Genomic DNA, 72089 nt, shown 5'->3' on the forward strand with positions numbered 1-72089 from the left:
TGTCAAAAGAATTTTGCAAATTAGAAACATCATCGAAAGATTTTTTTCGAATTAGAAAATATAGTGTCAAAAGATTTTTGCATATCAGAATATTCCTGTCAATTAGAAAAATTATTAACTAATAGTGAGTTAAAAGAAACAGCCTGTCAATTAAAGAATTTTGGCAAACTAACAATAGGAAAGATACTATAATTTTCTGAATGTTCAAATTTCCCTACTTTAGATTTGAGTAATTATGCTAAACTAAAATAGAAATTTAAATATCATAGTTAGAGCATTTGATCTAAATTAAAAATTTAGACTTAGCGCTTTCAGCTAGAAAATTAAACATTAAAATTTCTTTATGAGGCTTTGTCTAAGGAAGTGATTGTTGCTCCAATAACTAAGAAGGCCTAGTGCCTCGCCACGACCTGAAAGCTAAAATATTAAAATAAAAATATTTAATTAACTTTCTGATAAAGCATTAAAATTATACTTAAATAATGCTTTAGAAAGTTTTTTTAAAAAAAATATTTTTTTGAAATTCTTCAAAAATATTTTTAAACTTAGAAAAATGTCTAAAATTTTATACTTAGAAATTTTTTAAAGACTTAGAAACTTTTTCAAAATACTTAGAAATTTATTTTGAATATGTTTATACCCCGTTTTTGCTGTGATCAAAGGAGGAGAGATAGGAACCAGTTAGGGAGAATTAAAAATTTTAAAAAAATCTTAGTATTGCAAATTCTTTTATTGCAACTTTTCTGCTTAAAATGTTAGTTTAGTAACTTCTTTAAATTACTACATGTCTATTTTTGTTTCCCTAACTTGAACTTGGATTGATGCACATAAAAAAGGGGGAGTTTTTTGGATCCCGTGGGTGTTTTGATGTGATCAACCAAGTTAGGTTAGGTCATGCTTGTTATTTGATCTCTGTGTCTAAATGTGCAGGAACTTAGGAGCGCAGGAAGTCAAGCGAAAGACGCAGCTAGCGAGAATGACGACACGGGAAGGGAGCCGACGGGCTCGGTACATCCGAAGGACGAAAGAGCTGCGGAAGAGTACACCGGTGGACGAGAAGAACGTGAGCGGCGTTCGAGGGACGAGAAGCCGGGTCGGAAGTCGGCTCGAGGATAAGGCCAGAAATTATGTTCGAGTGAGCCCTATTTCGGTTGGCCGAAATTGTTGGGACCGTCGTGTCCGCTAGAGGGGGGTGAATAGCGTCTCATCGCGTGCTCGTCGATTGCGTCTTGATGATGATATGCAGCGGAAATAAAATACAAGACACACAATGCTAACAAGTAGATTTACTTGATATCCACCTCAACAAGAAGTGACTAATCTAAGGATCCACACACGACACGCTCCTCCACTATGAAAACCTCCTTCTCAGTCATAGCCGGAGGCGGAGAAGCCTCGCACAAATCCACACACAACAACACAACTCACCCAAGAAGAAAATACAAGATATAACTGAAATACACCCTTCTTCTTGCTTACTTGTTGCTTGTTGTTGCCTCTTGAATCTTGGGAATGCACCCCAAGCACCTTCAAGAACTGGCGGTGAAGATCGGAAGAAGCTCGCGTGAAAATCGTTGAAGATTGCAAGAAGAAGAACAAAAGTTCTAGCGAAGAAAACGCTCCGCCCAGGTTATATACAGTGCCTTCAATCAATTGAAATCAACCCCAATTGATTGCCATGTCAGCACCGCTCCATCACAGCCATCCATCACCTGCATCCTGCGCAACGGTCGAATCCCAATAGATTGGCCATTCGATTGGGACAGTCTGAATCGATCCACCGATCGATTTAGATGCTTTCTGTGTTCTCGCGATCGTGCGAGAACTCCCAGCTCCAATCGATCGACCGATCGATTGGAGATTCCCAATCGATTGCCCGATCGATTGGGAAGGCCTCTGTGCTCAAGACTCATGCTCCCAATCGATCGACCAATCGATTGGGCCATTTCTTCCTTCGCAGCACACTCTAATCGATCGACTGATCGATTGGACCCTGGTTCAATCGATTGCCCAATCGATTGACCATCCTGGACTTGACTCAATCTCAAGTTCAAAGTCTCCAACCCAACTCCCGGTCAACCGTGACCTGTTGGGTCTCCATGCCTAGCATTTGGCCACATCCGACCAACCTCGAACTAGCCTTCTAGCCCCCTCCATCAGCCTCGCGTCCCTCGAATATCTTCTCATCCTTTACGCCTTGCCTTCAGGAGCTTCCTTCGGCCTCATCCTAGTTGTTGGGTCTTCCTTGCCAAGTCATACCAGGACTTACCTTGCCAAGACCACATGCCTGGACTTACACCCTTTGCCAAGATCACACTTGGACTTTCCAATTGCCTGGCTCCTCACCAGAACTTTCCACTTGCCTGGCTCCTCACCAGGACTTTCCAATTGCCTGGCTCCTCACCAGGACTTTCTCCTGCCTAGCTCCTCACTAGGACTTTCCCGTTGCCTAGCTCCTCACCAGGACTTTCTTCTGCCTAGCTCCTCACTAGGACTTTCCCGTTGTCTGGCTCCTCACCAGGACTTTCCCCTGCCTAGCTCTTCACTAGGACTTTCCAAATGCCTAACATCTAGTTAGGACTTTCCCAGTCAAGTCTCCTGTCAACCTTGACCTACTTGACTTGTATTCTCATCAACCTGGTCAACCCTTTGACCATCTCCATAACCAGACGATTGCTCCAGCAATCTCCTTATATTATCAAATATCAAAACTCAAATCCAGACTCAAGCTTGACTCAACTCAAGCTTAATCAAACTGGTCAAACTTGACCTAGGTAAATTGCCCCAACAATCTCCCCCTTTTTGATGTTTGACAATACCTCTAGGTTAGGCTAAATCTCATAGTCTTAACCTCTTCTTTATACTAAGGCTAAATCTCATAGCCTTAACCTCTTCTTTATACCAAGGCTAAATCTCATAGCCTTAACCTCTTCTTTTTCACAAGGCTAAATCTCATAGTCTTAACCCTTTCATGGCAAGGCATGAATGAAGGTTTCCTTCATTCTCTCCCTTTCTTAGAGGGCAAACTCCCCCTGCTTGGAATGAAGGTCTAACTTAACCTTCCATTCTCCCCCTTTGTCACACATCAAAAACTGAAAATAAACTCTTCTCCATAAGAGTTAACTCTACGTTGTTAACAACCTCATATGTTGTTAACAATCCCACAATGAAGATCTCATATTCTTCATTGCCGCCTAAGCTCCCCCTTGAGCTTTACTTCACTTCACAATGCTCATCTTAGAGCATGCATCAACTTACCAATGAATGTCTGATCCCCTTCATTAACCCAATGCACCCCCTGGAGCAGTAATCTTCTTTTCAATTCTTATCCGAGAGCATTTATCATCCTAGCAACGAAAATAACTAATCTTCCACTGTTCCCCAATACTCGACCCTGAGTATTATCCAGCAGACCAGCATGAAGGTTTAACCCCCTTCCAAGGTCCTTGAAGATAAATTTTCATGCAGTCAAGGAGTAGCTCCCCCTAAAAATATGGTCAAACTTTTGTCATTGCACCAACAATGACTTGGAGTTCCTAAACAGTCAGGAAAACCAAAACTTGAAGTTTTAAGGTACAAAATTCAACAATGAAACTAAATCTCACCCTAAACTTCATCTAACTCTACCTTAACCAATCCATACTTGCTTTTATCATGAAAGCTCCCCCTAAATGTATACAAGTGTATTCCAAAGGGTGAGAAATGGTTAATGATCCTTGAAAATCAAAACGTGAAGTTTTGAGGGTCCAAAGTTTGAAATTGAAACTAAACTCAATCCTAAACTGCACTTTGATTTATCTTAACCAATCCATACTTATTTTCATCAAGAAAACTCCCCCTGAATGTATACAAATGTATTCCAAGGGATTTGGAATGGTTATTGGAGCTTGAAGTGACTTAAAGTGCTAAAATCAATTTTTTTAGGCCAAAATCAGACTTCCCAATCAATTGAAGTTGGGACTCAATCGATTGAAGCTACTTCAATCGATCCACTAATCGATTATGCAAGCTTCTGTTTATAGAAATTCCCTCTGAATCGATCAACTAATCGATCCAGCCTGGGTCAATCGATCGGTTGATCGATTCATTGACCTTCTGTTCGCGGGAATGAACTTTCCAATCGATTGACTAATCGATCGAAATTCCTCCAATAGATTGACTAATCGATCGAAACTCCTCCAATCGATTGAGTTTCTGATTTTTCTAAAATTCAATTTCAGCAGACTTCATAAACTCTCCAAAAATTCTACAAAACTCTAAAAATCATGAAAACTCATGTGCACATTATTTAGGGTATATTCTATCAAGGAAAAATAGTTTTCTATGAAAATACTTCCTATTTTCAAAGATTGGCACAAATTCGAAAACTCTTGAAAACTTCAATATTTCTCCTAGTTTGTGTCTAATTTTCCAATGATGATAACTATCAAAAGATAGTCTTCACCAAGGTTTTCTAAAATTATTTTTAAAGTCATTTTCAAAACCAATATCCAACCATGTTCTTTGGACTCAATGCACATGACTTGTACATTAGCTTTCCCAATGATTGAAAGACACATAACTATGTGTTTTGATGAACCTAAAACTTCACAAGATGCACTAGATCAACATCTTGAGTTTTGTTCATCATCCTAACATCTCACTTGTATCTAATGTATACTAAAACACATACAAGTCACCTTATGATTCTTTGTAAGATGTAAATTTAGTTTTGCCCTAAACTAAGGGATCATGCATATCTATCTAGGCATTATGAGACTTATGATCATCCACGTAGGATGTCATTTGACATAATATCACTTGTTGGGATCTTTACCATTTATAATAAATGCTTTTTGTCCTTAATTACAAGGAAATTGACATGATGCATGATGATTAATGACATACATCAAAATAAGTAATTTTCAAAAGAAAAGCATGTTATAGCTACATGATGTATGTATGACATGACATGGTATTTTTGTGTTTTGCATAATAAACATGAATGCTACGCATGATGTCATGACATATGATAGGCAATCAATCATGACACTTTAGCATAAGTAAAATATACCTAGATAATCTATCTAAGTACCTTTAGTTCTTAGCTAGACCTTAAAATTAACCTAGATTGCCTATTTCTTAAAGAAATGTCAAAACCCAACTTGGCATGTCTTTTACCCTTTCTTATTTGTGCCAATTGAAATTAAGAATTAAATCCTCAAAATTTTGTTTGGCACATGTTACTCTCTCAAGGAATAATCTTCTTAGATTTAAGACTTAGGTTTGCTCTTAACTCTTAAAGAAGTTATCTAAGTCCTCACTTGACATTTCTTTTGCTTTCCCAAGTGTACCAATTTAACCTAATTTCAAATCCTTAAAACTTGGCACCTTTTTGCTCTTCAAGGCTTAATCACATTTGATTAAAGCATGGGTTTTCTCTTAATTCCTTAAGAAAGTATCAAAATTCTAACTCAATTTTTCTTATACTTTTCTTAAGTATGTCAATTTAAATTAAGTTCAACTCTTCAAATTTTGACACATATATCACTCTTTCAAAGAGTAACCCAATAATTCTTTTCATTTTCAAAGGTTAACAATAACCTTGAAAATGCTCTCAAGTGTCAACTTTACCAAGGTTGGGTTAACTACCTTTCCAATTGGAGTTGACACTCTCTAAACCCATCTAGGGTGTAGAGAATATGTTCCTAGGAATCCAATACCTATTGATGCTCCTTGGATGCTCTAGGTACTTACTCATGATAACTTCCCTAGATACCTTTCTAAGGACCTTTCTAGGCTTCTTAGAAACCTTGGTCACTTCTACTAGATCACTCCTAGGGAAAACTTCCCTTGTAACCTTCTTTGTGACTTTGTTAGACTTCTTAGAAGTCTTAGTCATATTGGTCTTGCTAAAAAAAACCTTTAGGGATTCCTTCCCTAGTATTCTTGACTTGACCTTTACACATAGGGTTAGTCCCATAGCAATATAGAACCCTATGAAAAGAAGTCACATCCTTCTTGACTTTAGGTTTGTATCACAAACCTCTATAGTCATTAGATGACTCTTGTCTAGTTTTTCCTAGGTTATGCTCATTTTGACACCTAAGCATGTTTTCCATTTTTGCAAGAGTCCTTTCTAAATTATCAAGTCTTGACCTCAAGACTTGGTTCTTCGTCATTAAATCCATAGATTTAGATTTTTCTTGACCCCTATGAGCATTTCTATATTTTGGCATATATCTATAATCCTTAGAGTTATTGCCTAAGATACTATCTACCTTCCTAAACTTAGGTGTGGTAGTTCTAGCATGAGGAGGAATGTATTTTCCCTTAACGCTATCATGCTTCCTACTTTCATGATAATTTGCATTAAAATGATAAAGATTATTTCTAATATGGATTTTATCATGACTAAGAGGAATTACACTATTTAAGTTTACCTTGGGTTTGCTCTTAAAAGCTCCCCCTTGATTTGTGCTTCCTCCTTTGACTTTAGTTGTCTTCTTCCCTTTTGGGCATTGACTTCGATAATGTCCATTTTGGTTGCACAAGAAACACACAATGTGCTTCTTGCTTTTGCGTTCCACGAGACCAACCACTTTAGGCTTCTCCGTAGCCTTGGTTGCCACTTGACCCTTCTTCTTGGCCAATTTTGGACACTTACTCTTATAGTGTCCATGTTCCCTACACTCAAAGCACATGACATGATTTTTATTTTTAATTAAGCAAATTATACCTTCACATGTAGGGATGGTGCTTGATCCTCCATTTGATTTATCTTACATTGTGGAGGTTGCATCATCATCTTCTTCTTCTCCTTTTGAGGATGTGGGTGCTTCCACCTCTTCAACCCTTGAGGATGTGGATGCTTTCACCTCTTCCTCTCTTGAAGATGTGGATGATCTCTTCTCATTTTCCTTCTCCTCCTCTTTCTTTTCCTCCTCGAATGTTGCCCTCGTGTCAACATCGGATTGGTCCTTCTCTTCTTGGACCAATGAGTCCTTCTCCTTATGCTCATCTACTCCTTGGAATTGTGATGGGTCTTCATGATAGGAAATGATCTTTTTTCCAAAGATCACATGCACTTGTGCATTCACCTACACTCACAATGATATTAGAAGGTAATAAATTTAACAAGATTTTTGTTACCTCCTTATCCGCCTCCGCTTGCTCCCGTTGCTCCTCGTTCCAATGTCGAGGTCGGAGGCGCTTCCCCTTTTTATCTTTAGGAGCTTCAAATGGGTCTTCCAATGCAACCCATTGGTTCCAATCCATTTGAGACCATGTCTCCAACCGCGTCGTCCAATAATTGAAATCTTCTTTGTCGTACAGAGGTGGAATTCGGATATCCCATCCGAGCGGTCCTTCAATCTCCATCTTCTTCTTCCTTTAGCTTCTTGCTCTCTTGGCGGTTAGTCCGTAGAAGAGAGACCTCGCTCTGATACCAATTGTTGGGACCGTCGTGTCTGCTAGAGGGGGTGAATAACGTCTCGTCGCACGCTCGTCGATTGCGTCTTGATGATGATATGCAGCGGAAATAAAATACAAGACTCACACAACGCTAACAAGTAGATTTACTTGGTATCCACCTCAAGAAGAGGTGACTAATCCAAGGATCCACACACGACACGCTCCTCCACTATGAAAACCTCCTTCCCGGTCGCAGCCAGAGGCGGAGAAGCCTCGTACAAATCCACACACAACAACATAACTCACCCAAGAAGAAAATACAAGATATAACTGAAATACACCCTTCTTCTTGCTTACTTGTTATTTTTTGTTGCCTCTTGAACCTTGGGAATGCACCCCAAGCACCTTCAAGAACTGGCAGTGAAGATCGGAAGAAGCTCGCGTGAAAATCGCCGAAGATCACAGGAAGAAGAACAAAAGTTCTAGCGAAGAAAGCGCTCCACCCAGGCTATATACAGTGCCTCCAATCGATTGAAATCAACCCCATTCGATTGCCACGTCAGCACCGCTTCATCGCAGTCGTCCATCACCTTCATCCTGCGCAACGATCGAATCCCAATTGATTGGGACAATCTGAATCGATTCACCGATCGATTCAGATACTTTCAGTGTTCTCGCGATCGCACGAGACCTCCCAGCTCCAATCGATCAACCGATCGATTGGAGATTCCCAATCGATTGCCCGATCGATTAGGAAGGCCTCTGTGCTCGCGACTCATGCTCCCAATCAATCGACCAATCGATTGGGCTATTTCTTCCTTCGCAGCACACTTCAATCGATCGGCTGATCAATTGGACCCTGGTTCAATCAATTGCTTAATCGATTGACCATCCTAGACTTGACTCAATCTTAAGTCCAAAGTCTCCAACCCAACTCCTGGTCAACCGTGACCTGTTGGGTCTCCATGCCTAGCATTTGGCCACACTCGACCAACCTCGAACTAGCCTTCTAGCCTCCTCCATCAGCCTCGCGTCCCTCGGATATCTTCCCATCCTTCACGCCTTGCCTTCAGGAGCTTCCTTCGGCCTCATCCTAGTTGTTGGGTGTTCCTTGTCAAGTCATACCAGGACTTACCTTGCCAAGACCACATGCCTGGACTTACACATTTTGCCAAGATCACACTTGGATTTTCCAATTACCTGGCTCCTCACCAGGACTTTCCACTTGTCTGGCTCCTCACCAGGACTTTCCAATTGTCTGGCTCCTCACCAGGACTTTCTCCTGCCTAACTCCTCACTAGGACTTTCCCGTTGCCTGGCTTCTCACTAGGACTTTCTCCTGCCTAGCTCCTCACCAGGACTTTCTCCTACCTAGCAGGACTTTCCCGTTGCCTGGCTCCTCACCAGGACTTTCCCCTGCCTAGCTCCTCATTAGGACTTTCTCGTTGCCTGGCTCCTCACCAAGCTTTCCCCTGTCTAGCTCCTCACTAGGACTTTCCAAATGTCTAACATCCAGTTAGGACTTTCCCAGTCAAGTCTCCTGTCAACCTTGACCTACTTGACTTGTATTCTCATCAACTTGGTCAACCTTTTGACCATCTCCATAACCGGACGATTGCTCCAGCAATCTCCTTATATTATCAAACATCAAAACTCAAATCCCGACTCAAGCTTGACTCAACTCAAGCTTAGTCAAACTGGTCAAACTTGACCTAGGGAAATTGCCCCAACAGAAATCACCCAAGCGATCAGAGCTTCGGAAGAAGAGGAAAAAGAGAAGCTGGAAGCTATTTATACCATGCAAGTTGAAGGCAATATTTATACCATGCAGTCCGAGGCGCCTCCATCACCTTGAAGGCGCCTCAGATCAGTCCGAGGCGCCTTCAAGGGCATTGGAGGCGCCTCAGACCCAGTTTTCGTGATCGTTTACAACCGGATAAAGCTTTATTCGATCAAACTGCTTGGAGGCGCCCTCAACCCTCTTGGAGGCGCCTTCAACACTCGGGATAAGATTTCCAGGAGTTATATAAAGACCCCTGGAGCTAGAAAATTAATCAATCAACTCTGTAATAACTTCCTAGCAACTTGTAAGAGCTTTTAGTGTGTAAAAGACTTCTCCGCCTTCAGAGAAGGAGACTTTTCTAGTGCGCTTTCCAATCGCCTTGGATTAACAACGTTCTTGGTTGTAATCTAGTCAAAATTACTGTGTCTTCTTTCTTTTCTGTTATTCTGATTTATTTTATTTTCTTATTATTGTTGCTATAATTCTAGAGTTGAAAGTTTGAGGAGGGTATTTTTATTTTGAAGGCAATTCACCCCTCCCCTCTTGTCGGCCCCGCTGCACCAGCAGTTTTCAGCTGTCAGCTGATTCTACTTCGACTTGTCTACAAAGCCTTCAGTTCTCAGCTGACTCTATTTGGACTTGATTCACCTAGCTTTTAGCTAGGACTTTGTCTATCAAGCCTTCAATTTCCAACTGACTCCACTTGGACTTGATTAATCTAACTCTCAACTAGGACTTTTGTCCGCCATGTCTTCAACTCCCAGCTGACTCTACTTAGACTTGATTCACTTAGCTCCAGATAGGTCTGTCAAGCTTTCAGCTCCTAGCTGACTTCACTTTACTTGATTTACCTAGCTCATATCTAGAACTTTCTTTCTTGGTTCCAACCAACACTTATCTAATAATGTCTGATACCCAATCAAGTTTTCAGTTGCTTAGTTTCACTAGGACATAGTCACTGCCTGACTCTCAACTAGAACTTTACCACTTGTCAAGTAACATGCACATGTACACCAGAACTTGTTAGATTACAACTAACATAACTTTAACCTTAGTTATACATCAAAACTCTGTGTTGAATATTATGCTCCCAACATCAACAATAATATATTAATTTAAAATTAAAGTTATATTACACAAATTTATTATAACTAAAATGAGAAGTATGATAATAAATACCGAATAGTTATTCAATTATATTATTAAATATTTTTAAAATTTTGTAAATGCTACATATACTTAATTGGTGTGAAAATAAATATACATTAGTATTATTATTATTTTATAAAACATAAATATAATAATTCTCTAAATTTAAATTAATTTCATAATAGTTTATATGTTAATTATAACGTGTTGGTAAATTATGAGAAATTTTTTTAATTATCATTTTATTAATTTTATAAAATCTATTTATTGTTTCAGTATATTAGGATCTGACCATAAATAAAAAATAATAATTTTAATTGATTTAATTTATTTTTTTAAATTTTAAAATTAATCTTAAATACATAAATTTAAAGCATAATATATACTGAATATAAAAAATAAATAATAAATCATCAATAGTTTGTTAATACTTCAGTATTATAACTAATATTATTAAATGATATTAAAAATATTTTAAAAGATAATCCATATTTTCTACGCTTAAACATAATGATTGAGATATATTCTCCATATATTAATAAATATTTTTGAATTGTGCAGAAAGACTCATATATATGTCACAGCATTAATGAATTTTTAGGCATCCACAGTTGTGATTTTATTCCAAATGTACATCTCTGAAATAGCTACTAAGCATGAGCACAAATAGAACCTCGATCTAATATCTGAGCTAAAAATTATGACACAAACAAGGCATCGATCAAAGATGCAGATGTATGAATATCTCTAAAAGATTGTTCATAACCGTATTTGCATCTTCGACATTCTCCTTAATCAAGTTCATCACTGTGGTGCTGCTCAACCTTAATACTAGTGTTGGTTCGACGGTCTGTGCAGTAAATGGTTGTGGGCTGCCGCATAAGGCCCACATCTCCCCGAACACTTCCCTTGCTCCCAGCCTTCCATGAACCTATTGAAAACACACACACACACATAATATAAGAGACATGCATGTTCTAGTATGAAAATCTTGGCCTGAATAAAAGTAATAACATACTTGTTCAGTCCCATCAACAGTTGATCTCAAGTTCTGTGATCAAAACAAGTGATCAGATATTCAGGAGATGATTATCAGACGAAAGCAACTGGTTTTTTCATTACCACAGCTCCTGTTACTATGATGTACAGATCTGTTGGCGCCTCGTTTTGTAGCATCACATCTACCCGTGGCGGGAAATACTCGGCCTGCGTCTCTGTTACCTATTTATTTCAAGAAAGTGATACAGAAATATCAGCTCCTGTCGTTGAGGATTAGCTCGACGCCAAGTTCAGATATACCCGTGGTATGTACCAGTTGATTAAGGAAGTTCAAGGAAACTCCACGAAAAAGGTAAGTTTGTCTTAAAATCGGAAAGAAGCGCTCATACGCTATTCTGGAACGAATGCCCTTGGGAAGATCATTCAAGGGGTCTTGCAGCTTCAGCCACTGCGTCTTGAATCTCAAGCATATGTGGGAGAGCATTTGGTCCTTGATGCGCTTCGGCAGATGATTTCTTGCTGTGAATTCTGAAGCTGCCTCAATCGTGTCCCTCTGTCGCATCAAATCATTATATTGTCACAAGTAGAAGAAGAAGAAGAAGAAGATGATGATGATGATGATGAATAGAGGACAGTGACTACTCAATAACTGTCGATGAGAAAAGAGGAACAGCACATACGAAGTGTCGGGTGCGGCTGGTTCCATGGACGACGAGGTTCGTAATGTTTCCCATAAGGTAAGCTGCCAGCCCCAAGTTAAACAACACGTAGAAGATGTCGAATACCATTTCTCTGGTGTTTTCAGCATGCAAGTCACCATAACCGGTCGTTGGCATCGGTGTAAAGGAACGGTGAATTGCAGTTACATATCTAACCCATAGATTTTCAGATCTAAAGCTTGGATTAGGGTACCGATCGGCAATGAGATACTTGATGCATCCAGCGTAGTGCACGGCGAAGAGCTGTACCTGAAGCCAATTAAGCAACTAGTGTGACCACACTGTTATTCACCACCTGCAGGTTTAATTTGTTTGGACACGTAAAGTAAGTGGAGGATCGAAGGCTTACTAACAAAAGCTTTGTGCATCGAGTCCAGAAGTAGCTGAACCTGATGTCCTTCTCAAGCCTAAGGAAAGAAATTAATTGGCACGAAGAGTTAAACCATTTCATTGTTCATTCAACTTGAAGACGCTGGTCAGGTAGCAGACCCCGAAAAGAGAGAATTGACCGAGCGGAGCCGCCACAGTCGCAGCATGTTCAGCGTTGTGAAACTGAGACCATTGCCCTCGCCTCGGAAGAGGAAGATCGCTCCAAATGGAGCCGTCGACAAGATATCCAAGATGAACCAGGAGGATAGATATCTGCAAGGTCTCTGGCTCAGTCAGCAAGAAGGCTGTGTATATATTTCCGGGCACCTGGATTATTTTTGTTTTATTTTTTTTAAGGTGTATTATATATATTTAAGTTTTAAAATTTTAAAATTTAAAAGTTGGGTTATAAATTTATAATGAATTTGAGTGAATAAGAAAATTTTTTTTTCCCAATAAAGTCACAGCGTTTAAAATTAAAAATTTTGGAAACTAATGGGTATAAAATTTCTTAGAAAAGATGTGGACTTAAAAAAGAAAATGCAGCGCGGATTCAATCCAGGAGCCTGCGTCTCTGATCCAGGTGTCTATAACAATTAACAAGCTATATATGCGGACTGACCTGACTGAGATTCTCTTCGGATCGTCGATCAAGACGTCCGATCTCCGGTCAAGGTATGCGACGAAGAAGGTGAAAACTATATCGATCGCGAAAAAACAGTTAAGGATGATCTCGACCCAGAAAAGCCTGGATCGCTAGCTGAGCAAGCGCTCTCTCTCTATATATATATATATACACACACACAGAGACTTACCTGACTGCGATTCTCTTCGGATCATCGATCAAGACGTCCGATCTCCGGTCAAGGTCAAGGTATGCGACGAAGAAGGTGAGTACTATATCGATCGCGAAAAAACTGTTGAGGATGATCTCGACCCAGAAAAGCTTCGCCGACAAATGCCTCGTGAATGCTAGTTCGAATGGGCAGATCCAAGCAGAATAAACGGCGAGTAGGGTCAGGAACACCTGCCAAGCTCTGTGGACACGCAGAGTATACTTATCAGTCCATCGGACGGCAGGTCCAACGACGAACGTTTTAGATAGAAGATCTAGCTAGCAAGAGCGAGTTCCTCACCTGTAACGAGAATCAAAGGGCGATACTATGAACCTCCTTAGCTTCATCGGCTGGTTAATATTCTCTCCCAGAGACGGAAGCAAGTCACTGGAAAAGCTGTAGCTTCTCCCAAATGGCGGAGACATGGAGATTGAAGAAGGCAAAAACAAAAACGAAGTATCAGTTTGGTCATATGAAGGTTCATGCTCGTCCCACTATTTATACTGCAATGTGGTGTGCGGTGAAGAATCCCGTCATATTCCATGAAGAAATATACCATGTCTTCACCATGTCTTCATTGAAAGAGAAGGAAGGCCGCAAAAATCTTTGACAGAAAGCGTGAAAACGGATTTCTAAATATTTTTAGTTACATACGAGTAAGTCGAGCAAGAACTTACATACAACTTGTGGATAGGATCTCGAAGCCTGTCTGTCAAAGTGATGAGTTTCAGAGTTGTTCATGAACGAAGCCCCGATGGGATGAGGACATGCACGTATATTATGACAAGGGGATGCAAATCTTGGCTGTTATATATGGAATGTGTCAAAGTGAGATTGATATCTCTTTGATTGAGATCAGAATGCCGAGACGTGTGGGATTCTGTAAACAATTAATTTTATGGGCCATGTATTTATTTGTTTATTACCTTCTTAAATATTATCTTTTATATGAGATTTGTTTTACTTGGAAAAATATATTATATGTGGTTCGTTTAGGCCAAATACACTCGATCACCACAAATTTACGCCTAAAAATTATGCAACCAATTTTAATTAAAGCGTTTACGGATGAGCCTCTTGCCTTTCAATTTTCAAAGGTCGGCTACCATTCAAAGTCCTTATATCCTAAAATAGGATATAACTTAATTAAGATAAAATCCTATATAACTTAATTAAATAATTTAATACTAATTTATTTGCTTTGACATAATTTTATATGATTTGGTAGTATACAAATAATATTTATTTATTTATTTTTTCACTCATATTTTTTGTCTTGGTGTCAAAGTTAGAAGGTCCTAATAAACAATACAAATATGCCGAAGGAATCTTCCATTTTATCTTCAGATTCACCTCTTGATGGTGAAGTTTGTCATTTTGGCTTCTTGTTTGTTTTTGTGTTTTTGTCAACTGTACGTATGATAATCATATAAGCATTTTAGTAAAAGTATGCTTTATGGTAAGAAGACATTGTCTTTTAAGAAGCTGAAGATGACTTCACTTCTAAAGGCCAAATTGATTACGAGATAAAAGGGAAACCTAATTAAGACTCGAGAAATTTTGATTGAGTGGTAGATTGAAGAGGAAAGTACATGACAACAAAAAGAAGAGCATTATCAAATATAGACACATGAGCTTGACTTACCATTACTATAAATCATAATAAAAGATGACTAGAAGTAAAAACATTAGGAGAAGAAGAAGAATTTAATTTATGCTAAAGTTTGTGTGGTAGAAGAGAATTTTAATGTTGATGTTTTCGCTGCTACTAATTTTATAGGAATGAAAAATGAAAAATGGATCATGGATACAAATGTCAACTGATACGGCTAAGGATGTGGGCCCTCGAAGTCAAGGTAAAATTCAATAGACTGATTAACATGGCAGTCAAAATTTAAAAAAATGTCAATACTCGGGATTAGCAAGGTTAAATCTTTCAGCTGAAAGGTTAGCCTGACCGAACCCTTGGGTTAGTCGGATCTCGAGTCCTTTAGTATAGGTGAAGTCCCCAGTTGAGTCAGTATTTTCCAGACTCAAGTCTTTTTCATCACTGGGGGATAACATGATCAACTATTCCAGCTAAGTGGTTTAGCGGATCGAATCTATAGTTTGATTCAGCATGTTGGTCACTTGTTTCGACCAAATTCTTTGGCCAAGCAAAGAGGTCGAACAAAAGTCGAGTCCCCTACAACATTCCTAAAATCCGGTCGTGCTACTATTCTAGGCGATAATCGATCGGATTACAGAAGAGACTCGATCGATTGGTCATCTAAGCATATTAAGGTCTCCTTGGCTCAACAGTTTCACATTCCTTTTTGATATTTTATGTCACGAATGATAGAGAATATTCCCTAGGCAAACTGTACATTAAAAGCTTCCATACTGCTAAACACAGAGAATGTAGATCTATTTGGGGAAAGGTGTTAGAGCATTTTTATGGTATGTCATTTTCTGAAAATGCTTTGGGATTCGTAGATAAACAAACAGTAATTCTACGCATGGGATTCGTAGATAAACAAACAGTAATTCTACGCACACTATAAAAGGGGGTCTCCATCTACATATGTAAATATGTGATACTACGCAATTCTACATAATCATAGCCACTGTTCATTCTATTTGACCCGATCACTAACTTAAGCGTCAGAGTGCTTACGTCGGGGACTCCTTCCCTAGCTAGGTTACTGACATTCTTTTTGACACACAGGACTGTTTGGAGTCATTTTTTTCCATCTTAGAGTCTTAACATAGTCAACATCAGAGTCACCTACCCAGTGCACTATCTTCTTCCCACCTAGACAGGATTCAATTTGACATCGTCTATGAAAACTTCTACCTGAATCTGAGACAAGAAGATGGATAAAGCTAGACAACTCACTATAGTCACTTTGTTGCAAGAAGATCAAGAACTGTTAATAGCCGCCCAAGCGGCCAGATTAGTGCAACAACAACAAGCAGCGACCAAGTGTCCTCTTCCCAAGAACTCAACTATATCTATGACTGGTCAGGTCGAATGTGGGACTCGAGTGTAAGGCCTGACCAGGTTCCAACTGATTCAACCTCCCACTGTCACCTTCCCTCAAGCACCTACGCATCCGACAAGCCTTTCATCCGTACCTCCATCGGTGATTGCATATCAACGGGCATTATTTTGTACACCCCTTGATAACATGGGCCGAGCGAAAAAGCCCCAAGGATTATCTTCTATGAAAAGGTAAAGCTCCAATGGCTAGTAGCTCCCCCCAAGTGGGTGAGTGTGTCATTCTCCTAAGGAATCTTGGACGATAAATTGCCGAGTCATTTCCAACCCCTGTCGATAGAAGAATATGGCGAAGCGACAGACCCCGAGGACCACCTGCTCAAATTTAAAAATACAACTATCCTCCATCAGTATACAGACGGAGTCAAGTATCGAGTGTTCTGTTGGTTAGTCCTAGGAAGATCGTACCGGTTCCACTGTACAAAAATTTTGTACAAGTGTCGAACCTTTCCTAAATAACCTATTGTGTTCTTTAGAAGTTAAATTAGGAATCGCAAACGAAATTTAACATTATTGATTCCAAAATTAACTTATCTGTTCTTAATGGTTTAGACTTGGATCGCAAGCGGAACTTAACACTATTGATCCAAATCCACCTATGTTATAAATTCAATTAAATATTAATTTCCAAAATTGGCTTCCAGGTTAAACATGGCGAGGCACAAGACCTTTTTGGATATGGGAGCAACCACCACTTCCTAGACAAAGCTTTTTAAGGAAAGTTAATATTTAATTTCCTTATATAACTCTAGGTTTAACAAAAAAGAACAATTGAATCACAAATTCGAAAAACAAAGAAAAACACAAATATGAATTACTAATTTGAAAAACTAGATCTAATGCCTCTTGTGTTTGGAATTCTAACAAAGAAAAATAACTAGCATGATGCGGAAAAAAATTACTAGTTATACCTTTTCTTTGCAAGCTAATGATCTCAAAATCTTCTATCGTATTCCTCGCCTCGCCTTGGATGTCGTGTGGGTGACGATCCTCCAAGATGAACACCACCCCAAAACTCCTCCTCCTTCTCAAACTTTTAGCCACCACCACCACAAAAGAAAATAGAGCAAAGGAAGAAGAGAAGGAGAGAGAGGTCGGCCACCAAGAGAGTCTCCACCAAGAGAATAAGAGTTGTCGTCTCATAAGGCCTCCTCGCCCCTTCTTTTATATTACTTGCCCAAGGCAAAAAAAGGAAGAATTTTTACAAAAATTAAAATCTTCCTCTTATTTTTCCTTTTCCATTTTTATTTTTCCTTTTCTTTCCTCTTGATTGAATCAATCACCAAATCATGGATTGATTGGATGATGATTTGGTCGGCCCCTTGTTTGGGCACCAAGCAAAGGTGGTTGGCCACTTATAGGAAGGAATAATATTTTTTTTTATAAAATTTTACAAGAAGAAATCCTCTTATAAAATTTTACAAGCTCTCTTTCCTAAAGTGGATGTTAAAAAGAAAAATTTTAAAAATTAAAACCATGTTTTAAAATTTTAAACTTTTCTTAAAAATTTTCCTTTTTTAACATGAATTGAAAATTTTAATTTTAAAACTTCTCTTCCTTTTTTCTAAAACCATGAGGATGGTTAAAAAAGGAAACTTTTAAAACTCTCTATTAAACCATGTGGCCTAATTCAAATAAGAAAAGTTTTTAAAATTAAAATATCTCTTTTAAAACTTATAGTTTTCTACAAAGAGAAGATTTTAAAAATTCAAAACACCCCTCCTATTTGAATTTATTATGGCCGGCCCCTACTTTTATTATGGCCGGTCACCAAGCAAGAGGGTCGACCCTCTTAAGGAGATGGTGGCCGACCATTGCTGGTCACCAAGCATAGGTCGGTCTCCTTTCTTAGACACCAAGAAGGACTTTTATTTGGATGGACTTGAGATTTTAATGAGGCTACGACATGGACCTAGAGAATAAATTGGTTTTGGCATTCCGATAAACTTGAGTATCCCGTGTTCGCCCCGAACACACAACTCAAGTTCATCAACAATAACTCATTCCACTAGAGAGTTATTGTTGCACTACCGCATCAATCCTAAATTACATTGTGGGCTCATTCTTATCATGAGTGTGTTAGTCTCCCTGTGTTTAAGATAACGAATGCCCACTAATTAAGTAAGTTACTGACAACTCACTTAATTAATATCTAAGTCCAAGAGTAGTACCACTCAACCTCATTATCATGTCGGACTAAGTCCACCTGCAGGGTTTAACATGACAATCCTTATGAGCTCCTCTTGGGGCCATTCTCAACCTAAATTACTAGGACACAGTTTCCTTCTATAATCAATAATACACACTATAAATAATATCATTTCCCAACTTATCGGGCCTATTGATTTATCAAGCTAAATCTCACCCTTTGATAAGTTAAAGAAATAAATACTAAATATATATGCTTGTTATTATATTAGGATTAAGAGTACACACTTCCATAATAACTAAGGTCTAGTTCTTTTATTAAGTCAGTATAAAAAGAACTTACCTAAAATGGTCCTACTCAATACACTTAGAGTGTATTAGTGTAATTTATTAGTCAAGATAAATTAATACCTAATTACACTACGACTATACCAATGGTTTGTTCCTTTCCATCTTAGTCATGAGCAACTGTTTATAATTTATAAAGAGCTGATAACATGATCTTCTGTGTGTGACACCACACACCATGTTATCTACTTTATAAATTAATTGAACAACTATATTTAACAAATAAATATAGACATTTGATCAATGTGATTCTTTTATTTCAAACATAAATGTTTACAAAAGCTAGGCTTTTAGTATACACTCCAACATGTTCCTCACCACCCTCTATGGCTTGGCATAGAGATGGTTCAACCGGCTCCCGACTGAGTCCATCTACTGCTTCAAGGATTTCTGTAAGGTATTCCTTCATCATTTCGCCCGCAGTTGCCGCTACCATAAGATGACATTGAGCATGTTCTCTCTCAAACAAGGGCCCAAAGAGACACTGAGAGACTACATTAAAAAGTTCAACGAGGTGGTCATGGACGTACCTTCGGCTACCCTGAAGATTCTAGTGAGCGTCTTCTCCCAAGGACTCACCAATAGTGATTTCTTCTGATCCCTCATTAAGAAGCCTCCAAGGGGCTTCGATCATCTGCTTCGACAAGCCACCCAGTACATTAACATAGAAGAAGCCTAGTCCGCTCAAAAGAAGCAAGTTGCTCCTTCTGTTCTTGCCTCTGCTCAGTACAACAAATCTGCTTAGAGATAACACCATTAAAACAATTATTTTAGGAAAAACTATTGTAAATTTGACAAAAGACAATGGTTTTTTTTTATAAAATCATTGTCTTTGATGCAACTGTTACCCCAAAAGAATCGTTGTAACAACAATTAAAGAGTCGTTGTAAAAGAAAATATTTTCACAATGCTTGGAACAACGGTGCATAAACCATTGTAATTGTGATAATAATGTTGATCCCCGAGTAGCTTCTGGAGTATGCAAACTGATCGTCGATGCTAGTGTTCGACACTATCTCCGTAAACGATATTGCTCCGCTACGGTGCTTAACGGATTGTTGCAATTCGTTCTCAAGATACAACGACGACGAACGTCTCGGAATCGTAGCACTCCGACTTCCGAGACCAGCGAACCTTCTAGTAGACTTCTTGGACTCTTGAATGCACAAGATGAGATGAATGCTTGAGGAAGAGAAGAGAGGATTGAGTGAATTGAGTGATTTTTCCATCTTAGATCAAGTCTCATCCCAAGCCGTCAGATCGTTACTCTTTGCGATCCAACGCTCTAGATCGCATCACAAGCGATCCATCATACCTATTTGATCAACGTTGATCAACGGTAGCCATCCATTCCCTAAGTCAACTGTCCAGTCATCTCCCTTTGCCCACGAGGGTGCCGCATAGGTACTGCCACGTCAGGTACGAGCCTCTCCTCGCGACGATGCGTACGTGCGAAGTGCAAAGTGCGCCTACAAAGCGCCCATTGCGCACGTGGCGGGTGGGGGGGCTCACAGGTGCGAGCACCTGCTCGCCCTGGGCTAAGGGGTAACCTGTCCTTTTATTTTTGCGTTAACTCCATTAGCACATCTTTATTAATAAGTAGAGAATACACATCGAGAATTTCCGATGTGGGACTATTCTCCCATGCACTTTATTAATGAATAATAAATGTTATTTTGGGCTGACTTTAAACATTAATTTCTCATTCACCCTTAATCGGTTTTGAGCAAATTAATAGTCTAAATCTATCTACGCGAATCGTAGATTTCAATTTTGAAGTCAATTACGACTTTCAACAATTGATGGCTTCCTTCCTCTAAATCGTTTTGGTCCATTTAAGGCCCCAATATCCAACAAATAAGACAACAGTTATAACATGTTGTTAATGAATTTATAACCATTGTATTTTTTTTCCCACCTTAAAACTTGCGGAAAAAATTGTGACACTTGTGCGAAAAAATAAGTAATCACAAAAAAAAAAATGAAAGTTGTCATCCTCTTCACCCGACACTGAAACCCTACAGTCTCTTTCCTTGATGCCAAAACCATTCCTTCCCTGTCGTCTCTTCACCGAAGCAAATCTAGGGTTTAGAGCTGGGGAACTTGTTGCGCCGAGTTATTGAAGCTACTGTAAATACTAAGAAGGTTGGAAGGAGTTAACCTCAAGAAGCATACACCCGACGCCGAAACTACAACCCTTCCTCCCCTTCTGATTTGGACTAATACACAGTTGTGGTCACCTCTCGCAAGTAATTCCCTCTTCTTCTTTCCTTGTTGTCTCTCCATCGAAGTAGACCTAGGATTTGGAGTAGGGGAACTTGTTGCACCGAATTAATGAAGCGACAATAAACACCTTGTTTCTAACTCTCCTTCCTTTTGTGTTGCTTCAAATTATTTGGATTTCTCATTCTCCTTGTCGTTTCAATTTTGTGTGTTTGAGGTTAGTTATGTGATGAAGGAGATGTTTATTTGGGATAACATCTTATTTGATCCCATTGTACTTTCTTTTTATTATAGCAAGAGAGACTATATTGTCTGATCTTGGCCTATTAAGTTATAGAGGGTATTGGGCTTGAGTTCTTCTGGACTTATTGAAAAAGTACAAGGGTGACATCTCCATCAAGGTAATAATTGTTGCATACCTGTTACCGACAACAGGACAAGTACTATCAGATATATATATATAACAACAATTATACAACCTTACCTCCTATAGATTGGAAATGTCTTGTTGTTGCCTAGTCACAAAACTCAAAAAGTCACATCGAGAAAACAAATCATAAAATTCAAAACACAGGAAATAGACCTCATAAACCTGTGACTCTAATACCAATAAATTATCATACCGTAAGGGAGTCCCTGCCTGGTAAATGAACATCATCTCTCCCCTTATGACAGCATATGAAACCTAGATACATTGTCACATGGTAGTACAAGTAAATGCCTTGCATGTACTTTCTTGGATTCTTTCTGTTGAACTTATTTTTAGTAAACATTCTTCTTACCATGTTTACTATTTCTTCTTCATTGTTTGAATCTGAATCTGACTCACTCTTAGGTTCTTGTTTGGGCTTTGACTTGGACTTAGCTTCCTTGATCTTGTTTTGACCTGCATACAAGGTTATATCCTTCTCGGTCTAGCTAGTGTTAATTTGCTCATGTAATTCCAATCTATAAAATAATTCATCTAACTTTATAATAAAAAGATCCTTCGAAATTTTATAGGCATCTATCATCGATGTCCATAGTGCATTTCAAGGGAAGGAGTTTAGCGCATACCTTATTACGTCTCAGTTTTCTAGATGGTGACAGATGAGGTGGAGTCCGTTGATTATGTCTTTTATTCTTGTGTGTAGTTGAGTTGCAATTTTTCATGTAACATTTAAATATTAAACAATTGATTTAAAAGAAGATCTCTTTTTGTTACCCTTAAGTCATCGGTTCCTTCGTGCAGCTTGACTAGTCGATCCCATAGTTGAATCAGTTAAGCTCTTCCTTTGTTAGACCACACTAGAGGGTGTTCATGGCTTTAAAGTTGATTTGAACCTTCTTCTTCATTTTTTGATCTCAATCTTCTGGATCGAGTGGTTCTCCATTTTTGTTTGGTGGTTTGACCCCTTTTTGATGCTAAACCATATGTCGATGTCAGACTTAAAAAAGCATTTCATCCTTCTCTTCTAATAGCTAAAATCTTCTCCATTGAAGAGGGATGGACGAACGGTGTTGTAGACTTCTTGGTGAAAGTTTGCCATTCTGGTATAGAAAAAAAATTGACTAAGATTTCTAAGACTTCGTCTTGGGATTTGTAGTACGAGATAAAGAATAACAATAAAAAAATTGTCTAAAGAAAAGAAAAAAATTGCTAGAAAGACTGTTAAGTCTTGTTAAAGTAGTCTCGCTCTGATATCAATTGTTGCATCATAAGAGATCGAGAGAGGGGGATGAATCTCGATGCTTTTAAAACTTTTCTTTTCTTTCATTAAAACTTGAGTACGCTACGGAATAAACTTAAGAAAGATAAAGATAAAATACAAATATATTTTTTTACTTGATTCAGAACTTTTGACGACTCCTACTCCAAGGCCTATCATCGTTGATTGCCTTTGTTGGGCAATTCATTAAATGATCAAATGATATTACAATGAGTACAATATGCAAGTAAAATAAAGTATACCAACAACAAATGAATAAGAAGTGTAGGTTTTTGGAAGCCTCCCGATGTCATAGTAGTCACAGCTTGCATGAGCAGAGAATGAGCGCAGTAGAAAATTGAAAAGCCAAAGTTTTATCAAGCTTGAAGCTTAAAGACTTCTTTTATAGGTCTCATTCCGTCGACTGATAAGAGGTTTTGTTGACTGAACCTATCCGTCAACTGATCCTTCTATCTGTTGATGGATCTGATGTTCCTTCCTTGTTTGTGGTGATCTAATCCATTCGATTGCGGAAATCTTGTTGTTCCGTAAACAGATCAAGATCTTTTCGTCAACTAAACATCTTTTTGTCATTTGTACTCTGATTCAAATCTTGTTTAATTCTAAAAATAAATTGATCCATCGACTAATCACCTTTATGTGTCAACTAAACCATGATTCGTTGACTGATCACCTTTATCCGTCGACTGAATCGAAAATTCCTTTGGTATTTTTGAATCTCACTATTTCAATGTTCCATGGATCCGTCGACTGAACACCTTTGTTCCATCGAAAAATATCTTTTTCTATAAAATAGTGTTAGTAAATAAAAATAATATTTACCCTGTAAAACAGAGTTAGAATAGAGATATATATGCATGAATAAGACAGTACTGATTGTCCTGATCTCAATTTAGAAACCTCCATTAATTTTTTTAGTCAGATCAGTACCTAAGGTTTGTCCCTAATGAAACATGACCTCACTTCACTACCTCCAATAATTTACCTCAACTTACTTGCCAAACATTGAGTAGTCTAAACCTATTTGGACTTAACCGCTCAGCATCAAATCAGCTGCCAAGGCTTTTACTTTACTCGATATCGGGTCCTCCAGATCTATCGAGTCCACCTGTAAGATGTCATGCCAATTTAACCCATCTGGACTTCTTGTCTGGTTCCACAATCTACTAAGACTTTTTTTACCTAGTATTGGGTCCAACTGACCTATTAGGACTTTCCAAGTTGAGTATCTTGCACACTTGATTAATTCATCAAATAACAATAAGACTTAACTTGAACCTTTGACAACATTAAAATATAGATTCGATTATGATGCTCTTTGTATCAATAGGTACATTACGAGAAATTTTGTTAGGTGTCATTTTATTAATTTTATAAAATTGATCTCATTGTTTTATTATATTAGGATATGATCATAAATAAGAAATAATAATTTTAATTGGTTTAATTTATTTTTTTAAATTTTTTAATTCATCTTGGACGTAGGATTGTAAATAAACCAACCGTTTATGAAAAAACTTGGTGTTCAGCTTGGTAAGAGCTTGTTTATGTTCGTTCAATATATACAAGATTAATTAAATAAATAGGCTTAAACAACTCGTAAAATATAACAAATAAGCTTGAACATATATGTGTTCAGCCCGTTAATGTTTGTAAACAACGCTCATGAATAATATTTGTGCACAACGTTTGTGAACAATATTCATGAACAACATTAAATAATGTTTGTGAATCATGTTCATTATTAAATTTTTTATCAACATGTTAAATAAATAAAAAAAACTTTTAAAATGAACGAGTAAGTTTAAATTTTCAAGCTCAATAACTAATCAAACAAGTAAAAATTTCAAACACTCAAATAAGTTTAAATTGAAAGTTTGATAACATCTAAACGATCAAAGCTTAAACCAAGCTTGAATCAAGAGCTCAATAACATTTAAATGAACAAGCTCAAGTCAAACTTGAATCAAGAGCTCGATAACATCTAAACGAACAAGCTCAAGCCAAGCTTGAACCAAGCTAAAACTCATAAAAAATAAATCAAGCTAAACTTGAATAATTATTTCAAAAACTTAGATCATTTTAGGTTCGACTTGGCTTGACTCAGTTACCTTATCAAACAAACTTGAATACTCCAAAGCTTGGTTCGGTTTGGCGTGTTTACAGCCTTACTTGAATGCATAAATTTAAAACGTGAATACATCGAATATAATACATAAATAAATCATTAATAGCAGGTTGACATATAAATTTAATTTAGTTAATATTTTAGTATTATAACTAAATTATCAAATTATATTAAAAATATTTTAAAAATTAATTCATATTTTCTAAAATTAAGCATAATAATTGAGATATATTCTTGATATGCTAATAAATATTTTTGAATGGGCAAGAGTTGTCAATTTAATAATAAATCACACTCATATAAGAATAAATTTCCCAATGACCACTTTAAATATTAGAATATAAAGATATTTTATTACTTAATTTACTAAATTCTTCAATAATTTTTTTTCTATCTCACTAATTTTTTAATTGCATGAGTGAGTGTAGTTTAGATAATACATTTAGCAATTGAGTTGAATAATTCTTGATAAAAAGTTTTAAATGTACATTTAGATTTAAAACTAAATGAAAGATGTTCTTTAAAAAAAATAAATTTATCTAATGATTCATTTAATTTAATATTAGAATATTTAAATAAATTAGAATTGGCACCTCCATTAGTTGATAAAAATTTGGACAATTATATTTGAAAACGTGTGACCCAAATTCAGTCCAATGCTTTATTTCGATAGGTCACTTCAATCACTCATAATTGTCACCTGATTAAAATTTATAAGACTATACTTATAGTGTACATGTATTTGTTTGTATGGAAGAATGATTTTTTAAAAATATTTAATAAAAATAGATGATTTTAAAGTTAAAATATCCCAAATTTTAGAAGTTTCAATTTTTCCTTATGTCTCACCTGTCAAAAATTATTCTCATCATTGTTAAATTGAATATCATCAAGATTTACATTAGGAGTGGCTATTTCCTTGCTCTCGAGATAAATTTCTTCCCATTGATAAAATAATTAAATAATCTCAATCATTCAAAAAATAATTATTATTATTTTAAATGGTAGCACAGATTAGGTAATAAATAAAATAAAATAAATATTTGAATCGGCAGTTTAAATTGTCAATTTATAATTAAAAAGATGTTAGAATCGTAATCGACCCATTTAAGGACAGACCAATTACGATTTTAACCCATTTAACTAGGTCAATAAATAATCGACTAATTGACCTGATTATGAATCTGAGTTAGGTCTGGTTCAGATCCAATTGATAGTCGGGTCTAATCTCATGCTGACCTTTTTATTTTTATTTTTTTACATAATAGATGTGGTCATGTGGATCCTCCTACCTAAAACGGAATTTTTTTCTATTTCCTCTCCTTTGTTCTTTGTTCTTTTTTTGTTTCCTTTTCTATTCCTTATACATTATTATACCTTATTAGACTTCCACAAAGTATTGTAATCATTATTTGTATTCAAAACTACCTTGATGCAATGGTAACAAGTGTTGTTTTTGCTAGTAAAATTGATAAACACGTGTTGCTGTTCACCATTAGTTGAAGGTTCTAATTTGTATGAGAATGAGCAAATGTGAAGGATAACATCATCTGCTTGACTGCCAAGGAACGCCTCTTTATCTCAAAGATGTTGTGTAAGTATTACTTGGTATAGGTGATTCCCTAAGAGTCACTGTAAGTAATGACTTTGTCATCAATACAAAAGAGAAGTATTCTCCCTTGTGATGAATTTTGATAAACAGTGTTGAATCATGTGGGTAGTGTTGAATCATGTTGGCTTTGTCAAAATCCATAATGAAGTCAAAATCCATAATGAAGAGTAGTAACGCATAACTTTTCCAACCATGCTTGAATCATGTTGATAGCGTTGAATCATGTTAGCTTTGTCAAAATCCATAATGAATAGTAATGCATAACTTTTTCAACCATGCTTGAGGAGTAGTGCTTTCAAATGGGCTAACTCATGACGGGACAAATCAGTCTGTCAAAAATCTCATCATACGGTGGGGTGATATAAGTCACCCGTGCAATAGGATAAAAAATTTTCTCCATAATTAATATCATATTCTTGCATAAAGCCTCTTTATAGAACCATATTATTTTTAATTTAAAAGCTCTTTTACTATCAATAATAGATTTATCTAGTGAAAGAGGAACAAAGTCCCTAGTATTAGTTTTTTGTTGAGTGTCAAGTCATTCTTGGATTACTTGATGTCTTTGTGGATTTGTTGCACCATGTTGAGAGTTTGTACGCTCAAATATAGATAAAGAATTAGACAACTTACAACATTAATAATCATAGAGATGTGAAGAAAGGTTAGCAAGAATATTGTGAATTCAATACCTTCTAATTTTAGTGTTAAGATTACCATCAAGACAGACAGCTTGAATATTCATTGAGATTCTCATCCATGAATGAGTAAGAAGAGAGCTTTATATAATTAAGAGGATTGCTTTGTAACACCATTTGGAGAAGGAGATTTGTTCCCAAAATATGATTTGTCTAGATAAGCATAGTTTACGAGTTTGAGGGTCATATCAATCATGTCCTTAAAGTTTGTTGTGTCATACCCTAGAAAGACTTGAATAAATTAAAAGTTGGATCAATCTTAAAGATTATTACGGGCATTTGGTGCTTGTGGATACTTGTTCTTCTCACAATTGCATAAGGGTATAGCATAGATGCCGCCCAATTGAATGTTAAATATATATATGTTTTGGCGGTGGCAAGTGCGATCATTGGAAACAAAAAATTACTTTTAATCACCTATTCGATTACTGTAAATAGAGAAAAGAGAGACATGGTGGTTCCTAAAGCTTTTAGTAGATTCTTCATCTTCAAGGATTGTTAGATATTGTCATCAAGGAGTTTTAGTTACTATGAGCATTGTCTTTCTAAACATATATATAATATTATTTTATACATAATTCAATTGTTTGTCAAATAATAAACTGTCAATTTTGTTTAGAATATATACTTACCTACAAAAATTAACTCATAATTTTAGGATAATTCAAATCTCCATCTAATAATCTAGTGAGAGAAAAATCATATTGCAGCTCCTAATAATCCCAAGTAGGTAGATTGGTTTTAAGAGAAAGTGCAAAAATATTTTTCAGTATTAGAGAAGGTACGTAAATTGGCCCCTCCTTAACTTTAGTAGTTATTCGAGTCTAATTGAACCTAAAAGATTGAACTTTGGTATGAAAAGAAACTTACAATTAAATGCATTAAGGTATTTGGTTACATTGTATATGATCTTAGTACCAAGAATCATTTCAGAGAGCTTTCTTCTAAGGTTGATGATGATATCTTGTTTGGGATACTCCTTAACAAGTATAGCTTATTGTGTCTACAATAAGGGAACATTTGAGGCTGACGAATCATTCAAGATGGTATTTGACGAATCTACTTGTGTATACTCTAGACCTTTTGTTATAGATGATGATATCATTGATATGGAGGAGAGATGAGCAATATGTTGGGTTCGGAGTGCAGCGGAAGATATATATATTGAATTATGAATTTTTCGTGGTACATATAACTTTACATAAATATAAAATATACCTCGAGTCCTCGATAGGTGTGAATAATATCACAGACAGATAAAAGCCCCACGTATGACTCCTCTAGCGGTATCCACGCGCATTAGATCATGAACTTGACACGATCCGTTAGGTGCTAGTCTCTTGGATCGACAAAGCCTTGGAAGCACTACGATCTCTTTCGAACGAAGAAGAAGTTGACGAGGGAAACTCGGAGAGAATAAAATCCTTCTCTAGTTTGCATCTTTCCGAGGATGACTACTTATAGCTTCCAAGAAATACGAAGAATTAAGTTCTCAATAAATTCATCATTTATGATCTTCATTAATTAGGAAGATGAAGAGTTATAGGTTCCATAAATTCTTCATTTATAACGTTCATTATGATAACTCTTCAAATTATTCATTAATTATCATTATGATGACTCTTCAAATTCTCCATTAATCATCATGATTATGGCTATTCGAATTCTCTTTTCTTTGTATCAAATAAATCCATATTTGATCTTGATCTCGACTAGCTTCCGATACCATTGTTCATGTCTACGTGCTATGCGTGCGACCCTCTAGGTTTTATACACGAAGGCAGTGTAAATCCATACACAGACTAAGGTAACCGCTAGTAACAGTTTTTAGCCACCCAACGCGATAAAATTAATATCAGTCATAAACTATAAACTGATTACTGTGTAATTCAATCTCTTCATCTAAGCCCACATCCCAATTAATTCGATACATTATGTATCATTACCAAATTAATTGTTTTACTTGATTTCCAAGATATAATAGACTCCTCTTGAATGATAAATCATTCCTCCCATGACCATGGATTTTGAGTCCCTAATATCTCTATCAAGCGGCCAGAATGTTAACTCCTAATCCAAGAGAACGATGAATCCTCTATTGACTCAACACTATTCTCTCTATGCTTTGTCATACACCCAACTACCATATTAATCACAATCCGATTAAAGACTGTTTTTAACGGCGTCAAAGCACATAACTCCATGCATAGAATAAATGAAGCTCTCAAGTCAAAAGATCAGTTACGCTCGTTCATAAGAGGAATAACCAATAATGCTTAATATGTAGTCTCCTCTTGACCGGGTCGTGTCCAGTGTATTTCTAAACTCAAGGCACCCCCAAGTACAACTTGGATATCCATCCCTCTGGTCTATTTCGACCTAGTCATACTCAGCGTTGATCTAGATATCCATATCTCCTCTAGATATCTATCCGATCAAGGATTATTTTCAGATTAATATACCGATTAATCTGTAGGACTTTATCATTAATCATGTACGTACAGAAAAGTTAATAATTAATGATAAATTCTTGCCTTTATTAAATAATTATCCAAAAAATACATAAGGAGTGTCTTGGCACATAAGTGCACACACTAACACAATAAGCTAAAAAAGATGAGAACATAAATGATGCAAATGACACAAATCAAGGAGAAGACTCAAGTTAAGTCAAAAGATATTTAAATGAATTGGTTTGTGTAAAGCAATAACTTGGCCTTGAAAATCTTGAATGTCCACTGATACGGCTAGTAAGGTGGGATCCTTGAAATAGGGTTTGATGTCAAGAAAGTTAGTTGATGTAGCAGTCAAAGTCAAGAAGGAGTCAACTCTCGGGTCATATCGGTGTCATGCCAAAATAAGTCCAGTGTCACTACCAAGAGTTCTAGCCGATCGGACCAAAGGGTTGATTGGACACGCTAGGCACATCGCTTGGTTGGACCGGACTCTATGTTCAAGTATAGACGCCAAGTACAAGATGAACCCTTGACATAAAGTTTGACTGGATATATTATCCAAGCAGGTGTTGAATCAGCAGCATAAACTCGGTCTGCTCAAAGGCCATTCAAACCTCAGGGGCTCAACTCCTCCCTTCTCTAAAATACAAAGCTTTCAACTTACAACGGTTCAGTTCAAGCATCGACCGGACATCTACGGCCAACCCCCTTCATGAGCTTGGCGCCTAATCTACGCCGGTTAACTCAGAGTCAGTCAGACTCTCTCTAGAAGATAACATTGTTAGAGAATCATAATAATCTATCAGGAAATATGTCATTACTCTGATATATACATACAATAGAGCCTTCCTTAGCCTATATGAAGGTTGTTATACACACTCTGCCACCCGACATATTTTGACACCAGACATTCTCTGTCGTCTCATTAATGCGGAGGTTATGAGAGGTAGTATAAAAAAGGGGTCATCTCCATTGGCCAGGTTCACACAGGAATGCATATGCATCCACACACTTGTGCATTTATACTGATATTCTACCATTCATTGTCTTTTCCATTTCTCTTGACTACTGTTCTGAGTTGAGCGTCGGAGTATCTATGGCAGGGACTTTTTCCCTGGTTCTCACTCTAACTCTTACGTTGGCTTTGTTTGTGGTGTGCACATGTCCGTAACTTTTAGCTCTAGGATCACTTAGAGCCATATTCTCCAAGTTCAAAGTCTTCTTCCCGTCAACATACAAGTCACCTCGACACCACCCCTAGCCAATGCATCATCTCTTCCGCTTTCAGACAGGATCATCCACCTTTTCAAACTATATTGTTTAAATCAAGCTCTTGGATCTTGGTATGAAAAGTTGAATTTTTTTATAATAAAAGGAGTAATAGATCCAATATTGTTTGTTAAAAATGATGAAGGATTTTTTTATCCCACATGTTTATGTTGATGATGTAATTTTTGGTTTCACTAATAAGATTTTCTCGAATGAAATATTGATAAATATAAGAAACTTGCTATAATTTTTTTCATCCAAAGGGCCAATCTCTCAAGTACCTTAAGTGCAACTTTTGCTATCGATATTGATCAATAGAGAATTTACTTATCTTGGCGGAACAATGGTCTAGAAGATTCGAAGGTGTGATATAGTCATTAGATGATAGGTTTAAGGGCAGCCAATTAGTTGAGATAGAAAGGATGGTATGCTTTACTTTTAATGTACCTTTTTGCACTTATATTTATCCTTTATTAAATTACTAACCTAAATTAATTACTAATAAAAAAAAGAGATGGTTAGTCCCTCAAATGTTTTGATGTCTACCGAAGTAAGATTTAAATGGGTAATGTGTATTTCCTAGGCTAATTGAGTTTGCAAGTTGAATTGGACTCAAAAGTTCAAGATAGGATTATAGGGGAGAGGGTGTGATATGCTCCGCTCCCTATATCAATAGTGCATCTATGATCCTCATAAGGTCAGGGCGCTCAAAATTGATCTGGACGCCCCAACCCCTAAGTCGTGGATGTTGCCGATATAGGGGCTCAGCCAGGATAATAGATGTGTCAATTTGCTAGTAAAGTTGTTGACATTTTTAGTCTTGAAGGAGTACATCAAGTTTGAAGGGAACTTAAAGAGCTAAGAGCATCTTGTTGTTATGTTGTATAAATGTGCTATTAAAATCTAGGTATGGTTTATTATCAAAACCTCAAGTCACACTTTTAATGGACTATCTTAGTCGCTTAAGACTTTTCCTAAATTGACTTAAGGATTCAAAATTATGGATATCAATTATAAATTTGATAATAGATAATGATTATCATTATAAATAATTATCTTAGATTTATTTTGTATATTTATTTATTGTGATAATTCAAGTGTTTGGGCTTTCCAATTCAATTAATCTTCAAGATGAGCCTCATTTTTCCCAGGTCCATGTCGAGGAGCCAATATTTTAGAATTTTTATTTTATTAGAGAAAGATATCTACAATGCATCATAATTGGAATTCAAATCATGAATACTTATAAATAAATACTTTACCGTTACACCATATCCGGGAGAGCAACTTTGTAGGTTTATTTGCTTGAGTAGCTTTTGAAGATGATATTTATTAATTTTATCTATTGAAAGTTCACCCTCTAATTATTGACTGTCAATTATAATTTGATCACTTAATTTATCTCTCTTTACACAATATAGAATGAAATCTCTGAGATCATAATATATGGAAGGACGTTTAATTGTCATTCAAAGATTCAAGACTTGCAATCAAAAGATATTCGGCTCTGAAAACACATACAATGAACATAATTTCTACTACAACTATTAAAGATATCTGAGGAATATTATTCAACCTAACTCCTTATTTAAAAATATTCTTTTTAAATCTCGCCCGGCAGAATTTTATTTTTTAAGTGTTGCTAATGTTTCATATTTGGACATCAAACTTCTTTTATATCAACTAGTCAACTAAATAGTTTATTAGTTGACTGAATTATACTTTAAACAAAAAAATAAAGGGCAACTGGCATATATGATCGCTGCAGGTGCCGGTTTTTGCAATTCCGGTCGAACCGCCTAGGGCAGCCAGTCGACCGGGTCCGGAAGAATGAAAGTAATGAGACGGGTGGAGACCGGAGAAGAAAAGGCTAAGTGGGAGACGTCCGTCTTTTCCGGCACTCATGTCGCCTCATTCCTCCGCTCTTCTCCTTTGACCCATTCCACCATCGTCATTATGCTCACATTCCACCCCGGCAATCTCCATCCCTCGTGCTGCTGCTACTCGTCGATCCGCTTCCGCCCATGGAGGAGAGGAAGGAGGACGACGACTCCGTCGGCGAGCTCGTGGCTAGGAAGCCCTCTCGAAAAGGCATCTCCTACAGCCAGCCCCTTAACCGAGATGCCGTTATCGCCTGCGCGTCACGCCGCCAAGCCCTCCGCAAGCAGAGCCTCGATGAGGACGACCACAGCCCCCGGCCTTCCTCAATCCCCGGAGATGACCACCCCCTTCCTTCATCCTCCTCAATCGCCTCCTCCCGCCGTACTTTCCGCCATCAGCATTCCTCCTCTCTCGAGGAGTTCTGCTCCCCCCCTCGTACCGCCCCCATCGAGTCCGTATCCGATATCCTCGGGGGATCCTTCGGTAACCACTTCTCCCTCGACCACCACCGCTTCGGCTCATCCTCCGACGGCGATTGTGACCTGACCCTAGAGCGCGCCATGTCCGAGTTCGGCGGCGCCCCCAATACTGTTCCCGAGTTCATGGGCAGCGGTGGCGGGGTCGGCATCTTCCGCGTGCCGGCCCGAGCGGCCATGCACCCCAGCCGCCCTCCCCCACTTGAGGTGCGCCCTCACGCGTTGCGTGAGACCCAGGCCGGCTCCTTCCTTCGCTCCATCGCCTGCGCCGGCTCGCTGCTCTGGGCTGGCCAGGAGTCAGGCCTCCGGGTCTGGAATCTCGACGCGGTATTCGAGGACTGGGAGCCCGGCGTGATGGTGAGGCGGGGCGATGAGAAGAGCGCTCCGTTTAACGAGTCGTGCCGCGCGTCGCCGACGCTATGCTTGGAGGTTGACGCTGGCAATGGCTTGATTTGGAGCGGTCACAAGGATGGAAAGATTAGGTCTTGGAAGATGGAACTACCCGTCAATGTGAGTTCTGTCTCGGATGAGTTTGGCTCTGCTTCGGTTGCTCCTGCCAGTGGTCGCTGCGGTGGTGCTCCCCCATTTAGAGAAGGGCTTGCGTGGCAGGCTCACTACCGGTCTCCTGTGTTATCCATGGTTATCACATCTTATGGTACTTTCTATCCAAACCATGCCTCCCTTTGCAATAAAATGATCATTCCCTCTTCTTTACTTGGAAAGAAATATACGAAGAAATTTTAGTCTCCATCCATTTCTTCTGTTGTATTTCATTCCAAAATGGGTGAAAAATGGATGTAAATGAGTGAGAGTATTTCTTTCCCTTTAATTCTAAATAAGACCAACGAAATAGAGTGAGAATAAGATAATATAATTCATTTCTTTTCTTTTCTTTTCTCTTCTCTTCACTTATGTCACGCTTGGTTAGCAGGAATAGCTATTTTATATTTTATGATTTCACATGGAATAACAAATCCTATGTTTGGTAATGAAAATGAACTTGAAATGTCAGTTCTCCTCAAATTACAATTCACTCATTATCTTTCATAGCTATTCCTTGCATCGATCCATGGAATACTTATTTTTTATTCTATTTCATTCTCCATGGAACGCATATCCTAATGAGTTAGGTTGGTCAAGGACAAGATGGATTGAACAAAGGGTCCAAGCCATTCAGTCAATCTAGTTTGTCTGGACTAGGTGTGCTAGATCCAGATGAGTGAAGTGAGTGGGACCACCAATCGAGCCAAATGGATTGAGTAGGCTACACAAATTAAGTAGATCAAGCTGATCAAATAGCTCAAGTTGGTTGGCTGGACCAAACAAAATTTCTCTGGTTGAGCTAGTTTAGTATAGTAGAACTATTTCTTATCTATAACCTAAAGAATATAAAAAAACCTATTACTTGAAACATTCATATAATAGAAACATAGGACTGAGAATGAAACATGGATTCCCACAAACCAAATTAAGGAATTCAATGTTTATTGTATTCCTTGTCTACTGCATTCCTTAGGTGTGATTTCTTCCCAAGTAAACACTAGTGAAAAACAAAGGTGAAAGGATGAAAAATATTACTTAGATTTCTTCTGACTACCTTGAAAAAATGCTTTACATAATAACTAGTTGTGTCATGTCAATCCTTTCTTCAAAGGTATTATTTTCTAGGATATGATACAAATTTAGGAGGCTTTTTCTCACACATAGGAAAAGGAAGAATCTATGTCTATGAGATAATTTTTTTTTTTTCATTGAAATGCAAGTACCATTCACCATTGATAGAAGAACAAAGAAAGTACATATTTATTTTGCATATTTCAGGAGGAGCTCTATTCCCCAATTTTGCTAAATAAGAACTCTGCCTGAAATCTGCAAAACAAATATATACTTTCTTTGTTCTTCTATCAATGGTGGATGATATTTTCTTGTTGTGTTTAAAGACCATGGCTTGCTACATAACATTCATAAGATTTCACCCTATTTTAATGATTTGCCCTCCAAAACTTGTAGGAGTGAAAATTATCTCACTGTTCTCCTTTTCATAGATTTTGGTGATATTACACTTTCTCACATATAAAGATGCAACTTTCAACTACAGGTGAAATATGGTCAGGTTCTGAGGGTGGTGTTATAAAGGTCTGGTCGTGGGATGCCATAAAAAAGGCCCTTTCTCTGACTGCAGAAGAGCGACATGTGGCTGCTTTACTAATTGAGAGGTCTTATATTGACCTGCGGAGCAAATTTACTGTTAATGGTGTTTGCACATTACCTAATGTAGATATAAAATATATGGCATCGGACAATTGTAGGTCTAAAGTGTGGACCGCTGGTACTTTTATATTTTCTTTATGGTATGCTGACATATTTTTTTTCAAGTGTTTCCACTGCTCGTTAATTTTACAGCTTGGCCTTATTATTTCAGATGGACAATTGTTTCTTGCAGGGATTCCCGTACAAGGGATCTACTGAAAGTGTATGGCACTGATGGACAGGTAGAGACTAGGTTTGATCTACCATCCACACAAGATCCATATGTTGAAGATGACACGAAGGCAAAATCTGGTTTGTCGTCAAAGAAGGACAAGTCACAAGGGTCAGTTAGCTTTTTCCAACGTTCTCGTAATGCTCTGATGGGAGCAGCTGATGCTGTTCGCAGAGTTGCAGTTAAGGGAACATTTGGGGAAGATCATCGAAGAACAGAAGCTTTAGCTGTATCAATGGACGGAATGGTATGGACTGGATGCACAAATGGCTCAGTAGTCCAGTGGGATGGAAGTGGCAATCGCCTACAAGAATTTCAACATCATTCTTCTTGTGTTCAATCAATTTGTACATATGGGCCAAGGGTGTGGGTAGGTCATGTCAGTGGCAAAGTTCAGGTTATGGATCTTGATGGAAATCTTCTTGGAGAATGGATTGCACATAGCAGTGCAGTCATAAAAATGGCTGTTGGTGGCTCTTATATATATACATTAGCACATCATGGTGGCATCCGCGGGTGGAATATTAGATCTCCTGGACCTCTTGATGTCTTTTTGCGGACAGAGTTGGCGAATAGGAAGCTATCTTACACAAAATTGGAGAATATTAAGATTTTGGTTGGGACTTGGAACGTGGGACAAGGAAAGGCATCTCATGATTCACTCATTTCCTGGTTGGGTAGTTCTGCATCAGACGTTGGATTGGTTGTTGTTGGACTTCAAGAGGTGGAAATGGGGGCTGGATTCCTTGCAATGGCTGCTGCTAAAGAAACTGTAATTTTTTTTTATCCCTATATTATTTTTTAACACAATTCTTTTTCTAACATAAACTTTTGGGATAGGTCACTAGCCAATCTAAAGCTAACAGGTCCAACCATAGAATAACTTAAGAACATAATTCTAATCAGTAGAGATGATTTCTTTGGTAAACAACAAATTTAAAATCACCATGTCCAATCTGTCATCGGTTAGTCCATGTAGTTGTATTGTTTGTTTAAATACAATGGGTAGCATTGAGCTTATATTTACTGAAATGTCATTGATAGACTGAATGCCATGCCTCAGTTGCTGCACTGAGATATTAAGTAATAGGATAATAATGTTGTACATACGTTTGTCTCTTTCCTAATAGTTTGTATAACATTGAAGGTCATGTGCTACTAATTTAATGTTTCATTAACATGTTTTTTATAGTTAAATTAAGTCATTCCATGTGTTGGTTTGAGTCACTTTAGTCCAAAGCCAACCCAAACAGCCCAACATGTGAATAATACTAATGCTTCTGACTTTAAATTTCAGCCAACTGACAATGTAAATAGGTAGTATGGTCCATTTCCTAACCACTCGAGCCTTTGAGTGTTAGGCAGTCAAAAATAACTATAGATGTATAAATTTGCACAGTAGTCATAAATATGGATTTAAACAGAATACTTTGACTAATAAAGGAGTGCCTCAACCTTGTGGTAGTGGTATGGCCATGTTGGCCAAAAGGAGCTATGCTTATGTTGGAAACCGCCTAACTATGTTATCTTTCTAAGAAATACAGTCCTCTACTTTTTAATTACCCTAATATACAAAAAATTTAATCTTTTGTGAATTATGTCTCAAAAATGAGCAAATAATTATGGTCTATTTTAACAATGGCTAGTTGAGATATGTGCTTAGTCCTTTATGCTTTAGTGCTAGTTGCTTACTTCACTTGGTAATGCTTGGTAGTAATTGTAACTTGTATTGGGCTATTATGATTTTGGAAATATAAGGTGAGCTCTAATGTAAATTTATAGTCGCGGTTTAAAATTTCGTATTGTACCGTTGGCACCATGGGCCATTGTTGCCTCCTTGACCCCGCGGGAAGTTGCTATGACTTTTGTGTCCCCATGGGAGGTTGCGGAGGCCGCTACCATCTCGTCGTGAAGTGTCGCGGAGGCCACAACGACCTCTCATGGTGTCGCGGGTGCAACATTAAACATAAAATTAATAATTAAACTTATATTAATAATTTCAAACAACTCTTAGCTATGATAGGGATAATCTAAACAGGCTTAATCAAACCCTAATAAAATTATCTCATTAAGTTAATATATATATTTAATTTCAAAAATATATAATAAATTAAATTATTTAGTTACCATATAGGAGTTTTGATCCCATATTATTATTATTATTATTATTTAATATTTAGATTAAATTTTTATTTTTAATTAATGTATATTATATATTAAAAAAATATCGAAACCGTATAGACATTACACAATATAGTACCAAAACAATATAGTTCCTATCATAAACAAAAACTCCGATACAACTTGAGATTTTAAACCATAATTATAGTTTTGATCTTTAAAGGACATTCAATTATATTTATAAATCTCAGCTAAGTTTACATTTTCAACCTTGTTAAGTCTAACTTCTAATTTTAATGTTAGAGTTTCATTTGTGATGCAATTTTTAGCATAGTTTAAAATTTCAAACTGTATCAGAGTTTTGGATTATGATCACTACGATACAATTTCGGTATCACATCGTGCCGTGCCGATACAATTTTGGCACTTTTTTAAATATAAAATATATTAATTAAAAAATATTATTATAATATTTGATTACTATAAATAATTACAATTAGGTCAAACTAATATTTTAAAAATTTAAAAAAGTAAAAATTATCTTAGGATTAACTAAAATCCAGACGTAATGATTAGGATTGAGTAGGTTTAATTTAAATTCACATTGAATTTATTTTAATCAGTTTAACTAGAATTTTTTTCTATGTATTTAAGGAAAAAAGCAATAGGACTTTTTTTAAAAAAATTTATTTTCTATAAATATAAAAATTAAAATATGGGGAAGAAAGAGAAAGATTTAAGAGGGTAAAGACTTAATTATTAAAAAAATTAATCGTTAAAACAAAATTGCTAGAAAAACTTTTAAATTGAAAAAAAAAACTCAATCTTGTGCGAGGGCTTATTGGTGGTCCCAAGGCTCGGGCGGGGACTCTGCGGCGACTGCGGGGTCCTCTGTGAGGCCATGGGACCTTGCACGGGGTGTGTTGTTGTCGCTCCTTGTGTCGGTCCACCAGATGTTTTACTTGTGCCGCTTGATATGCCACGAGATTTTAAACCATTGTTTTCAGTCATGCTTGTGATTGGTATTTTTCTACATTTTTTAACTGCTCTAATGATCTTAGGTAGGACTTGAAGGGAGTGCTAATGGCCAATGGTGGTTGAGTGCAATTGGCAAGACCTTAGATGAAGGATCATCTTTTCAACGGGTTGGTTCTAGGCAATTGGCAGGGTTATTGATTGCTGCATGGTAAATACTCAATAAAATTTTCATATATCATATAAAAAATTCCTATTTTTGACTCTTCATCTATTGAAATGAAATTTGGAAAATGTGATATCTTGTCTATCCTAGTTAATCAAGTGTGCTTATTCTATCTTCTTTAACATTTTAGGGCAAGGAAGACCCTTAGGCCATATATTGGCGATGTTGATGCTGCTGCAGTACCATGTGGATTTGGGCGTGCTATTGGTAACAAGGTATTGCACTGAACACTCCTTTCTGTTCATGTTGTCATCCCTATTCTATTAAGGCTAAATGTGTTATCTGCAGGTATGGTTGTGCTCTTGGGGGATGGATTATTGGGACATCTAATGTTGTAATTGGTCCTTGTTATTGAATCACTGCATATTTAGATGGTTGTGATAGACTGACAATGATAAAACATGCAATGAGGACATGGGATGAGTGAAGTAGACCTTTTTAGCATATTACCTACTATAATCATGTAACTCTGCTTAAATCTATAGACTATCCTAGAAAAGGAGCCATAGTGTGTTGGTCAGTTGTCTTATGAGATATGTTAAACTTGTAAAAATCAATCATTTTCTCTTCAACTAGACAAATAACCAGTGAGGCTTCGCAGTGACCTACTCCTGTCAGCAGCTTCTCAACCATAGTTCTCACACTAGGAAATCCTCTACTTTGCTGAAGTCCTCTAGTTAGTGCAACAGGAAGTGGTGGAATCTGCCTCTTATTCCCCTCTGCCTCTCCTTTTTCAATAGGCCATGACATTAACCTCTACTATGTACCACTTGGTAGAAGATGGATTGCATTGGACATTGCTTTCTGATTGTCCAATTTATGTGTGATAAATTTTGAGATCTTTTTTTACCAGTAGATATTTCCTGTATATATCTATTCCCATCATCACAAGATCCTGCTCTCATCCCCTTTTTTCTCACTAGATCTACTTGAGCCTATGAAGATTTGAAAAATCCTGAGAGGGTTAAACAGTGTTGTGCATCATTCTTCCAAATTTGCTCATCTTCTCCTTCCTGCACTCATTTGTGTCCTGCAAGATGCTATCCTCAGTCAAAACCAAGACTCTTCTCCCATTGCATTTATCTGCTATATGTTGTCCATGTTTTAGCAAGGAGAAGGTCACTTGAGAGATATCCTCCAAGGGACTTGGCTCATCTTCTATTATGGACACGGGATGCCTACTTGCTTCCTCATGCTTATGTTTAAGTTTTCCTTTTTGTGAAATCCTTTTCTAGTTTATACAACAAGCTAGATATACATAGTATCATTATGAGTCATTGGTTGTGTTATGAGATTAGTCTCGCATTGGAGGTTGAATCCTATATATACATCATGCAATAGTCCTCTTGCAATAGTGATTGTTGAATCTATAGGTGAGGCTAGAGGGGATGAATAACCTATCGTGCTTTTACTTTACTAGTTTGTGTATTCAATCAATTTAGTACGCAATGGAAAATAAACTACAAAGGAAAGACAAATACAAATACAAATACAAATACAAATACAAATACAAATACTCTTGGTTTTTACTCCAAGGCCTATGACTCTTATGGTATGTTTGTTCTCAAAATCCTTTATTTTTTCTCCTTGTATACCTTCCAGAGGTAGAGAAACCTCTTACAATCTTCTCCTATAAGATGGAAGTTAAGCACAAAGAGAATTACTAGATAAAATAAATCAAAACACAATATTAGTGAGATAGACAAAACATGAGCACTCTCAATTGTCTTCTCGTTGCTCCTTTATCTTGTATTTATAGGCCACTAAAATAGTCTTGCATTCTAATTCCTAGGGTGAATTTAATTGACTAATTTCTGCTTTTATTGAATGTTTCTCTGCGCTTTGCTGAAATTGTAACTTGATTGAATTTGCTTGATTAATCTTGTAGATTCCTTCTCGACCAGAAATTGTTTTAATGAAACAACATCTGTTATAATCATTTCCATTAACTCATCAGTCGGTGGATTCAATCCTCCATTAGTTGACTATACTTGTGGAAACTTCTAGATCATCAATTATTCCAATAGAATGATGTAAGTTATAACCATTTCCGTTGGCTCATCTGTTGACCCAACTTGATCATTAATCGGGTTGGTTGATCTTGTACTAGTTGATTGATTGGCCTTACATTAATCAATTGGTTGATCAATTGTCCTCCAAATAGAGATAAACAAGAATATCCTATGTTTTTCTTAATTAACTTGAGTCGACTCAAGTTCTAGTTAATTGAAAAACAAGTCAACTAAGGTCAAGTCTGTGCCTAAGTCTAGTCCCATCGGTAACCTTTTATACACACTATTGTACTCGACTCTCAACTTCACGAAGATTACATGCCAAGAAGCCTTGCTTCTAGGTCTTTTGTGTTAAGGGACCTAGTCTCTGAGATTTTCTCATTTGATAAGCATCGCCCTTTAAGGGAGCCTTGGCGCAACGGTAAAGTTGTTGCCATGTGACCAAAAGGTCACGGGTTCGAATTCTGGAAACAGTCTCTTGCAAAAAGCAGGATAAGGTTGTGTACAATGGATCCTTCCTCGGGACCTTGTATGGCGGGAGCTTCATGCACCGGGCTGCCCTTATAAGCATCGCCCTTGACGAGACTTCAATCTGTCAATTTAATCCTCGACTTACTTGGACTTCCTCCATTGCACCTGCAATGCAACATCTATGTTAACTAACCTTTATACTTGACACATCATATCAATAATCACAATATAGTCCTAACTCAAAGTTTTGCTCAAACCAAAGTTTAAAATTTTAAGTAGTGTGAGCTTTGGATTTTAACCGGAACGATACTCTTTTGATATTGTATCAACATTTCGACATATGGTGCCGAAGGAGAATTGGATGGAGGAGGAAGGAAATGAAAAAGGAGCAAAAGCTTAAAAAAAATGCATGTCCAACGGTGTCTAATGTTAGTATAACACAATACTTATTGACATGATTGACACAACACCATAAATTACCTATGCGGTGTAGTTTTAAGTGGTTTCAAATTTTTATTGAACAATACATTTCAATTGAGCCATTTGGCATGTACGAGATTTAAAACCATGGTTGAAATTTAAAACATCAAAATTACATGTTTAAGAGTATGATTTAACCAACACCAATCAATATAACTTTCTTTTCCCTAAGGTTTGGGATCTCATTTTGAGTTATGGTTTTAGTCCTCAATGGGAACGAGACATGCCAATAGCATCAAGTGCCAAATGCTAGGGGATGTGTTAAGCACCAACCCTAGGTGGACGAGAACTAAGAAGTGAAAGAGCTGTGTACCTCATGGAAGCCTAATAAAGGCCTTGCTAAAGCCTCGTCGAAGCCTCACCAATCTCACAAAGGCCTTGCTGAGTCTCGCCAAAGTTTTGCCACATTTAGACTATCTCAGGAGCCTTGAGAATCCTATCCCGGGAAGCTTCGTCGTGATTGGTACTGTCTCACAAAACCTCATCCTCGTTACAAAGCTCTGCAAAAGCCTTGCCTTCGTTGATGGGTGGCATTGTTGTGGTGTCACTATCTTGCAGTTGTTTTGACTTTCTCATGCCGGTTCCCGGGTGGAACAAAATGTTGTGCCCTTGTTGACCGACATGGATAATTCTATAAACCATGCTTTCCCCCTAACTAGCAAGGTCAATGACTTCCGGAAAGTAATACCATTATTTAGTTCTAGTTAAATTATTTCTGGTTTTCATGACTTTGAAAAGGTAAAATGGTTGATCATAATGTTCTTATAGATTTGCAATTCTCCTTTTTCTGGACTGTTTATCTTTAAATTTAAAATAACTATTTTATCAAATCAACTTTTTATGAATGCATTGCTTGTAAATAATCTCTTATTCAATATCCCATATAACTATTTTTCTTGTTTTATATGCACCTAAGACACTTCATTTGTGGTCTGTGTTGCCTAAACAGCATGTCACCTTTGTGATCCTTAAACCTTGAAGATATATCTATTAAGTTTAGATGCTAGAGATAAATCCGTTGTTTACTCATAAATTTAGTAATAATTACAGGAAAAAGATCAAGCGTAGCGATATTTTCATTTTTATAATTGAAACTTTCCAGTAATCTATTTTCCTTTCTATTGGCTAATTTTCTGTTATGAATGTTCACCTAGATGTACTCCTAGGCATTCATATTAGATATTTCATTTCTTTACTTAAAAAATAATTGTGTAATGTGTAGGCTCTCTGTTTGGACCTTTTTTTCTCTCATGAAATTTCAAATGATTCAAATCAAAACCTAAACTTTGAGTTATATATTTACTTAATGTTTCAGGTTGTACATATTAAATATTTTTATGCATTTTAAATTAATTGAATAAAAAATAATTTCATTGGCAATGTTCTATGATTTTTATATTGCCATTTTTAGTATATACTTAATGATTCAGGTTGTACATATTAAATCAATTTCATGCATTTGCAAATGATTGAATTAAAAATGACAATAAAGAATAATTTCATCCACAATGCTCGATGACTTTTATATTGGCATATTTACATGTTACTATATCTCAAATTTCATGAATTATTTATGTATAACGATGTCTTGTTTCACTAGAAGAGTTGTTTGGTCTCTGATTACTCATGTATCCTTAAGCTGAAATCATGACAGAAATGTTTCAAGGTTTTAAACTGTTTCACAGGGTGCTGTAGGTTTGAGGATGAGGGTCTATGATCGAACCATATGTTTTGCGAGTTGTCATTTTGCTGCACATCTGGAAGCTGTTAGCAGGCGTAATGCTGACTTTGGTCATGTTTATCGAAATTTGTCTTTCAGTAGGCCAACTACAGGAGTGCAAGGAGCTTCAGGTTTTGCAATTCTCATATCTAAGGATATATGTGAAGATAGGATTGCTGTATTGATTTCACTTTCAACTGCAACCATTTATGATCCTCTTAGCATGTATATAATCTTTCTCCTTTATCTTGTTTTGCAGCTGGTGCCACATCTGTCCAACTGCATCGTGGAGTGAATGTATGCAGTGGAATTATTATTTCAAAACCAGTTATCTTGATCAACCTTTTCCCTTTTCAGCATGATAATCTATTTTAATAGAACTACTTGTTATGGCATTGGTAGGCCATGGGATCTCAAATTGATGATGGCAAACCTGATTTGTCTGAAGCTGACATGGTGGTTTTTCTTGGTGACTTTAATTATCGACTTCATAGCATCACTTATGACGAGGCTAGAGACATGGTTTCTCAAAGATGCTTTGATTGGCTTAGAGACAAGGATCAACTCCGGGCAGAAATGAAAGCAGGCAAAGTCTTCCAAGGAATGCGCGAAGGGCAAATTAAGTTTCCTCCAACATACAAGTTTGAGAAGCACCTTCCAGGTTTAGCGGGTATGTATTTGTTATTGCTAATTCTGCAAACTTCTGGGCAAGGTTGTACAAGGTTATGCTAACTTTAGAAACTATGATATACCATTGCTAGTTAAGAATATATTATTCAGTTGCTGTATACTCTTTAACTAGAAAGAAACTGTGGTTCAAATATTTCCAGTTTTTTTTAAAGCAGTTTTGCCATCATCTTTTTTAGGATATGATTCAAGCGAGAAGAAGCGTATTCCTGCTTGGTGTGACAGGATATTATATCGGGATAGCCGTTCAATTTCAGTAGCTGAATGCTCATCAGAGTGTCCTGTAGTCGCATCAATATCTTTGTAGGATTAGTATTGATTCATTATTTTCCACAATGAAAGCAATATGGTTTTAACTAGACTAGTATGTTTACTTGCTAGGTACGAAGCGTGTATGGATGTCACTGACAGTGATCACAAACCTGTGAAGTGCAAATTCTGTGTTGAAATTTCACATCCTGATGAGTCGATAAGAAGACAAGAGTATGGTCAGATAATTGCATCAAATGACAAAATAAAATCTTTTCTTGAAGAATCTCTTGCTGTTCCAGAAACTATTGTTAGCACAAATGACATCATCCTACAAAACCAAGACAATTTCATTCTTAGGATTGCAAACAAGTGCGACAAATACAAAGCTGTTTTCAAAATCATATGTGAAGGACAATCAAGTAGTGTGGATGAAAATTCATCAGAATTCTCTGCAAGATGTTCCTTCGGTTTTCCTATGTGGCTTGAGGTAACTTTCATCTTGGTTTTAGGTTTCACCACAGTTTACTTCACTTTTTAAATAACTTTTCATTAGACATTAAATTGATTCTATTCTTCCAAGTTATTGAATTATGCATTTCTTTCTGATGTCATTACATGGATGTAAGCAAGAGGGGAAAGAGAAAAATAATAATAATCAAGGTTTCTTGTTTACTTGGTAGGATGTGGAGAGTAGGAAGGAATTTAATTGCATCGAGTGTTTTGATTTTATTTTCTCCACAATTAGGTGGAAATGGAGCGAATTAAGTTTAAGTATCAAGTGGTTTTATTTTTTCCTTTTCTAAGTAAATAAGATAGTAGTGACGAAATAAACTATGAACGTAATTAACAAATATGTACCTCAGGATATCAAATCAAGATTTTGGGATGACTTAGATGAAGTATTATAAAATATTTCACGAAATGATTTTAATAGGAGCTGATCTAAATGAGCATGTTGGAGTAAAAAATGAGGAATATGAGAGGGTGCATGGAGGTTAAGTTTGAAACAAGAAATAAAGAAAGACAAATTATATTGAATTTTACGATAGCATATGACCTTATACTAGTTAATACATTTTTTCAAGAAAAGGGAAAGACACCTGGTCACGTTTAAAAGTGGAAATAATAAATCGTAAATTGATTTTCTTATGGTTAGGAAGAGGAATAGAAAGATTTGTAACGGTTGTAAGGTCATCCTGGGATAAAGTTTAACTATTGAATATAAGTTAGTAGTGTTAGATATATGTCTTAATCATAGTATCAATAGAAGAAAAATATATACAATGGTGGAAGTTAAAAAATGGGAAACAAAACATATTTAACAAGAATATAGGAGTTCAAGCATTAGGTGACTCTAATATGACATGAGATAAGATGATAGTAAAATTAAAAATAGTAGCTAAAAGTGTACTCGGTGAGTCAAAGGGGCATGCGCCATCAAATAAGGAATTTTGGTGGTGGAAGGAAAAACGAATAGTCTATAAAGAATTATATATTTGTAAGAACGAGGAAAACTTAAAAAAATATATAATAGTAAGGAAAGAGGCTAAGAAAGAAGTGAATAAGATAAAGAATGAAACTTTTGAACAGTTATATTGAAAATTGGTTACAAAAGAAAGGGAAAACGACATTTATAGAATAATTTAAGTGAGAGATAGGAAGACAAGAAATCTTATCCAAACAAGGTGTATTAAAGATGAATGCAATTGAGTACTAATAAATGATGGAGAAATAAAAGTGTAGTGAAATTAGTATTTCATCAAGATTCATGTGACCAACTTAATTTAGGTAATTTAAGTAGGTAATGTGAGCATAAAAATTTAAATTTTATCGTAGAATTCAAACTTTAGGAGTAAAACAAATTTTAAATGGGATGCAAAATTGAAAAGTCGTTGAACCAAATGATATTCTGATAGAGATATGGAAGTGCCTAGAAAAATAAAATATTGAATGACTTGTACAATTATTTAACATGATACAACAACAACAAGCAAGCCTTTTCCCACTAGGTGGGGTCGGCTGTATGAATCCTTTTACGCCATTGAGCTCTATCTCCTATTATATCATCATCTATATTTAAATAAATTTTATCTTGTTTTATTGTTGCTAACCAAGTTTTTTTGGTCTTCCTCTTCCTCGTTTGATATGCATGTTTATCATAGTTTCACATCGCCTAACTGGAGCATTTATTGGTCGTCTAAGTACATGTCCGTACCATCTTAAACGTGTCTCTCAGAGTTTTTCCTCAATAGATGCAACTCCGATTTTCTCTCTAATGCTCCCATTTCTTATTTTGTCCATCCTCGTATGTCCACACATCCACCTTAACACCCTCATATCTACAACTCTCATCTTGTGTTTATGTGCTCGAGTCATAGCCCAACATTCAGCTCCATATAACATAGCAGGTCTAATTGCGGTTTTATATAACTTACCTTTAAATTTAAGAGGTACTTTACAGTCACATAAAATATTCGACGCTCCACTCCATTTCACCCATCCTGCTTGTATTCTATGTAAGACATCTCTCTCAATTCCTCCATCGTTTTGCAAAAATGATCCTAAAGATTTAAATCTCTCGGTTCCGGGCAACTCGTCCTCTCTTATCTTAACAATAGTTTCATTACTTCTAATATTGTTAAACTTAAATTCCATATATTCTGTTTTTAATCTGCTAAGCTTAAAACTTTTCCCTTCTAGTATTTCCCTCCAAGATTCTAGTTTAGCGTTTACTCCTTCACGTATTTCATCTACCAAAATAATATCATCTGTAAACAACATGCACCACGTTACTGTGTCTTGAATGTGCGCAGTGAGTTTGTCCATGATTAGTGTAAAAAGATAGGGACTTAGAACTGATCCTTGATGTAACCCTATCTTTATTGGAAATACTTCAGTTACTCCACCTGAAGTCTTTACTCTGGTCATTACATCCTCATACATATTCTTAATTAGTTCAATATATGTTATGCTAACACCTCTCTTTTCTAAAATTCTCCATATAATTTCTCTTGGGATTCTATCATAAGTTTTTTCTAAGTTAATGAATACCATGTATAGATCTTGTTTTTGCTCTCGATATTTTTCAATTTATTTGTCTAAGAAGATGTATAGCTTCTATTGTTGTATGAACCCAAATTGATTTTCTGTCTGTGGTTTCTTTCTTTAATCTTTTTTCTATTATTTTTTTCCAAAGTTCATAGTATGACTCCATTAGTTTAATACCCCTCTAGTTTGCATAATTTTGTACGTCTCCCTTATTCTTCTATAAGGGAACTAGAGTACTTATCTTCCATTGATCAGACATTTTTTTCGTTTTCAATATCATGTTAAATAATTTTGTAAGCCATTCAATACCTTGTTTCCCTAAGCACTTCCATACCTCTATCGGAACTCCGCCCATGACGACCGGTCATGACCGGTCCCAAGTCCGGATAAAGGAGGAGGGTTGCGTTAGGTTGTCAGCCAGCGTCAAAACTATGACAAATATTCAATGAATGGATCCAATTTAACATGATATTGAAAATAAAAAAAATACCTGATTAATCGAGAGTAAATACTCTAGTTCTCTTATATAAGAATAATAGAGACGTATAAAATTGTGCAAATTATAGGAGTATTAAACTAACGAGTCATATCATAAAATTTTGGGAAAGAGTAATAGAAAAAAAATTAAAGAGACCACGGTGACCGAAAATTAATTTGGGTTCATGTCTGGAAGGTTGATAATAGAAGTTATACATCTTTTGATGCAACTAATTGAAAAGAATTGAGAACAAAAGCAAGATCTACATATGGTCTTTATTGACTTAGAAAAAACTTATGATAGGAGTCCTCAGAGAAATTATATGGAGAATTTAGAAAAGAGAGGTGTTAGCGTAGTATATATTGAGCTAATTAAGGAAATGTATGAGAATGTAATGACCAGGGTAAAGACTAATTGAAGCATTTCTACACTAATCATGGATGAACTCATTGCCGTGGTGCATATTGCTTGCAGATGATATTGTTTTGGTAGATGAGACACGAAAAATAGTAATTGCTAAACTAGAATCTTGGCGAGAAATACTAGAAGTGAAAGGTTTCAGGCTAAATAGAATAAATACAGAATATATAAAATTTAGGTTTAGTAATATTAGACGTAATGAGTCAATTGTTAAGATAAGAGATGATAAGTTATCTAGAATTACGAGCCTTAACTATTTATGATCATTTTTGCAAAACGATGGAGGGATTGAGAGAGATGTCTTAAATAGAATACAAGTAAGATGACTCAAATGGATGAGGGTGTCAGATGTTTTATGTGATCGTAAAGTATCTCTAAAACTTAAAAGGGAATTTCTATAAAACGACGATTAGATTTGCTATGTTATATAACGCTGAATATTAGGCTATGATTTGAGCACATGAGCAGAAGATGAAAGTTGCAGAGATAAGGATGTTAAAGTGGATGTGTAGACATACGAGTATGGACAAAATAAGAAATGAGAGCATTAAAAAGAAAGTCGAAGTTGCATCTATCGAGGAAAAATTTCAAAAGATGCGTTTAAGATGGTACAAACATATACTTAGACAGCCAGTTAGACGATATGAAATCATGATAAATACGCACATCAAACGAGGTAGAGGAAGACTAAAAAAAAGTTTTGGTTAATAATAATAAAATAAGATAAAATTTGTTTAAGTATAGATAATGATATAGTAGGGGATAGATTCCAATGACATAGAACGATCCATATAGCCGACCCCACCTAATGAGATAAGACATGAATGTTGTTGTAAGTGAATGTTACTTACAAGATGACTAGACAAAATGGAATATACTATGGCATACAAGTGAATGTTACTTTAGTAAACATATTAATAGTTTTATTAAATAGCCCAAATGATTAGTCACTTCAATCTAGGAGTTAACAATTTTTGGTCAATTTGAAAAGTGAGACATGTCCTTATGCAGTTCTAAACAACATAGAGTTTTGTTTATCTTGTAATCTATATTACTTCCATTGTGGGTAATGTATTTGGATTCAAAGTGGGCAATTGTAACCCCCAATACAACCTAACACCTTGGGACTTATTAGTCTCACAATTAGGAAAGGGTTGAATTAATGATACAACCATATGATAATCTGTTACTTGTCTTGTATGAATTGTTAATGATGAGGGAGGTTCCACGAGTTAATTGTTTTTCTAGCAAAGAAAATTAAACTATTTCGGTGAATCAATATCACATAGGAGCTAGCAACACTATCATGGCGGAAGTGTTGGACACGATTGTTTCTAAATTTTTTTTACATGTGATCTATAGGCATATCTGATGCCAACGTGGAGCATTGGTGTCCAAGTGTCAGTGCCTGACACAATTGCAGAGGGGTTGCCAAATGATGTTACACCTAATGATTATCAAAGTTATCTAGGATTGGAGAATCTTGTTTTACTGTGTTTTACTGTGGAATGAAACATCAATTTTCATCTATTTCAAATTTTCTTTATTTAGATTCAACCAGCAGTTGGCATAATCAAACCTGGGCAATCAGCAGAAGTTTCTATCCATCATGGTGAATTCTTCACACTGGAAGAATTTGTTGATGGAATATCACAGGATACCAGGGATAAAGAAGTTGTATTACTAGTAATTGTCACAGGCACTGGCTCAACTGAGAGTACAAGTCATAGGGTCTTTTTACGGCATTGTTTCTCATTCAGATTCGATGGAGCTGACAAAAAGATTCCATCCAGAAGATTACAATCTATCCATCTCCAAGGGTCTGATGGGAAAGACACGAGCAGTTCTTCAGATGTGGCTTCTGAGTTGAGCGACAGAAGAGGCCCATGAGGTAGCAAATCAAATATAAGTTGGTTAATTGTGTATGTAGATGATCACCTCGTCCATGTGAACAAAAACTAAAATCCCAATCAGAAAAAAAAGACCCCAGTCAGATCTTTGTAGGAATTGCGCCGTCTTGCCGACGCATTTTAAGCTGTAATGTGCTAGAATTTCTTGATTTCTTTGTGGAATTTAAAGATAGCATATGCATCCAGGATGGTCTTTAGTTATGTGAATTAGGTTGAACATGTAGCACTTTAGTTCTTTTCATGCTAACTGGATTATACCTTTAGTTTTGTGAATTAGGTTGTACTTATACCATTGTCTCACATAATTTATCAAACTTGTAAGGATATTGTAATTTTGAGAAATGATTGGTACTATGCTTTTTTCTGTTTTTTTTTTTTTTTTTTCAAAATTCTGTCTTGATGATCATCAGTGTCGGCACCACATTAGATGTGAGATCATTTCCTTTTTAATGATTAAACTCCAAACAACACCATTATAATACTAGTTTTGAACCTTTACACATTGGTGAAAAAAATGCTTCAACTTTAAGCCCTCCTTTGCTACAACACTAATGACATTTGATTGCATCAAGTACAATAAAACATAACTTTTCTAGGAGCACTGTTGAGACATTGTAGAATTCTCAAAGTTACATTCTATTGATTAAGACATGGAGTCTCTAAGAACTAATTGAGTACATTTGATTACGAATGAGATGTCAGCTGTATTAAGCATAAGATAATTTAGATTTTCCACTCATCTTCTTACCAGGATCAAGTTGTGCCTCCCCCTATCTAAGTACAATAAAACACAACTTTAATATTTTTTTATTCGACAATAATTTTTGTTGACTGAAACAAACTATCAGTCGAGCCGATTGAAGCTACTTGAAAACTTCTGATTTAGCTCGAGGTTGAGCTCATTTATTGACTTCAACCTAGAACTGTTGTTTCTTGGTCGAATTAACATCTAAAGAAAAAATCTATCTCAAATCCTAAAATAACATTCAGTTATAATCTCTCACATCTCTTCAAGTCTTGATGTTGATGATGCTAATAGCCTTGAGTACACCTTGCTTAACCTTTAGTCCTTCAATGTGCCCAAGCATATTCCCCTACCTTTGAGTCATCTCAATCTTGATATCTGAGAATCAATATCCTCTTGAACCTAAGTCCACCTTGACACTTGTCGAGCCATTAGCTACTGACTCCATAATCATTTTTCTAAGGGTCCTCACCTCCGAGTCTTCTTCGGTGGCCCTTGCTGTACTCCTAGTTATCCTTGACCTTTGAAGCATCCTACCAAGCATCTTGTAGTTTTCTGCATCCGATAAGCATCTTTTGAACTTCTGCCAAAACTTGCTAGACTTCTTTGTCTATTAAGTACCTCTTAGACTTTCCCTTCACAAAGTATCTTATCAATCTTATCTTGAAACTCCTCTAATCTACATTCGTAGTTTCTAGTCAATTTTTTGCATTGCACACTTGACAAACTCATTAGAGTATTATAAACTAAGCCTTACTTAAAACTCGTTGCCAACCACATTAAAACAAGTTAACCTACCTACTTGGACTTATCCAATTGCAGCATAATTGTATGAGTAATTTTTTTCTTTGTAACGTTTGGTGAACTATTTAAGCTAGCACAATAATATATCCAATAATCAAGTCATAGTTCTTCTATAAGTACTAACTCAAGCCCCACTTTTTTTCCCTCTTCCCTAGTAAAAATAATAATTTTAAAATATGAGGAAAAATAAAATTACATGGAAAATATTTAAATTTAGCAGATAGATCTGAGCATGTAAACAATAAAAACTTTCCCTTAAGGTAAGCTCCCCTTATGACATGTAAATTTTGCTTCTCTTATTGAATGCTTCTCCCCCTTAAGGTATGCTTTTCCTTTTTGAAACTTTTATTTTTGCAGTAGTTATATCTATCAAAGAGGTGTTGGTTGCTCGACCAACCTAGGGTGTTAAAAAATATCAAAGAAATAACAAATAGTTGTTTATGCTAACTTCAAGTGAATGTACTTATCCATTCAATCAATTTATCACAGTGTCAATTGACTGAATTCTTATAATATTCAACAATTAAATTTTTAAAATTCATTGAAAATTTTACACAATTCTAAAATTCTCAAAATTTTAAAGACATGTATATTAAAATGTGCATTTATTGCTATTGCACTGTTCATTTTACTTTCTATTTTTTTTTTACATATCATCTAAATAAAAAAAATCAGTCAAAATGATTAGTTTGATTGAAGAAAGGAATTCAAACTTCAATCTTAAAGGAAATGATGGAATCATAAGTATAAGAGTAATAAGTATCTTAAGCCCTGATAGTATGTTAAAAAGGATTATATATAATTCTTTCTAACATACTCTCTAGTTGTATAGTTATATACTATTAAATAGAAAATCAATTTTTGAAAAAAATCTATAATTTTGAAAAATGATATTAAGTTGCAAAATAGTTAAAAAAAAGTCATTGGTTTTCATCTATCATGTGCAAACGGTTGGACAATCTCCTAGTTGGAGACTCTTTGAGATATTTACCGAAGATAATAGGTAATAGTTTGAATTTTAACTTTATTGAAAAAATAAATTGAGATTTATTTATCGAGATGACTTAAATTAATAATCTCAAATTGACAAATAGAGAAGAATAAGTTACTTAAGATGACTGAGCTGTCTTGTATGACTTAATTGAATTGAGCTGAGCTGAACTACCAAGTGCCCAAGTTGATCGAGTGTCGATCCAAGTTAAGTTGCTGAGTTAGCTGAGGGTTTGAGCTAGCTGAGTGCCCAAGCTGACCAAGTGCCAAGCTGAGCTGCCAAGTGTCGAGCTAGGCTAAGTGTTGACTTGGCAGAGTTGTGGAGTGTTGAGCTAGGTCGAGAACCGAGCTAGGCTGAGTGTCGAGTACCAACTTGGCCAGTTGCCAAGTTGTCCCAGTAGGTTGAGTGTTGAGTTGGCTGAGTGCTAAGTGTTGATTTGGCTGAGTTGTTGAGTGTTGAGAGCCAACTTGGCTGAGTTGTCGAGTGCTGACTTAGTCGAGTTGCCAAGTGCTGAGCCAAGTGTCAAGAGCCAAGTTTATTGAGTTTCCAAGTGGGAAAGAGAGACGCTGAGACATATTTTAGACATAGTTTCCTTAAAATAAATTTATCCCCTCCGACTATACTTTAAAGTCACGTTAGACATCTATTTCTCAAGATACAATGGGACAATCACACAGATAATGTGTTATTGAAATGTATTATTGTATCTGGTAGAGTAATATGTATTATAGGATCGATGACGTACTAGAGGGGGGGGGGGGGTGAATAACACTCGTGGCTAATTCGTTCGTTTATCGAAAAACACAAAGTAAGAACGCAGCGGAATAAAGAAAAACACAAAAGCAATCGCTAACACGATTTCTTTTACTTGGTTCGGAGCTTGTGACGACTCCTACTCCAAGGTCCGCAATCGTTGATCACTTTCGGTGGACAATCACTAATAGCTTGAAAATTCTTTACAAGTAAGCAATTACAAGTACAAAACTAAACAAAGTATACTGAGAATATAAGGATGAGTAAAAGAGTCGTCGATTGTCGGAGCAGTAGTTGAGCGTTGTTGAAGCATTTCAGAGCAGCACACAGGAGCACAAGTAGTTTGATTTTCGGTGTCCCTGAAGTGCTGGCCTAGACCTCTTTTTATAGTCTCTTCAAATCTGATCTAGATCCTCTGATCTCGGGATCAAGTTTTGACTTGACCCGGATCGATCGATCGATCGATCCCTTGGTTTGACTGACTGAAGCTGTTGAACCCGCCCGACCTTCCATCTAGATGCAACATCTCCGGATAGAGCCTTCGTTCGGGCGACTGATTCCGCTGTTCGATCTACTGATCAGTTGATGATCTTCGCCTCATCCAATCCGATCAACCCGGCTCGACTAAGTCTCTATCTATCCTCGATTTGGTCGACCGATCCTGAGGTTTGATCGATCGAACCTCTGGCTAGCACTTCACCAAGAGCTGGAATTCTGATCCTTTTGTACTGAGGTTCGATCGACCGATCCAGACGTTCGGTCGATCGATCAAGGCTAAGTCCAACCCTATAAAACTATTAGTTTCATGTAAAACAGAGTTAGATAAAATAACAAATAATATATAAATCAATAACTTGATAGCCTTCGGACTGTCCAGTTCTGACTTCGGATTTCCTCAGAAAATTCTAGGTTGAATCGATGCATACTGTTCCCTCAGCAGGGAACATGTCCTCACCTGCTCCTCAAAGGAGAAGTTACCTATTGCCAGACCATTCCTCTAGACCGACTAAACTTTTGGTCAGCACTCGAGACTTTAGGTCTTCATGTTGGACGCCCGCTCCATGACTCGTCCAGACTTCCACTTGGTCCGCAACCACTAGGGTTTTCACCTAGAGTCCCCGACTCTAGGGTTTTGCCCAAAGCGCTCGACTCGTCAAAACTTTCCGCCTTGGGTTACCACCCCCTAGGACCTAGAGTTACTCCCTAGGATTTTTCACCTGCCTAACTACAACTAGGACTTTCCATCACCTAGGGTTATCACCCCTAGGACCTACGGTTACTACCCCCTAGGGTTTTTCACTTGCCTAACCTCAGCTAGGACTTTTGATCACCTAGGGTTACCTCCCACTAGGACTTAAGGTTACCACCCCTTAGGATTTTCCTCCTGCCTAGAATCCATTAGGACTTTTGCCTAAGACAACTTAGGACTTTCCTACCAGCTCAATTAATCTTGTTAAATCACAAGATAATTTAACTTTGGACCTTTTGACATAATCAAAACCCAGGTTCGGTCGTCTGGTGCTTCCTGCACCAACAATCTCCCCCTTTTTTATTATGACAACCTGGTTCAAAGTTAAGTAAAACATAACAATAATTAAAGAATTTTTAGCACGAGCACAAATACAATAATTAAAAAAAAACTCCCTTATACTCACTCTTTCACAAAAACTATGTTTAACTCTTAACTTTGACTTTTCTTTTCCCCTTTGACATAAATCAAAAAATAAAAGAAGTAGAGAGAAGGTTGTTTAACATGTAAAGATAGTGCAAAATAAATTTACTTTATTAAGCTTTCGCTCCTCTTGAAGGGTAGCACTTAGAGAAAAACTTAACTAAGTTTTAGCTTTGAAAATAATTGTTTGGACAAACACTTAGCTAAACGCTTTGAAAAATACTTAAAAATACTTTATCAAATATTTAGTTTCCATCCTTTCAAAAATAATTTATTTTCTTTTTAAAAATAGTTTAAAAAATTGAACATCCTCTTTTAGAAGTATTTTGAACTTTTGAAAAGTTTAACTTTGAAAAACAATGTTTTAACAAAATAAAAATTAATGTCTTAACCTTCCTTTCACTTCTCTTTAATTAATGCCAAAAATGTTTGAGGGTCCTAAAGTCCAAGCATGTAAATCAAAAACATAAAAGTTATTATTTATTTTCCTGATTTTCCATTTCACCCATTCTAGGTTATCAAGTATGTTCAGCTTATAAGTTTGTGTGAGATGGAGTTAAGTATTTATGAAGAATTTGAAAACTAAGTTAATTTGGATTTCAATTGAATTTTGAATTTCAAAATATTTAAGTTTAAATTTTAGAATTTGAAATTAATTATACTTATGAAATTAATTACACTTATGAAATTAATTATGATTTGACAATAATTAAGATTTTAGAAATTAATTATAATTTAAAATTAATTAATTAGGATTTAAAATTAATTAAAATTTTGAAATTAATTAGGATCTAAAATTAATAAAATAACTTAGATTAATTAATTTGAATTAACTTTAATTGAATTGAGCTTAATTAATTTGAATTTGGTTAACCAATTTCTAATTTAATCCTAGGTCCATCTCACCATTTTCTAGTTTTTTTCAATCAGGGAACCTTAATAGTTTTGTGAGATGGTTAATTTAATCTTCATTTCAGATTAAAATCTAAGAATTGATCTACATTTGAGTTAGACTAAGGTTTAACAGTTAGTTAATTAAATATTTATTTAAATAATTAGCTTCCAGGCTGTGACAAGGCACTAGGACTTCTTGGGTATGAGATCATCCACCACTTCTAAACAAAATCTTTTAAATAAATTAAATATTTAATCTCCTTTCTGAAAATCCTAAGTCTAATTAGCCAAGTGTTAATCAAGCCTAAGTCCCTATCTACCATTCTGGATTAAGCAATTTTAAGTTATAACTTTAAGTAGTTTTCAAGTTGTGTTTTAAATTGAAAGTTATTAATTTATGGTTTATTGATTAGTTTCATAATTAAAAGGCACTTGATTATAGCTTGGTTTGTAGAGTTTAAGTTTTATTTTAGACTTGTAACCCAAGTCTAGATTTTGTGATTTGGTTAAGTTATTAATAATCTTTTCTAATTTATCAATGTCATCTTTTAAAATATTATTTTATATTTCTAATTTTCTAAGAGTTAATTTCTTATTTTTATTAAACAATTTTGAGTTATTCTTATTTGAATCAGTTTTATTCATTGTATTATTAGCATATATATCTGATTTTGAAGAGAAATCTATACTAGAGCAAGCAGGATTAGCTAGGGTACATACATGTGTTGCAAAAATTAAATTTTCATGTAATGTAAATTTACTTACCTTGATTTCTCCCCCTGGATTCTTGGGTCTTCTTTCTGGACATTGACTTTTGCAGTGACTAATTCATTTGCACTTGGAGCATTCAATGTGCTTCTTCCCTTTCCGGATCGATTTCTCCTTTTCCTCTGGTTGTGTTGGTCAAATCTTACAAGTAGGGCACTGGTTTCTATAGTGCTTTGTCTCCCTACACTTAAAACAAGTTATGTGAAATTTATAATTTTACCTTTTAGATCCATGATAGGATTCTCTCTCTTAACTGTTGCTATCTAGAATTCGGACTCAGATTCAGCTATCTCTTCTTTGGCCATCAGTGCTATGAAATCAGTCTAATCTGATTCTTCTGAGTCTGGTTCGAAGGTTGACTCTGGAGATTCATACTTAGATTCGAACTCAGGTTCGTCTTGGTCTTCTGGCTTTGAAGGAATCTCATGAAGCTTGATCAATTTCTCCTAAAGTTCCTTAGCATTGTTGAACTTTCCAACTCGATCAAACTCTGAATTTGTTAGTTTGCATAGGAGAGTACATGTTGCTTTTGCATTTGCCTCAATTTTTCTTCTTGTTTGTACATCCCACTTGCCATAGGCGATAGACACACCTTCTTCGGTGGGGAGTATAATTCCAATCTGGACTATGACCCATGATCCGGCGGTAAGAACAGGGGACCCCCATTTTGAGGAGTCAACGCCACGTGAAAGTCAAAGGGCCAGGTGGTCCATCGGAAAAGGAGGGACCGACCGGACGCTCGAGAGAAGGTCGGGCCGATCGGCCGACCGGAGAAGGGTGGCTGACCGACCGGATGGCCGACCGGTGTTTAACTGACGGCCAAAAGGTGCCCCGATGGGAGTCGGGGTTCCGGTGCTCGATTGAACAGGAACGAAGGGCCGAGCGGAAGTCACGCTCGGCCGAAGACATAAGGTAGCATACTGCTAACAGTATCCACAAAGCACATGACCGAGAATCTCCCAAGTAAACCACTATATATGTCCGGCCGGACGTAAGGTGGAGGTTGTCCGGCCGGATGTCCGGTAGGGAGTAAGGGGAAAAGGACAAGGGACATCTTTTTCTGACAGCGGGCATGTTCTACGTTCAGGCCATACATACTCAAAATCCTACAGCAGAAAGATCCGCTGTCCCATCAGAGACGTGCTCAAACTGTAGCGGTATGGTGTCAGGTAAGCTCCTCTGACAAGGCCACACTACGGTGTGGAAAAGGACACGTGTACACCTCGGTATGTGTGCACTCGCTTCTCCACAGCCCTATATAAAGGTCCTCACCCTTCGCCAGAGGTACGCGTTCAAGGAGACTTGGAGCCACTTTCTTGTTGTCGAGCTTTGCCTGACTTGAGCGTCGGAGGGTCGCCGCCGGGAACCCCTTCCCGGCCCGACTTCTGTGCAGGTTCGCCGGAGGATCATATGACCAGTCGTAGATCCACATCAGCGACTCGGAGAGCGCCACGTGCCCAGCGTCCGTTGATTCAGCTTTCGGACAGGATCAATTTGGCGCCGTCTGTGGGAACGCTCCTGCATCCGATCGGAAACAATGGTCGAGGCTGGACGACAGCATTCAGTGATGCTCTACACAGAGGAGCTCGACGCTTTGATCGAGACAAGAGCCGCCAAGCTTGTAGAACAGAGGCAAAAGTCGCAAGCTGAGCGGGCAGAGCAGCAAGCAACATCAGCATCAGGCGACCGAGCGGAAGCACCGCAGGCCACAGTTGCATTCCTTCGGGCCCTATTCCGCACTCCTGAAGCCGCAGCAACTAATCGTGATCTGGGATCTTCTTCGTATGAAATGCCAAGACGAGATAAAAAAGGGAAAGCCCCCTGAACGGACACCTCTCCCGAGCGGATCAACCGTCAATTTTCAGAGGCTATTCTACGAGACCCCCTGCCCAAGCATTATGTGCCTCCAGCGATCGGTGAGTACAACGGAACCACCGATCCGGATGATCATTTGGGTAAGTTCGACAACACAACCACGCTTCATCAGTACACAGATGGAGTGAAGTGTCGAGTTTTTCTTACCACCCTCTCGGGATCGGCCCAACGGTGGTTTCGGAGATTGCCGGACGGATCTATCTCAAGTTTCAAAGACTTCCGAACGGCCTTCCTCCACCACTTCGCCAGTAGTCGGCGCTATAAAAAAACTAGTGTTAGTCTGTTTGCCATCAAACAGGAAGCCCGCGAATCGCTCCGAGCCTACATCCAGCGGTTCAACAGAGTGGCCATGGACATTCCAACGACCACCTCGGAGACCATGATGAATGCCTTTACACAAGGCCTCGTGGATGGGGATTTCTTCCGATCACTCATTCGGAAGCCGCCCCGGGACTACGACCACATGCTGCACCGGGCCAACGAATACATCAACGTGGAGGAAGCCCAAGCGGCCCAGAAAAAAGAAACTCCAATCGAGCGGGCTCCTCCTACCGAACGAAAGCCGCACGTTGCTCATCAGCCACCCAGAGGACCGAGGGCCGAAGCAATCCGCTCCCCCCATGCTAGGTCCCACGTGCAAGAGGTAGCTGCCGCTCGGCCCAAGCTAAAGAAGAAATGGACCCCAATGTTCTGCTCCTTCCACCGGACGGACACACATAACACCAGGGATTGTCGGAGTCTTCCTCTAATCACCCACCCCGTCCCTAGGAGTGGCGGTCGTCGATCGCCATCAGCCGACAGGCGACAAAGGCCTCGTGAAGCCGATCGGGAGATAGCTGACAGGCGACAACAGCAGACGCCCGAGCGACATCGCTCTGTGAGGCGGGAGAATCTCCGGATGTCTAGGGAACGACCCCGACCGTCCGCTCGGGAAGAAGAAAATAGAAGTAATACTTCCCGAGGCGAGATCAACATTATTGCTGGCTGGCCGACCGGAGGCGACTGTAACCGAGCAAGGAAGGCGAGCGTCCGGCAGCTCCAGATCCTGCGGTCGGCTGCAGCCAGGAACGGGCAAGTGGACCCGAAATCAGTTTTAGGCCCAGGGACTTGGAAGGAGTTGAAGCCCCCCACGACGACGCTCTTCTCATCAAAGCGGTAATAGCCAATTACACAATACACCGCGTTTTTATTGACACAGGAAGCTCGGTCAACATCATGTTCAAAAAGGACTTGGATCAACTACAAATTGACTGAGCCGAGCTGCTGCCCATGATAACCCCCCTTTACGGGTTTACGGGCAATGAAGTTCAGCCGGTCAGACAGATCTGGCTGGCCATATCGTTGGGAGAGGAGCCGCTCAGAAGGACGCGGACTGCAAACTTCGTCATCGTGGACTCTCCGTAGGCGTACAATGTCATATTGGGACGACCGGCTCTAGTGAGTTCCGAGCGGCCGTCTCCACCTTCCACCAGAAAATCAAGTTCCCAGTAGAAGACAAGGTGGGAGAAGTACGAGGAGATCAACTGGCAGCTTGGCGATGCTACGTCGAGATGGTCCGAGCTGAAGCCAATGCCGCTCGGAAGGCGCCACGAATCGTGAAAAACCTCTCTCTTTGGTTTATGAAGAAAAAGAGGAAGTGCAGATTCACCCGACCCGATCGGAGGCCACAACGTTCATTGCGGCCGATCTGGAGGCCAACCAGAAAGAGGAAGTGATCAAATGCCTCCAGAGAAACTGTGATGTCTTCGTCTGGTCAACGCATGAGTTGCCAGGAATTTCACCGAGTATAGCGCAGCACGAGCTCCATGTCCGACCAGACACTCGACCGGTGAAGCAGAGAAAGAGGGACTTCAGTGCCGAACAGAATGCAATCATCCGGTCGGAGGTCGAGAAACTCTTGGAGGCCGGCCACATACGCGAGGTCCAGTTCCCTAGCTGGCTGGCGAACGTGGTACTAGTCTCCAAGCCAAGCAATAAATGGAGAGTGTGCATCGATTTCCGGGACCTTAACAAGGCGTGCCCAAAAGATTTTTATCCTCTGCCCCGGATCGATCAACTGGTGGATTCTACGGCCGGCTGCGAGTTGATATGCATGCTCGACGCATATCAAGGCTATCATCAAGTGCCGCTCGCCCGAGAAGATCAAGAAAAATTCAACTTCGTTACAGCCGACGACACTTATTGCTATAATGTGATACCGTTTGGACTAAAAAACGCTGGAGCCACTTATCAGCGATTGATGAACAAAGTATTCAAAGAGCAGATCAGGCGAACTCTGGAAGTATACGTGGACGACATTCTCATCAAGTCCGTCCGAGCGGCCGATCTCTTCGAAGACATGGAGGAAACTTTCCGAACGCTACAGAAATATGGAGTCAAACTAAACCCTTAGAAGTGCCTGTTCTGAGCAAAAGACGGGCGTTTCTTGGGATACATAGTGACTGAGCGGGGCATCGAAGCAAATCCCAGCAAAGTGAAAGCATTACAAGATATGCCGCCCCCGAGAAATCTGAGGGAAGTGTAGCGCTTGACCGGTCGGATAATAGCATTGTCCAGATTCATCTCCAAGACTGCCGACCGGGCCTTACCTTTTTTCAAAATCTTGCGCAAAGCCACTAAATTTCAATGGGACAAAGAATGCGATCGGGCGTTCGAAGATCTGAAGACATATTTGAACTCTCTCCCGGTGCTAGCCAAGCCAACTATGGGTGAGCCACTTTGTATCTATTTATCTTCAACTGAGCAAACAGTCGGCTCGGCACTAGTGAGGGCGAGCGGAGAAGAGCCTGTATATTTTCTGAGCCATATTTTAAAAGATGCTGAATCTCGCTACACCGGGCTCGAGAAGCTGGCTTTCGCTTTGGTCCTCGCCGCTCGGCGCCTCCGTCCCTATTTCTTGGCTCATACCATCATTGTCCGGACGAATAGTCCATTGGGAAGAGTGCTATTGAACGCAGAAGCGTCCGGACGGCTCATCAAATGGACAACGGAGTTGAGCGAATTCGACATCCAGTACCAACCCCGTTCGGCGATAAAGGTGCAGTCCTTGGCAGATTTCGTCACCGAAGTACAAAGGCCAGAACCCGAAGCCATGTGGAGGATATTTGTGGACGGGTCGTCCACTAGGCTCGGGAGCGGGATTGGAGTACTACTGCTATCTCCCCAAGAAGAAAAGATGCACTTATCCGTCCGGCTAGGTTACAGAGCTACGAACAATGAAGCAGAGTATGAAGCACTCATAGCCGGCTTGCAGGCAGCTCGGCATGTTGGGGCCGGTCGGGTGATGCTTCACTCGGATTCTCAGCTAGCCGCTCAGCAGCTCTCTGGCACCTTTGAAATTAATAACGCGCGGCTCAAACTCTATGCGGAAGCATTCGAAAAGCTCAGAGCCGACTTTAGAGAGGTCATTATACAAAAGATATCCCGGGTGGAAAACCAAGCAGCCGATGAGTTAGCCAAACTCGCAAGTTCAATAACGCCGGTCACCATCCAGCAGCCAATTGAACAAATATCTTTGGTGGCGCACGTCGACCGGATGGAGGGCCTCACGTTTCCGAGCGATTGGAGGACACCCATCATGGAGTTTCTGCACTCGGGCGCTACACCGTCTGATCGGGATGAAGCCCAGCTGTTAAGGAGGAGAGCCGGCCGGTTCACACTCATTGGAGATCAATTATACAAGAAGGCTTTCTCCCGCCCGCTGTTGAAATGCATGAGCTCAGAAGACTCGGCATACATCCTCCAAGAAGTACATCAAGGATCGTGCAGAGGGCATCCGGGCGGACGATCGCTGGCTAAGAAGATCCTGCTGGCCGGATACTTCTGGCCAACCTTACAAGAAGATGCCGCTCGGACCGTGTCGACGTGCCTTTCTTGCCAAAAGTATAATAATTTCTCACACCGACCGGCTGAGGAAATGAAAGCAGCTACTGTGTCCTGTCCGTTCGACCAATGGGGAATGGATATTGTGGGTCCGTTTCCCATGGCGACCGGACAGCGGAAATTTCTACTGGTGGCGGTTGATTATTTTTCTAAGTGGGTGGAGGCCGAGCCGCTAGCCAAGATCACCGAGCAGATGGTCAAGAAATTTATCTAGCAACATATTATCTGCCGGTTCGGCATCCCTCGCCGACTTGTTTCCGACAACGGACGACAATTCACTGAAAAGTTGCTCGAAGATTGGTGCAAAAGTTATGGCATTGAGCAACACTTCACGTCCGTGGCATGCCCCCAAAGCAATGGTCAAGCCGAAGTAGCCAATCAGGAAATTCTTCGTATTTTGCGCGCTCGGCTCGACCATCTGGGAGGAAGTTGGGTGGATGAAGTGCCGGGCGTCCTATGGGCCATCTGAACGACCCCAAAGGAAGGAACGGGCGTCACACCTTTCCATCTGGTATACGGCGGCGAAGCGGTGATTCCTGTCGAAGTCGACGTCGAGTCCGTCCGGATCTAGAATTATGATGATGGCAATACCGAGCGGAGGAACATGGAGCTGGATTTGGTTGATGAGGAGCGAGCCAAGGCGTCCATCCGGCTGATGGCGTACCGGCAACGGATGAAGCAAAACTACAACCGGCGCATAATCCCCAGATCATTCCAGGTCGGCGACCTTGTCTGGAAGAAAGTAAAGCCGGTCGGCGACGACAGCAAGCTAGAAGCTCCTTGGGCAGGCCCCTTCAAAATCATCGAGAAGCTTCGTTCAGGTGCTTATTATTTGGAGGATGAAGACGGGCGGCAGCTAGATCGACTATGGAGCGCGAATCATCTCCAGCCGTACCGAGCTGGGTGAGAGGTGCGCTGATGTAATTTTATATATGTTTTGGCTGCCTATGTCCTTGTAATGCAGGAAGTAGAAATAATTAAAGGATGACAAATAGCTTCGCCGAACGACAGTGTCAAAATTAGCCTTAATGGCCGTCGAGCTCCGACGTTAAAAATCGAGAGACGAGCCGGCGTCTATAAACCCTCCGAGCGGAAGACCGTCGAGCTCCGACGTTAAAAATCGAGAGACGAGCCGGCGTCTATAAACCCTCCGAGCGGAAGACCGTCGAGCTCCGACGTTAAAAATCGAGAGACGAGCCGGCGTCTATAAACCCTCCGGGCGGAAGACCGTCGAGCTCCGACGTTAAAAATCGAGAGACGAGCCGGCGTCTATAAACCCTCCGAGCGGAAGACCGTCGAACTCCGACGTTAAAAATCGAGAGACGAGCCGGCGTCTATAAACCCTCCGAGCGGAAGACCGTCGAGCTCCGACGTTAAAAATCAAGAGACGAGCCGGCGTCTATAAACCCTCCGAGCGGAAGACCGTCGAGCTCCGACGTTAAAAATCGAGAGACGAGCCGACGTCTATAAACCCTCCGAGCGGAAGACCGTCGAGCTTCGACGTTAAAAATCGAGAGATGAGCCGACGTCTATAAACCCACCGACCGGAAGACCGTCGAGCTACGACGTTAAAAATCGAGAGACGAACCGACGTCTATAAACCCGCCGGCCGGGATACCGTCGAGCGCCGACGTTAAAAATCGAGCAATGAATCGGCATTTATAAAGTGGCTGAACGGATAGCAGTTCGCATGACGCGACCAGGTTGTAATCACCGACTCATAATCGGTCCTACTATAAAGACAAGAATAAGGCCATTGTGTGGCCGAGCGGCTCCATTATAAAGAATACTTGGCGTGAAAAAATTATTATGACGGAAACAAAGGCTAAAGAGGAATATTGGTGTAGCAAGCAAATAAAAGAAGGTTTCGTTTACGCCGAACGACAGAGAGACAAAAATAGTAATAACAAGGGTATTAGCGCCGAACGACGGGCGTACAAAAAAACAGCTCAAATACTCCTCACTCATCAAAGTTAAAGAGGGCGTCCGGGATAGAGCCCATCATGATTGTCAGATCTTCGGGGGGGGGGGGGGGGGGACAGACAGCTCGGCTGGTAGGTGGCCCTTAGTCTTCAGATAATCAACAGCCACCTTGATAGACTCTTCAAAAGTTAAGGACAGCTTGTCGCTGAACTTTTCGCCAAATTCGTCCGAGCTAACGAAAGCTTTGCGCACTTCCACCGACCGACCGAGCTCCCCATCTTGATATTCTTTAAGAGTGGCTCTGGAAGCGTCAAGGGCCGCCTGAAGATCTTTCAAAGCTCCTTCTGATTTAGTCTGATCAGCCGAGCGACCTTCCCATTCGGTGGTCAATAGGGCGTCCAAGTCCTTCACTCGCTGTTCTAGCCCCCGATTTTCCACCTTCATCAGGTCCATGTCGTTGATAGCCTTGAGCTTCCAGGTGGTTGCAGTCTTTATCTCCTTGTCCCGCTGCTTGACTAAAGCCTCAAGTTGAGCCACTTCACCCGACAAGTCGGAGGACTTATTCCGTTTGGCTTCCAGTAGCTTCTTGGCCTTCTCCAGAGCGGCCGTGGACTGTACTCTGCTTTCTCCCGAAGCTTTGAGCTTTTTCAGCTCGTCCTCCAGCTCGGCTAAGCGGTTGCTGATAGCAATCTGCTCCACCCAGTTCTGCAAATGGATATGATCTAGTTAGAAGTTAAATCAAAGCGACTAGCAAGGCAAAGGATATACCCCGGTCGCCTGCTGCAAATTGCTATCCCCTAGTTGGCTGGGGGTCATAAGAGCGATGCAAAGCCGAGCGTCCTCCCAAGCTTGGGCCAGAGGACCTGTGAGAGTGATTTGCTATTCGGGAACCGTTGGCCGGTCGGCAGCCAATAAATATTCCTCCGACGGAAACCGCAGAACAGTTTTTATCAACCGCGGTCCGCTTGGATCATCTTGTGGCGCAGTGGCTGTGCCAGACGGCTCGCCGATTGTGGAAGGACAGTCGCCCAGTCGTTTCAGGCGACGCAGGGTCCGAGGAGGACTAGTAGGCGGCACCTCGGAGGCAGCCCGGGGGGAGTTGAGCGGCGTATGGGTGCTCTCCGTGGAGACCGCGCCGGAGATCAAGGGAGCATCATCATTTCGCTCGGAACGCTGTTCATTGAATGGGGTTGGCTGAGAGGCCTGCTCTCGTCGTCTGCGTTTCCGAGTCGCTAGAGGAGCCTCATCCGCCGAGCGGCCCGCTACCTCGGCTTGAGCAGAGGATGCGATATCGCCTCCAGCCTCGTTGAGAGAGGCAGAAGCAGTTAGGGCTTCAGGGGCAATCTGAGTCCCCTCATCCCCTTCATCCCCTTCAGGTGCCGAGCCCGCCAAGATCAATCCCCGTTCGGCGACCTCCTTCTTCTTCGCTGCCTCAATCTCAGCAGCTCTCAACTTAAGCCGCTCGGTAGCCTTGGCGCGCCACATTACTTCAGCTGCAGAAACGAAGAATAAATCAGTTAGAACTAAGGAAAAAGGAAGAGAAGAAGGCTTACTCATGTTGTAGGGTAGGTCGGCGTGGACAGGGGACAAGCCGAATATATATAGCACTCCGGGAAGGAGCAGTTTATCGATGTTGTATCGTTGGCCGACCAGCCGGTTGGCTGCATGAAGATAGGCTGGATCACTCTTAAATTTTCCAAGCTCCGGTTGGATCGGCACCGCTGTCTGTCACTTGGTTCGGAAAGCCGGCAGCTCGGGAAAACGCAAGTAGAAGAAATGTTCTTTCCAGTGCTTGTTGGAGCTCGGCATATTATCAAAAAGGACAAAACCTATCCTAGATTGGAAAACGAAAGTACCCCACTCGGCTTGCTTAGGGTAGTAGAAGTAGTGGAACACTTTGGGGTCCAATGGGATGTTGTTCAGTTTAAAGAGAACTACCACCCCGCTCAGCAGCCTAATGGAGTTCGGAACTAGTTGGCCGAGCGGGATGCGAAAATAGTTGCACACTTGTAAGAAAAACTTATGTGGAGGAAAGCGTAGCCCGGCTAAAAATTGATCTCGAAAAAAGAGGACAGTGCCGGGCGGCGGTTCATGAGGTCGGTCGGCGGGGGTGACTAATACTATGTGGTGGTCGGCAGGGATCTCATAGGTCCGAGCGAGGCGAAGTGCGTCCTCCTCGTCCAACTGGCTCTCCATGGTCGTGTTGTTAGAATTTTTCGGGCCACGAAAACCGCTTTTCGCGTCGCGGAAACCCCGAAACACCCTAGCCAAGGATCTCGTGCAAAGAAAAATCCGATTCAAAAAATTCCACGTATTTATATCATGCTTAATACCCGAATATGTTAGATCTACTCCTAGATCTATAGTTTAAAGAAAAACTACCTTTGATGCGTGCCCTTCGCTTATCCCGTTCGACTAAGGTTGAAGTTGGATCTAGAGGGCACAAAGTAGAGCCCCTCTATATGTGTCCACACAAGCAATTAGGTGGAGAAGATGACCGAAACAAGGTGTGCTAGCACCTATGTGGTTTTCGGCCAAGAAGAGGAGGAAGAGAGGGAGAAGTTGCCGAGAGCACCAAGGAAAAAAAAAGAATCCAAAAAATTGAATTCAAAAATTCAATCAATCCACCATATCATGTGTCCGGCCACATAAATGTCATTAAGTGGGCAATTAATGCTCTTAATTGCCCCCTTAATGTGGCCGGCCACTCATGGGTAACCTCCCATGAGGTGGCAAGCATGAGGTGGCATGGTGATGTGTAGCATCCCCATTGGTTCTCCCATGCCACCTCATCAAATGTGGTGGCATCCAAGTCAAGTCAATATTGACTTTCAACCTTCCTAATTTGGCCAAAGTCAAACATGACCAAATTAACTCCCTTAATTGATTTATCCAACATTTGGATCATACTTGAGTCTAACTCATAGTCAAGTCAAACTTGTGGATTTAGGTCAAGTCAAACTTGCCTTTTATAGACTTTCCATATTTAGCCAAGTCAAACTTGACTTCATCTTTCCTCTTGGTTCATCATATGAACTAGTCTCCATCTATTGCTCTATGTGTGTGACCCTATAGGTTCTTGTCAACGTTGGCAATGTTCCTAAATCCAATTAGGGACATAAGCAATGAGAGGTATCTAGCAACACATCATTGCTACCCAAGTTACAAGAATGTTGAGATCCAACATCACCAATATGACTAATAATTGTGACTCTCACAATATGTGACATTTTCCTTCTATCCTTGATATCTAGATTGATCTTATATGAGGCATAGACCGTGTCATCCTCCAATCAATCTAAGTGTCTTGAACTCCAAGTAGACTCACTATAATCAAATAAGCGCAATATCACATATTGCCTTATTTGGGCATGGCCATGCACTTAGTGATCTCACTCTATCAAGACTATGATATCACTCCTGTAATATAGGAGGGATAGATCCCATCTACATCACTCACATCCCTCCGCATAATTTGTTACATACCCAGTAATCGCCTTTATAGTCCACCCAGTTACGGGTGACGTTTGACGAAACCAAAGTACATAACTCCTTATGTAGGGAACCATGGTGACTTCAGGTCTAAGGACTAAAGTCATACTAATAGTCACTTGAGAAAGTATATGACACTCATATAACGATCCATGATACTTTCTCATGGCGGGTCATTCAGTATACATTCTCCAATGTATACCCATGTGTCAACTTGATATCTCATATCCATGACTTGTGAGATCAAGTCATCATGTTGACCTACATACTAGTCTCAATGCATTAACATTGTCCTTCTATGTTAATACTTGACTAGGAATAATTAAGTGTAGTGTTCTCTATATCATCTCACTATCGATTCAACTAATCGATTGATATAGATATGAACCTACTACCCTAGGACATTATTATACTTATTTATATAGCACAAATACACACAAGTATAATAATCACAATGCCTTTATTTATATATCAGAAATATATGTACAAGAATATGATACAAAGAGTCTAAAAAGTAACCATCACATGATTGGCTCTAGGGCTCTCACTAACAATCTCCCACTAGCACTAGTGCCAATCGCTGTAGTATCTAATACCCAATGACCTAGTGTGACCATCATGCTTAGTCTGTGCCAAAGCCTTGGTCAAGGGATCTGCGACGTTAGCCTCTGTGGGTACTCTGCAAATCTTCACATCTCCTCGATCGATGATCTCTCGAATGAGATGGAAGCGCCGTAGTATATGCTTTGTCCGCTGGTGTGAGCGAGGTTCCTTAGCCTGCGCAATAGCTCCATTGTTGTCGCAGTAGAGCTCTACGGGATCAGATATGCTAGGAACCACCCCAAGCTCAGAAATGAACTTGCGGATCCAAACTGCCTCCTTTGCCTCGATGCGGCAATATACTCGACCTCCGTTGTAGAATGCTGTGTCCCGAACTCTTCCGACTCACGGCTCCACCATTCAAGCGAACACGAACCACATGCGATCGTAATCATCACAGTCGGTTTGGAAGCTAGCATCGGTGTAACCCTTTACAACTAGATGCTCATCACCTCAAATATCAAGAAATAATCCTTAGTCCTTCTCAAGTACTTAAGGATATTCTTGACCGCAATCCATGATGCTCACCGGATCTGATGTATCTACTCGTCATGCTCAAAGCATACGAGACATCGTGACGAGTACATAACATGGCGTGCATGATAGATCCTATGGCCGAGGCATGGGGATCTTATCCATGCGGTCCCTCTCCTCTCTAGAAGAGGGACTTTGAGTCTTCGAAGACTCATACCATGTGACATCGTGATTTCCTTCTTAGAATTTGCATGGCAAACCAAGTAATACCGTGTCAATGTATGTATTCGACTTAGGCCAAGCAATCTCTTAGATCTATCTCTATAGATCTTAATGCCTAGAATGCAGTGCTTCACCTAAGTCCTTCATTGAGAAACAATTCCCTAGCCAAGCCTTCACAGGCTGTAGCGAGGAAATGTCGTTCCCAATGAGAAGTATGTCATCCACATACAATACGAGGAAGACAACTGTGCTCCCACTAACCCTCTTGTAGACACAGGGTTCATCTTCGTTCTTGATGAAACCAAACTGTTTGATTGCATCATCGAATCGAAGATTCCAGCTCCGAGAGGCTTGCTTCAGACCATAAATGGCCCTATGCAGCTTGCATACTCTGCTAGTATGCTGTGGATCTACAAAACCCTCAGGCTGTGTCATGTACACATCCTCGAGGAGGTTTCCATTCAGAAACGCTGTCTTGACATCCATCTGCCAGATCTCATAATCGTGGTAGGCTGCAATAGCAAGCATAATCCGAATGGACTTAAACATCGCTACTGGAGAGAAGGTTTCATCATAGTCAATACCATGAATCTGCTTGAAACCTTTAGCTACCAGTCTACCTTTATAGGTATGAGTAAGTCCGTCCATGTTAGTCTTTCTCTTAAAGACCCACTTACACCCAATGGGTTTGACCCCTTCAGGTGGATCAACCAAGGTCCAAACTTGGTTGGTGTACATGGAATCCATTTCAGATCTCATGGCTTCTAGCCATGACTCAGAATCTGGGCTCATCACAGCTTCCTGATAGGTGGTAGGCTCATTCTCAATGAGCATAACGTCATCCTGGTCAGGCAAGAGAAATGAGTATCTCTCAGGCTGACGACGTACCCTATCAGACCTGCGAAGAGGTAGGTCTACATGAACAGGTTGTTGTTCCACAACTTCTTGTGCAACAATCTCATCATCCACAACTCTTTGTGGTTCCTGTTCAGTATCCATCAATGGCTCAGTGTTTTGGTCGTTGTCTTGAACTTCTTCAAGATCAAACGAACTTCCACTAGCCTTTCTAGAAACAAAGTCCCTTTCTAGAAAGACCCCAGTCTTAGCAACAAACACTTTGTGTCGACTAGGAATGTAGAAGTAATATCCCTTCATTTCCTTGGGATATCCAATGAAATAGCACTTGTCGGATCTGGGTCCTAGTTTGTCTGAGACTTGACGTCTAACGTAAGTCTCACAACCCCAAATCCTCATAAAAGACACCTGGGCATCTCTCCCAGTCCATATCCTATATGGTGTCTTTATCACAGCCTTAGATGAAACTCGGTTGAGAATGAAGGCTGCTGTGTCTAGAGCATAACCCCAAAGATACATAGGAAGATATGTGTGACTCATCATAGATCGTACCATATCTAATAAGGTACGATTCCTCCTTTCGGATACACCATTCCACTGTGGTGTTCCAGGAGAAGTGAGTTGAGATAGAATCCCACACTCAGCTATATAGTCACGAAACTCATGGCTTAAGTATTCTCCACCTCGATCTGATCAGTATCTTAATACTTTTGCCGAGCTGGTTTTGTACTTCATTTCAATTCTTTGAACTTTTCAAAGGATTCAGACTTATCATCAAGTACACATAACCATATCTCTTGAAGTCGTCAAGAAATGTGATAAAGTACCTATAACCACCCCGAGCAGCGATATTGAAAGGGCCACATACATCACTATGTATGAGTCCTAGCAAGTCTGTCGCTCTCTCGCTATGTCCACTAAAGGGAGTCTTAGTCATCTTGCCTAGAAGGCATGACTCACATGTCTCATATGATTCAAAATCAAATGAGTCAAGCAAACCATCCTTATGGAGTGGGACAAGCGACTCGTTTATGTGGCCTAGGCGGCAATGCCAGAGATAGGTTGGGTTCAACTCATTTGATCTCAACCTCTTGGTACTCACGTTATAGATAGGGCTCTCTAAATCTAGAATATAGAGGCCATTCATCAGATGTGCACTACAATAGAACATATCTTTCAAATAAACAGAACAACATTTGTCCTTTATTATGAATGAAAAACCTTTATTATCTAAACAGGAAACTGAAATAATATTCTTTGTTAGTGCAGGGACATAACAACAATTATCTAGTTCCAATACAAGCCCAGCGGGCAGAGATAGAAAATATGTTCCTACAGCAACAGCAGCAACCCTTGCTCCATTGTCTACTCGTAGGTCCACCTCGTCCTTTGCCAATGCCCTGCTACTTCTCAGCGCCTGCACATTAGTACAAATGTGAGATGCACATCCAGTATCTAATACCCATGATGTAGAAATAGAAAGGTTGACTTCTATAACATTTATACCTGAAGTAGAAGCCTCGCTTCTTTTCTTCTTAAGATCCTCCAGGTAGATCTTGCAGTTCCTCTTCCAGTGCCCTGTCTGACCACAGTGGAAGCAGGTAGCATCCTTTTGCACCCCG

At 38.9% G+C, this 72089-nt stretch overlaps 2 protein-coding genes across 2 annotated transcripts; one reads left to right on the plus strand and one right to left on the minus strand.

The window, feature by feature from the left end:
• Positions 1 to 11045: 11045 nt before the first annotated feature.
• Positions 11046 to 16358, minus strand: LOC122055065 (potassium channel KAT1-like). The gene is made up of 10 exons (XM_042616463.1): positions 16339 to 16358; positions 13548 to 13643; positions 13227 to 13448; positions 12532 to 12684; positions 12392 to 12449; positions 12004 to 12291; positions 11637 to 11876; positions 11447 to 11545; positions 11343 to 11375; positions 11046 to 11255 (listed from the first exon to the last, which is right to left on the minus strand). The coding sequence occupies exons 1-10, from the start codon at positions 16356 to 16358 to the stop codon at positions 11046 to 11048; spliced, it is 1419 nt and encodes a 472-aa protein (XP_042472397.1).
• Positions 16359 to 32673: 16315 nt separating this feature from the next.
• On the plus strand, positions 32674 to 50849 carry LOC121967176 (type II inositol polyphosphate 5-phosphatase 15-like). The gene is made up of 11 exons (XM_042517243.1): positions 32674 to 33890; positions 35334 to 35586; positions 35679 to 36489; positions 38900 to 39024; positions 39170 to 39254; positions 43688 to 43853; positions 43982 to 44019; positions 44125 to 44392; positions 44589 to 44712; positions 44791 to 45148; positions 50159 to 50849. The coding sequence occupies exons 1-11, from the start codon at positions 32903 to 32905 to the stop codon at positions 50495 to 50497; spliced, it is 3555 nt and encodes a 1184-aa protein (XP_042373177.1). The 5' UTR covers positions 32674 to 32902; the 3' UTR covers positions 50498 to 50849.
• Positions 50850 to 72089: the final 21240 nt, after the last annotated feature.

The sequence above is a fragment of the Zingiber officinale genome, chromosome 3B, assembly GCF_018446385.1.
Source record: "Zingiber officinale cultivar Zhangliang chromosome 3B, Zo_v1.1, whole genome shotgun sequence".
In the NCBI taxonomy this organism is placed as follows: domain Eukaryota; kingdom Viridiplantae; phylum Streptophyta; class Magnoliopsida; order Zingiberales; family Zingiberaceae; genus Zingiber; species Zingiber officinale.

What these genes read in the sequence shown, in the direction of transcription:
- LOC122055065 (XM_042616463.1), bottom strand. Translation starts at nt 16,358, where the DNA reads ATGAAAGGCTTGTCGGATGC. An exon ending in ATGAAAGGCTTGTCGGATGC is followed by an intron (nt 13,644 to 16,338) that starts GTAGGTGCTTGA and finishes GAGAAGCTACAG; the next exon opens with CTTTTCCAGTGACTTGCTTC. An exon ending in GATGCACAAAGCTTTTGTTA is followed by an intron (nt 12,292 to 12,391) that starts GTAAGCCTTCGA and finishes AATTGGCTTCAG; the next exon opens with GTACAGCTCTTCGCCGTGCA.
- LOC121967176 (XM_042517243.1), top strand. Translation starts at nt 32,903, where the DNA reads ATGGAGGAGAGGAAGGAGGACGACGACTCCGTCGGCGAGCTCGTGGCT. An exon ending in GTAGTCGCATCAATATCTTT is followed by an intron (nt 44,713 to 44,790) that starts GTAGGATTAGTA and finishes TTTACTTGCTAG; the next exon opens with GTACGAAGCGTGTATGGATG. An exon ending in GTTTTCCTATGTGGCTTGAG is followed by an intron (nt 45,149 to 50,158) that starts GTAACTTTCATC and finishes TTCTTTATTTAG; the next exon opens with ATTCAACCAGCAGTTGGCAT.